General features: G+C 36.8%; 1 protein-coding gene across 1 annotated transcript; it reads right to left on the reverse strand.

The window, feature by feature from the left end:
* Positions 1-3,230: 3,230 nt before the first annotated feature.
* LOC139127752 (death-associated protein kinase 1-like) lies at positions 3,231-29,933 on the reverse strand. The gene is made up of 8 exons (XM_070693639.1): positions 29,875-29,933; positions 29,330-29,458; positions 27,906-28,157; positions 9,402-9,528; positions 8,744-8,892; positions 5,051-5,257; positions 4,140-4,411; positions 3,231-3,714 (listed from the first exon to the last, which is right to left on the reverse strand). The coding sequence occupies exons 2-8, from the start codon at positions 29,456-29,458 to the stop codon at positions 3,231-3,233; spliced, it is 1,620 nt and encodes a 539-aa protein (XP_070549740.1). The 5' UTR covers positions 29,875-29,933.
* Positions 29,934-56,208: the final 26,275 nt, after the last annotated feature.

Consider the following 56,208-nt stretch of genomic DNA (forward strand, 5'->3'; position numbering starts at 1 on the left):
GTTTCAACTAAATGGACAATGGACTCATCGTTTGGTGTCGCCGTTCTCAACTATCTAAAAATCCGATCCTTGTGGACTGACCAGGTGGGAGTGCAGAGAAATACTTAGAAGAGCCAAGTGTAGAATTTGGGACTTAGAGGATATAATTTGTTTGCGTTCCTGCAAGCCTTATCCGAAGCATTCTTTGTAGTTTTATCGCCGTCGTTCACGCTGAATATTCATAGACGTGGGCACTATCCGTTCTCGGGGCCTGAACCGGATAGTGCCCTCGTCAAAATTTGTATGGCCAAAAGTTGGAATGTTGAAATTCACTTCGAACATCTCCGAACCGAGATATCTCGCTAGGGTAGGAGCTATGCATCCTATGAGATAAATTGTGTTGTCTTGAGACAAAAACACGACAAGTGTTACTTAAAGGGTTATTTAAACATGGTTTTCGTAATCTTTAATATGATATATGAAAACCATGACGTTTTTCTTCAATCAGTTACATCATACTAGTGCATAACACAGATTTTTGAATGGGGTTTCTGACGGCGGCCCAAGACAATCTTTCTATTTACTCTCAGGTCTCCACAGTAGAAAATAAACTATTCAGCTTCACTCATCTGGTTGGCTGGAGTTAAACAATGTCAGCTCGAGTATTTATATTTTTTATTTGTTTATGAGAGTTCATAGAAATTTTAGTTTGTAACAAAATATCACGCAAGGGTTTTTTTCTTTCGGAGGAAGTTTATGCTGATTGCTACAATTACCTTGGGCTCATAACTTCCGACAGTCCGACTTTGACTGAGGCGAACAGTAACCTGCGCTAAAAATGGAACACTACTTTCCTTTCCTTGGGGTAAGTGAATTACAGGTTTTGAACCGTTATAGTTTACCAATAATAGATAAACGTACACAATATAAATAAAATACCTGACCCTCTCTCTGTCACTGTGTACGTGCTTGTTTGTGTATTTCAACTGACGGAAGGTTGTCAGACAATTTGCGAGCCAATAAGGGTTGGGAGTCTTGAAATTCACAAATGAGATTATCTACTTCAAACGCGCCGAAAATGCAATGTGTGATCGACAGGCCATTATTAGATGCATTATACCTTAAAGTGACCAGTAAAATACGCACGCATACTGACTGCGGGCCGCACAGAAACCTGGTTACACTACAGGTGACAAGTCATTGCATCGGCACCCTTGAAATATCTGTCACTACAGTTAATAGGTTTGTTGTGACTGATGTGAACAATCTTCTACGGTAACGCCCCTTCATTCGATTTTAAATTAGATGTTTGTACGAAAAGATCAGTGGAGTAAACAAAAATGATATCGTCATCAACATGTACCGAGGATCTACATTCAGAAACAAAAGATGAGGAGTATTTAAATGCAAAAATGCGGAAATGAATACGAACAAAATTGCGTCCACATTTATAAAGAAACACCTTTAATCTAACTGAACCATTCGTCCATGAAGTCATGGTAGCAAATCACAAATATCAAAATAATCAAATGTTCTTTTGTAAAACTTTGAAAAGTCAATTTGACAACAAACTAAATGGTAGTAGCCTGCTGGAACTTCGGCTAAATGACAACACATCATATACACGGGCAATTATTTTGAAATTCCTACATCATTTATTTTTTTTAATTTTAATTAGTTTCTATTTAATAACATATCATATTTAATAAACATCGATTTATTTACCATATTTAATGTGAATGCATTATGACTTCGGTAATTTTTATAATATATTTAATTATGTTTCCCTAAAATAACTTCGACATTCATAATCTAAATGAATTCGATGCTGACTAAGGATGTGTCACCTATATCAAATACGAATGAAATTAAAAATATTTGAAAAATTCAAAAATTTAAAGAAGCATGTTACACTCTACATAACATAATATGGTAGCAATAGATCATGCAACTTTGTGTCTGTCCATATGCCTCAATATTGAAGTCAAAGCAAGATAACTGAGAATAGCGCTTGTTTCTTCTCGAAAAAGAATATATAACAAGAACAACAATGTTTTAGTATGCAAAAAGCGGCAAAAAGCAGCAAAGGGTTACGTATTGAAAAGGAGATAACTCTGTGAATTTGGGAATTTTTCCTCGCAAAGAACAATACATACGAAACAACAAAAATACTAAAGCTTACATACAGTTACCTGCGAATAGCAACAGAGGGCTAAAGTTAAATCATTGCAACTTGCAAGATCCTTACATTAAACGTGATAGAAGTTAAACATGGTTCGCATTTTATTGTATTAAAACTGATAGTCAGAAATATTAAGAGAAAAAACTGGTTGGCATTATCTGTCGTGCTAACTACATATTCATCTCCCCTTGTCCTTATATATAGCAAAGTATCTACTGACACATTTATCATAAGTAAGATACGCAGTTGCAAACGTCCCGCCTGCAACAAATCTATTTAAGAATAACAGTACGCTGAACAAATGCATTAAAAGAGATTGTCGAAAAACAAGCACCTAAGTCTCGAAGCAATGTAGCCAAATTCAATTGATACAGTATTTTTAGCAGAGTCTGATATAGCTTATGCCTGTTCATGAGACAGTACATAATTCAGCCAGAAGCGTTAAGTGCCAATAAACTACATGTCGCATTCCTGATTATTGACCAGATCATACCTCTCTTCAAAATGAAAGTCACTGTCATAGGATAGTTACTCAGAGTACAAAGGTATTCCTAAACAGACTAAAAGATTGCCTTCAAAAACTTTTTAAAAGCCTAATTAGTTGGAATGGCAGGGAAAATACCTTTAGATCGATAATAGTGTTCTGTACGTAAGTTTTATCTTGTAGAAATTACCGTAGATCCTGCACTTTAATCATGTCTATGTTCTTACATTTGGTTGGGCACTCGCACAATTTATGCAGTGTTACTAATTCGGCTTTCCTTCTTGCCCATTACCTTCGTCGCTACTTATGCCATTTTTTTAAATGTGATTGCTCTATGTTCTTGTCCCAATTCTTTTGAACATAATACAAATTTAGAAACCACTAATCATCCATCTGACATTATCGTATTAAATTGCGGAAAGTAGCATTGTCGTCTCTGTGGTTGAAATGTGTATTCCATCGTCCGTTTGCTGCATAACGATTTAAAGTATGTATCATCGTCACTTTACATGTCAGGCTTCGTTCGACTTGTCCCTGGTATAGCCTTTGAAGATGTTGATATCCCGAGCTTGTTGAACATCTTCTCTATCTCTTCCTTGCAATATCCACGCAGCAATCCTTATGGCGTAGGATTTTCACCAGATTTGTGAAAGTACTCTCATAGATACAATCAGCCTCAGATAATATGCCATCATCCTGGTTTCGCATTGCCCACCTCTTTGACCATTCCGATAAGATATGCTGTGTAATTGATTGTTTGGAGTAGTTTTCTTCCCAGGATGCAACTTCGGCCCGTTCAAAACCCATCAGGTCAGCCATCATTCTGTAATCACCTCCATAATTCCTCCTTCGATCCATAATGATTGAAAATTGCTTACGCGTACTTTGCAACATCCACTTGACATCACTTTGATACCCAAGGCTTCGAAGAACTTCAGCATCATACCCTCTGCAGAGTAAATCACTCACTTCTTCTGATTTCGTCTTTCTTTTGTCTAGCACTTGTTTATTCTTCTGTTCTGCTTTTTTTATCTGGCCGATGCTGTAGTAGCTGACGTTTTCAGGATCACTGTGATTTTTCAGAGAATTGGCACTTAGTATATGAACGTCGATATTTGTACCCGGCAGCATATGTTTATGACATCATACACGTCATCAGTAACCAATTCCAGCATCCTGTAGCATTTGCCAATATCATCTTCCTTCTCTGCTCGTACACAGAGATGAATAGCTCTCCATCCTTTCGTCATGTAGATCAAGCCCTCTACATCACTGCATACTTTAATTCCATTTTTCCAGATACCTTTTGTAGGGCTATCCATTTCTCTGAAACGCCTCTCCAGTCTGGTTTGAAGTCGTGGAAATAGTCCAGGAGAGAAACTATCTGTCTCATCTCTGCATTGGAATCTTCTACCGTAATAGATGTTCTTCGTACGATCCACTTCCCACTGATCCGTTGGCATGTCATTTTCTAGCATGCCGGGTATTACGTACCTTATAACTGTGCCTCCTGGTGTCTGCTCGGCTACCTCAAAGACCAGTTCTAATTCTTTCAGGAGATCAATCAACGAATCGATGTCGGCAAAGTCCTGAAAAACTACTTCGATATCACTCCTTGAGTATATCATTTTCTTGGTTAGTCGCTTTGTGTACTTAACAAACGTCTCTGGAGCAAGCATCGGACCAATCACTCTGGTGCACAACCACTGAGGGTCCAATACGATGATATCACCACCTCGTGTTAAAGTGCTTTCGATGTAAAGTATCTGGATACAAGAATGTAAATACACGTTCAAAACCATCTTGCCTTGCTATTGACAGTATTGCAAACACATAAAAAAACAATTTCATTGTAGCTTTGCTAGAAAAAAGATTAGGGGCATAACTTAGCATTCAAGGATTCCCTTGGCATGATCATTTTTATGTGCGTATGCTTTTAAAATTATAATGTCATCGTATTATTGACCGAAGAGTTACCAAGGGGAATAAGAGACAATTAATAGAGTATCCTTGATAAAAAATAAATGTCTAGTAACTATGACAACCTGGCTTTCCCTGCGTAGTTACCTTCCTCTGTTACACAAGCCCTACATGATTTGCAGAATATCATTCTAGGTTTTCTGGCGGTACACATTGCACTACAACTCTATTCCATTCCTTATTGACAATTGGGCTTTTCTGTGAAATCGACTTTTACTACGACTTTTCAGGTTATTTCGTTGAAAACTTCTTTTTTTCTGCATTTTGTTTGATGACTGACTTCCATCATATTTTACATTGTTTATTTTACTAACCGAGCGACTCTATTGCCATGAAAGACTATTCAAAATGCTTTTGCAATATAACATGCATTCACTCCCACTACATTACAAATATTATTTAAATTGGCAATGTAAATCTTTTACCTCGCCTAAGTACTGTAGGAATTTCGTGACTCTCTTCAATGGTTCTTCATCGCCAATGGATCCAATCTCTTCTTCATCGGCAGGGGCTTTCATCGCTTTCACTTTCTGTACATATGAATTCCATTTGATGACTGGAAATGTGCTAACAATCCATCCTGGTTTTTCACCTCTGATTTCTTCACATATTTTCGGTACAAATTCCTCTCTCTACAATGATATAGGTAAAACTTTGATTAGTAAAAATGTATTTGTACATAGATACGTGGATAAAATCATCCTAACAGCCACTGGGCGAAATGCTTGATATACAACAATATATACACATATACTGATTCTGTATATGTGTCAAATACGTTAAGTATACATGTACGTATACTAATAAAATACAAATCTACAGTGTACACTCAGTGTGCAAAGATCTGCATTACGTATATTTATGATCTGCATAGAAATTGGAATGTTCCATATATAAAGGTGTACGTTGCATATGCGATTAATATTGTGTTCCATATACGTCAATTATATGCGTCAATAAACATAAACATAAAGGTCTCTGAAGCTCGTACTTTCAACCTTACATTTAGATACATAGACGATGTTATTTCATTGAATAACTCTGAATTCAGTAAATATCTCGCTATGATTTATCCTCCAGAATTGGAGATTAAAGAGACTACAGAAACGGCCTCTTCTGCTCTTCATATCTGGACATTTTAAATAGGCTATATGACAAGAGAGATGATTTCAACTTTAGTATAATTAATTTTCCACACCTCATCAGTAATATTCCACTCTCACCTGCTTATGGGGTATACATTTCTCAGCTTATTCGATATGCAAGAGCATGCAGTTCATATGGTGATTTTTATAGAGGGACATGGCCATCTCTCTTTCAAACTGTTAAATCAAGGTTACACCAGAGCAAGACTTGTCTCTACATTCAAACGCTTTTTGGCAGGTATCGCAAGCTGGTTGATAAATACGATATCTCTCTTCGACAAATGATCACTGATGGCATCGGTAACATGGGGCCTTAGTTAGTGACCACTACCTATCTGACTTACAGATTGATATATGGCGGGTGCCACATGTGGGGCAGGATGCGCTTACTATTTTCGAAACACCTGACATCACTTCTTGGTCTTTTGGCCAGAGGTCCATATATCTTTCTTTCATGAATTTGACTTTGTTTGTGTACCGTTTATTTACTGTCTGTTCTGTGCTGTTTTGTGTCTATGTTTACAACTATTGTCTTACAAATTTTGACCTAGTGTTATTGGATTATGGATTGGTATGATTGCGATTATATTGCTAAGCTCATGTCAAGCATTTTGTCCAGTAAGCAGCTTCCATTTCTAAGATAAATTAATAACATTTAAATAAAATTCAACTAAACACCTGTTAGACTCTAAAATCCCGTCGTTCATCAGTCACAACAAAGTCCTACCTAAACCACGACTGAAGGCACAATGTGAATTGAATATCCATTTTCGAGAAAAATAACGTGGAAATAAATCATGTTGTGTAGTTAGTTTACCTAGACCATATCAGGATAGGCCGGGACAACCCAGATTGCTGACAGCCTAGAATACAACTCTTCTTGTTATATTGTAACCCGAATTGATAATTATGTAAACTCCGCTTGGCGAAGCGTCATTTGCTGGCGGTACTATATTTCATTGAGTTCGATGCGTAGTATATACTTCCCCTCGAGTATAATTGGGATTGGGTTTTGCGGAGACCTATGCACGACTGGAATGTTCAGTCTGAACACTGATTTGAAGCAAGTTTCAAACAAATAAAATTCAGGTGATTGTCTCTTTATTTGTAAGGTGATTGAGAAATCTAAGCAACATTTTTTGGCAGGCTACTGTATCTAACACAGCTAACGAAATATGAACGCGATGGTCTTGGGCAGCTAGCAAGGAAACCGTCAGTATTTACGACCTTGGTCAATCAAAAATTGAAAGCTATAAAGGGGTGTTCAAAACGTTTGTTTCCTTTATCTCACTTGTTTTGACCTCTATGACACAATGAGTAATTCAGAGTGTATATTTTACTCTTATACATGTTAAACATAAAGCAAATAAATATTTTAACAGAACAATACATTTTAACTTCGTGAAATCAGAAAAAACTGCAATTACTGCCACTACCATCAATAGTGGTCATGAAGCAGAAGATAGTGATGATGAGAATGATAATGTTGTTCATGTACTCAATGGCACCAGCGACAGTGACGATAGGCTCGACAGTGGCATTAATGATATCGATGTCACACAGTAGTTTTCGACAGTTGTGACCAGAGGTGGAAGGAGAGGGTGGGTCACGGAGAAAAGCTCTCGACATATACCTTTATTAGTGCACAGGATCTAAGAACAAACTGACCTATTGTGAATTCATCTTTTACATTATCACTGAAATTTATATTTTAATAACCATTCAATAACCATTTCGAAATTTAACCATACCATACTGCCATGGTTACCGTAAAAGATTGATCAATACTTTATGGATGGATACTGGTTATCGGGTGATCTGTTATTCTACAATTTGTTAATTTGGCACCAGTAAGCCAAATTTGTGTGATCAAACCAAGAGGTGACAATGCTATTTGGTAGGGTGCACAAGAGAACGACTTTGCAGTGAGGCCGGGATCTCTCTCATGCATGTGTTCAAACTCCTACAATGCCTGGGAGCTCCATCGCAACTCGCTGGTAATTGTACTACGGTAGTCCTCGTGATGAAGATACCCGTTAGGTTCGATATGATCGGGAAGTACTTTAATTTACTAAGTAAGACTTTTGTACTGTTTTAAATATATAATTTGTTCCTTTCTGAGCGTTTTTGCGACAACGATATGCAAAGTTGATGGATTGTACGTGTTGCATATGCTGATAGCGTATCGTACACCGTAACCGAGAGGTAGTCCTAAATTTGTTTAAGTAGACGGAGAAGAATCAGTCCCGTAAATTATAATCAACGAAATTTTCATATACTTCATAATGGAAGAAATGACTAGTTCAATGATTACGACGGTGGGGCACTGAAAGTTTATCTCTATATGTTTTTCTCTCTCAATTCATTCAACTTTTGTGTGTCAACAGAACTTGATCGGCGACAACGTGTAATGCAGTGCAAAAAATTTTACAATCGACTGCCGCCATATTTAGTTTAGCTGTTTAGGACGTTGGGACAGCTTATTACAGTCGGAACAATCTGTAAACACTTATGTATGTATAACTGCCCCATATTTCCTTTTTAGCTGAGTCACAAGTTTGGATTAACTAGACTGATTGGAAGGGCATAGGTTTCTATAGACGCCACGGTAAAACTTGCTTAGATGTGGTTGAGCATGCGCAGTGGTGGGATTACGTTTCATTTCGTGTGTTAACAAAGCCTGACTTCTGGTCAGACAAAAAGGCATTTACACTTCTTTAAGTGTAAATAGTTCACGTTTTTAGGCGGGCTGGGTATGCAATTCAGTATAATTTATGGTCTTCTTTCACATATTCAGGATGCCATTTTAAACAAAAATATGAAAGATGTAAATAGTTAGCTTTACTGGGGCTTCGATTAACACTTTCAAATAGCATTATTTGCTTGCTTAATATTTCATGTCATCCCAAGACCCGTCAAGATTGAAGGTATCACATTTTAAATAATTATATTGCCATTTTTATCGATACATACCTTTGCAAGTTTAATGCATGTCCGCAGTCTGTTCATATCTCTGTGTTGTGAGTCATGACAATTCAGTATGAACGTCTCGTCAAGGATATTCAGATATTCACCAAACATTTTTTTAGCTTCGAGCTGTATTTCTCTGTACAGAGCGTCAGCTATAAATCAAATATTAAGTCGATGAAATAGCTCTTAAGTGAGTTATCGCCAGAGGTATCACGAGGTAAAAGTTAAATATTGTAAAGCTTAATGAAAAGACTGTATTGCTTCATTATTAGTCAATGGAGTTGGTTTTATTTGGTAATAGGATTCAGGAAGTCCTTGATGATTCTGTTTAAACAAAATAGCCATGATTTTTCCAAAAACATTGATATAGAAGTGTGTTTCTGATTTTTTTTTTCTGCAATGAAATCAATGGTTATTAACATTGTACAATTCCTACTCTAATTTAAAGGACGTGAATCAGATTAAATGTGGTATAATGTATGTCTATTGGAGGTGTCACATATATTTGATCTTTACGGATGCATAGTTCTGATGAATAAAGGTAATTTGTACACAACTTTGAAAGTTATTGTTCAGTTTCAACTGCAAAACGACTCTTGTAAAGATCATATGCTTTATGTAAAATGCAAGACATCGTATCGTTGATAATTACTAAACTTACCTTTCTTGCGAGTTCCCTTTTTCAGTTGATCTGCCCTGCTCGCAACCAGAATTACAGTTGGTTTAAACTGCCCCTTTGCAATAGTTTTCATAATGATCGCCTTGATGAAAGAGAGCCATGAGATTACCTTTGATAGATATCAAGTACAGTATGAGTTAATTAGAGCAAAGAACATGTACTTCTTACTCTAGCTTGTTAGTCCCCACCGACGTAGTCCGGGGACTAGTGGTTTTGGCCATGACCTTGCGGCGTGCGTGCATCCATGTAACCGTCAAAAAGCTCTCCTCTGACGTTTGTTGATCGGTTTCTTTCAAAGCCGGTACAATGTACCATATCACCTATGTCATATATAATCACGTCAATTTATTTCATGATACAATTAAATATGGCCGCATGGTAGCCATTTTGTTACGATTTTTCACGTCTGGAACCATAAGTTAGAAAATACCGGTCTCAGCAATACTGTGCGTTATGTAAACAGACCATTTATCAAGTTCAGCCTCGTCATATCCGTGAACGATGCTTTAGGCCAAGCACAAAAGTTTTGAATCTAATTAGTCATGGTAAAGAAGGAAATATAGAACTTTGCTACAATTCAAACGAGTAAAAGCGACAATATTGTGATAATTGATACGAATAATAGTTGGTTGGCACCATTCGTTTTTAAGGTACATACTGTGTTTTATGGCGTCTACACTTCTAAGAGTACGGTCCTAGTCATAAGTGCGTCATGACAGAATCGCCATACTACAAGTTTCCTGTTGACGCTTTTAAATAACAAACTAGCGAAATATATAGAGTATAGAAATAAACGAGCCACTCAAATCCGACTATATCACTAATCAAAGTAAAACTTAAGTTGCCCACGCGGTAATAGTTCAAAAAAGGAATAATAAATGCAAGATACTGGTTTGAATAACATATTGTCACTAGAAAAACTTGTTACCAAGAAAGATTATTTGTGTGGCTATGGTATAAAACTGTCATTGATACTGTATGGTGCCAGGTCATTGACATGATACAACAACAACAACAACAACAACAATTTTGATGAACAAATGAGAACTTTATTTGCAGATTTTAAAATATTGCAGGATAAAACTTATCAGAAACATACCAACAATAACCCTTAAAAGTACATTTGTAAAGAGAACTATGGATTCTGTTGTGAATGAAATGTGGAAACAGGGGAATAGATAATTGTACATTCTAGATACAGGAGTACTTGAATGGGCTAATTTCATCATGTGAATGAACACAAGAAGATGAGCAACTGAAGGTGCTTTGATGTCAATGATAAGTTGTTTGATATGTCAATATACAAAAGAAACACTGTGGAAACCCAGACTGTACAAGATTCCAATCTTTTTATAGCTTTTTTAAACTTAAAGATACATATGTCTATCATGGAGATTTTGTGGTTACTATAAGTACATTATAGAACTGGATATTGTTGATGTTTTTACAAGATCTCAGGGCAGAAGACAAAATGAAAGCGAAATTAATAAAAATCTGACATGAAAATGTTGTCTGTTTGCTTGACTTTCTAATTATTGTACACTTGGTAGTTCGCGTGGGCTACCATACCATGAACTTTAGTAGCGCCACGGAAGTTGGTAGTCTGTAGATGTGGGACCACTGTTAATTTCGAGCCCTGATACATGTTTGAGGTAAAAATAGGAAGCAACGTACCAAGAAAAATCAAGACTGCACTCTATTGGTCACTGGTGAAAACTAGTTTGTAATAATTTTTTTTGTGAATTGTGACATTGAGTAATGTTATAGATCAGTAACATAAATGATGACTTCACCTGTAACATTATACATGGGGATGAGAACTGTCAACTTATGTAAACAAGATATATTCAACCTGCAGCGTTCCTTCCTAAATCTGCAGATGTAAATTTTGTAGAACAAGCTCATACTAAAAGTACAGATGCGAAATTGTTGACATAGCCAATATCCTTAACACCTAGAATACCTTTATAAATCATATTTGCATATGACTGACATAAGTGACAACCTTCCTTATATTACAAAATGCTAGAAATGTACTAGTTCTCTGAAAACTTCAGTAATGCCAAGATGTAAGTCCAACTTTAAAGGATGACACCAATATTATAAACACAACATGCACAAACTGTATACTGTAATCCCTAGAAACATTTCCATTGCAATGACAATGGCAATGGGAGAACCTGGGATGAGGTTTTGTTTTTTCAAGTACGGCTGGGTGTGGTAGGTATTGGTTCTGGAGTTAAAGAATGACTAGCAATGTCAAGATTGCCAATTAACTGTGTTTTTACTGTGGTTGCGATCTGAAGTGACGTTAATGGCTCAGTAGACTGCTATTGATAGGCATCAGTGTACTTTCAAAGCAGCTTAGCAGGGATGGTAATCTCAGAGATGGTGATGAAGGAAGGGGTTGCATACTTCTAAGCTTGGGTGGTGACCATTGGTGTTGATGACGCAGTGGAGTCTTTGCATACATCATCATGGCGTGGTTGTTGCAGTGGATACATCCACTGGGATTGAATGTGTCGTACTATCACACGCCTTGAGTGCATGTCCTTTATGGGTTGCGGGAGATTGTCATAGTTCATGAGCAAATCCATGCATGTCCCGACATGCAGAAATGGTAATGGCAGGTTTCTGAGTACTGAACAGAGTTGTGTTCGTATCGCCATCATTAAAGTATAGTGGATGTTGAAGGCGATGCCTACCATGTCACGAGTTCATGACAGGTGGTGTAATATTGTCCACCGCGCTGTTGCCAAATTAGGTAATAGAGTACAACACAACCCCTGTACAGAGTGCTTCCACGCCTGTACACACTGTGGAGGGACTGTGGGTTACACCACAGAAACCTGATTGGAATGACACGACTTCCCATGATGATCACATGCATCACCATGACCCAGTGATAATAATAATAATAATAATAATAATAATAATAATAATAATAATAATAATAATGATAAATAAATAATATTTTATTGCTTGCTTGCAAATATAGGATTTACATCACATTGTGGCAATGGAAATGTGATATGTAACTTGGTTTTATACGGTGTAGAAATTGTCAAATCGTTTGAAAGCCATAAAAACTGTGAATGGGACTAAAGCATAGTTTCTATTGAACTCAGGAGAAAGAAAATTTGCTAAAACACATTTCACTATGTAAATATATAGGTTAGCATTATGCTTGGAGTAAGGAGGATATTTAAATTTTGTGTATAACAAGACACAGGTTTTTTGTTATCTGTTGTGCCTTATTAAGTGCAACTGTGTCTAATGACAAAGCTATCCTAGCTGTCGCTCTACGTACGTAAGTCTTTGCCTAAGGAAAAATATTTGCTAGTTTTTACCTAAAGAAGACCAATTGAAACAAAATAGGTTTGAAATGAAGTGTAAAACTGGAAAACAACAACATTTTAGCTGTGACAAAGAGTGGTGCCCTGTTCCGGCAATGACATATGTAAATGTCAATGATTGACAGGCATTGCACACTTAACCACAGCACATGAATTGCAGCACAATGAAAGCTAGAAGAAAACAATGCTGTAGGTCATATAGTCACAGGAAAATACTGATGAAAGTTGTTGCCTTTGAAGGAACTAAATTTTAAGTTGAATTAGTTGATGGGACTTGTTTTTGAATTATTCTGAGTCATGAATTTCAATCAATGTTTCAAGGCAACAACAATGCATGTGTGCAAATCAGAAATTGCATTCTTTAGTTGTGAAAATGTGGTACTAGGTGGTCTATAAATAGCAACTATTTGAATGGTACCTAATGATGTTTCAAACTTTAATATTGTAAACTCTATATTACAAAATCTTACACTTTGTGGATTTTCTTTAGGTTGATGTTTCATATAAACAACTGTACCATAGGGTGATCTTGTTAATGCATGTGATATACCATCATTTCTGTACATCTTACAGCCAGGAATAGTGAAATCTATGTTATCATCCATTGGACCAAGTTTTGACTCTGTACAAATGAGAATATCTGTAGCTGTTAAACTGTAATCTGAAACAATGTCAGCAAAATGTGCACGGAGTGATCTTACATTTTGATAAGCAATTGTAAAACTAGCATCATTGTATTCATAAGGAAATCTAATAGTAGGCTGCAATGTAGCTTGTGTTCTGATTCGTTCCATTTCTATTTGAACAGCATTACTTACTGAAATTTTATCAGGATTCAGATTGAGTATATGAAGTCCATGCAAATGTGTGACACGACTCAGAGCAACATAATGCAAGTGATGATGTTTTCTATTTGGAAGACTAACAACAATTTCATCAAGAGTATCACCCTGTGATCTGTGTATTGTTTTAGCACTTGATGGTCTGATGGGAAACTGTTTACGCAACACTTCTGCATTCTTGTACCGTCCAACTCTAAATTGTCTTGAGACTCGACTTATAGGAGTCCAAGCTGTAGTAGTTGTACTGAAATGATGTACATGTATTAAATGTTGTTTTTCTCTACGTGTTTTTGCACCAACTGATTCATCATCAAACTCAATCCAAAGTGTATTGACAGCATTGTTATCTTGTACATCAATGTATCTTAGTATTCCTGATGCACCATTGATAAGACCATCTTCAACACTTAAATTTATGCACAACTCAATACGTTGATGAACTCCAACTGATAACATTTGAAACAATCCCATGGTTTTTTGAGCTTGTTTAGGAACTGAACTTAGAATCTTAGTCTTTACAGATTGTTCAACATCACCAATGACAGTATCTATTGCTTGAAGGGTCATTTTAACACCCATCAATTTGTTAAATGCCATATTATTGTGTCTATCAACACTTTCATTATCATGAAATATGTGAACAGTGGTGTCTTTATATTGTGGAACTTGATTGTGTTCATTCAATTGTATGATTCTAGTCTCCAGAGCTTTAATATCATCAGTGGTGTGTTGACCTTCACGAAGACGGTTGAGTAACTCTGCAAATGCTACATCATCCTTTTGTCTCATGATATCTGTCAATTCAAACAATTTGAAATGATCTTTCCAAATGTTTGTTGCTAGTGGACCATAGTGAATGTTAAGATCTTCAAAAATCCAATGATCAAAGACAGGTTTAAGTTGAAATAAATCGCCAACACCAACCAAACTAACACCACCAAAAAGATTGGTGTTTCCCATAATTTGTTGGAGACGGAGATTGATATAGTTGAGCGTGCCGTTGCCAACCATGGAAATTTCATCAATGAAAATGATTTTCAAATTTCTGTATTTTGCCTGTAAGATGTTGAGTCTTTCTGCTGTTAATGCTTTGTAGTGAAAACCCTGACTAGCAGGTATTTGCAATGCACTATGAATAGTAATTCCTTTTATGTTGTATGCAGCTTTACCTGTGGGCGCCATTAGCAAAATTCTGAGATCATCTGGATTCTCTCCTTGGAGACTACCCAGGTATCTTAAAAGTGCTTGGTACAGTACTTGGATGAGTAATGATTTGCCAACACCAACTCCTCCGGTGAGAAATAGGCACAATTGAGTATCTTTTGTTTTCATCCAGTTCAACACATGATAAAAGACTTCTTTCTGCTTTTTATTGAGATTTCGTATTAATGCATGGAGATCATTTCTGTTCATTCTTGGCTGTTGTAAATCTTCTATACATGGAGTATTAACAGCAATGCCAAGGTCCTGCCCAATATCATATGTTGAATGTTGTGGATCATGTGGATGATAGCATGATAACTCAGAATGTTTTTCTGCAATTTCACTGGAATCTTGTGTTTCTTGATGTTGTGTATTTGGAGCAACAATTGTTGATGAATTTGCATCATTGTCATTGTTTTCTAAGTCTTGCATTGCTTGATTTAGGGCTTCAGCATTATGTTGATACTGAGACTTTTTTCTATCAATTTGGCTTTTCAAATGTATGTAATGTTCTTGGAATGAATCATACTGTCCTATAAGATCATTTTCAGATTTCCATGGTAAGAACAGCATGAGTAGTTCCCTATAATGTTTTTCTTTGTCTTTTTCTTTGTGAAAATTCACATATCTGATGATTTTTGATTTTGATCGCTTCTTGTATATTAGGCAAGCTACTCTGTATATACCTTCAGGTGTATTTGTCATTTCGTTTAGACTGCTAGGTGTGTCATTAATATCATCTGTATTGTCTTTGTAGTTGTCATTTGAGCATTTTTGTTCATTGTTATCCCAGTAAAAATCAAACCAAGCTGCAAAATCTGCAAGACACCATGACAGTAAGGCTTTGGGTCGGCGTTGGTACTTTTTGATCAGACTATCACTTTCAATATTAGTACTTTGAGGTGGCATACCTTCAATCTCAATTAATGGTTTCAATAAGATTGTTCGCTCTTCTGGTGGTGATGTGTTTATGAATACAAAGTCTCGACTTGCTCTGCGTAAAGACATTTGTAGAACTAAATACACAGCCTCTTGAGCACTAACTTCAACATGATTGAGAAATTTATTTCCAATATGTCTAACTCTTTGTCTGATGTCTCCATTTCCTTCTCTGGCCTCTTTTGTAGCACGTTCAAGTAAGTTACTCATTCCACGTTGGGCTTTACTGATATATGAGACAATGTACATTGCACATGCATAGGGGTCTATTATAAACTGAATGTCCATGTTTGCTTGCCAAGCTTGAAGCAGCACCTTATTGTAACTATTAATTCTGATGTCATTTGGTGATCTCTTCAAAAAAACTTTGTCACATTTTAGAGATGAGCAAATGGCGTCAATGTATGTATCTTCATCCAAATTTAGATCATTTAGGAACTGTTCAAATGAGATTTGTTCACCCATTTTCATATCATCAAGTTTGTCTTTAATTCTTTTGTAATGTTTTTCAAGCAATGTTCTCTTTTCGTCAGGAGTATCTGGCTCAAGAGGGCACAGTATCATTGTTCTAGGCATAGGTGGTATAGGAAAGCCAAACCTGCATACACACTGACCATGTTTTTTACATGTCTTTGCATGTCGATGTAATTGGAGATTAATCAATTCCTTTAAAGAATTATCAGTACCTGAAGTCATGTTTTGGCAAGAAATGTGTTTATCAATGAACTGTGTTATGTTGTCAAGGTCATCAGTACCATACTGTGGAGCACCTTTGATCCATGCTAGCATGTGAATGTGTGGTGATCCTCTTTGTTGAAATTCAACTCTATAAAAGTAGTCTACAATATCACCAATTGGATGCAGGGAGCTTTTCAAAAATAAATGAATAAATCTGTGTACTGAGTAGTCAAAATGTCTAGCACATGTAACTGGATCTGACTGTATTAATTCACATTTAGTATTCCAAGACATATTTATAATGTCTTCATCAGTGTACTGTTTTTTGTGAACTGTTTGCCCAAGTATTTTAAGTAGATGGTGCCATCTTGTTTCAGCTGCTGAAAAACTCAGAAAAAAAGTTGGTAGACCAAGTTGACGAATCATGGCAAAAAGATCTTTCTTAGCTTTTTCCCAATATGGTGGAGAACCACGTAGTGTTCTGAGAACTCTAAAACCTTCATCAAGATGTAGTATGTTGTTAATTTGATCAGAAGATTGAAAAGAGCCAGCAGTTAGTTTTTTGCCTTCTAATTTACATTTACGTAATGACAATGTTGCTTTATCATGTATTTGTTTTATTTGTAATTTCTTCAATTTGAAAAAAATATTAGGTACAGACTTTGCAACTCTTCTATCATAATGCCTCAGTTCCCATTTACACAAAGTACTATAATGAACAGATACTTTTGTTTTTTTGCGGGGTTGGCCAGCAAATATTGTTGGAAATGATAATTCTTCTGCAAATGTATCTTGATATAATCCAGTTGGTTTATTTTGCTCACCAGGAGCATAACAATATGCACCATCTGAATCAATTACATCACTATATTCAGGTGTTAAAAGAGTATCTAGGGTTCCTGTAGCCCTGTCATCAAAATTTACTGCTTCTGTCCATTCATCATCAGAATCTGGTTCAAAAGTGTAACCCTGCATGTTAAGATCACTCTGTTCAGATATTGTGTGTTGTTTTTCTTTCAAATGATCACATTGTATATCAGTATCTGCAATAAAGTTCAATGTTTCATTATTTACTTCAGAAACATTAATTCTTTGCACATTTGGATTTGTTGTTTGGCAATTTACCAAGTTAATATCATTATGTGTACTACTTGATATCCTTTGTACTGTACCATTGGAAGCATTTCCTTCATTCATCAAATTTTGTTTTTTTAAACTGACATTTTTTCCATTGGTATTAAAGTCACATACATTACATTCAAATTCTCGTGAATTACTCTTTACTGGCATAAATTCATCCCATTCTTTATTTAAAGTTTCATTTTGAGGTTGCAGATTCATACTTTTTGATACTACAATCTTTTCAGCTTTATATAAAGAGCTATTTTCAACAAGCCAATGAGCAGCGTCTATAACTTTCTGTGGACGAATATTTTGAACTTGGTATGCATGCTTGAACTCCTTTTTTCTTTTCAATTTTAGAGGTATTGTCTGTGATGCATCAAGCGGTCTTGGTAGAGTACTAACTGTTGTAGAAACATCACATGGTACATTAACAATATTACCCCTCAGAGAGGTCTGTCTTCCCCTTGGTAATTCTCTCAGTTGCATGAATGGGATACGTAATGCAACAAGTCTTTCCTCAAGGTGGTGAAGTGACATTTCTTTCGGTAAAATCGGAAATGACATGTTATTATGAGTGGAACAGGGTGGGATCTTTGTCTTCTGTAAGTAAGAGTAGCATGTTTTACACAGCCATTGATTGTTGGAATTAGATAAATTTACCCAGCCTTTAGTCTTATTTGGAAGGTTTTGCTCAATGTTGTGATAATTCACCACAGTTTGCTTGTACCAAAGCTGATTACAACATACACAAACATATTGTGCACCTTGAGCAATACTTTTGTGAAAGAGTTCAATAAGTTCATCTATAGTTGTTTCTCTGGGACATTCTCTTGTGATTCTATTTGAAGTTCTATTAAATGGTGTGTCTTTAAGTCTTATGTATCGTACCTTGCGAATTGTTTCACGTTTTCTGTATTCAATACTTGAGCGTTTTTTTCTCATTGCAACTTTATTTTTCTTTGTTTCATTTTCCTTATATTGTTCATCAAGTCTTTTTCTTGCCATAGCTAATTTAGAACAAGCATTACCAGAGTGACAATATTTGTCATTTGCTCTTCTTAGTTTCTTGGCAATCCTATCGATTTGTCTTTGTTGTTCTCTATATTTTTCACATTGTCGCCTTTTGTTAATTGCTATTTTATTCTTTTGTTTCTCTTTTAGTCTGTATTGTTCTTCTGACCTCTTTGTTCTCATTGCTTTTTTGTTGTTTTCTTTGTCTATTTGTTTGTTTCTTTCATCTTCTCTCCTTGTGCTTTTTGACATTTTATTTTTCTTCATCTCTCTTTGGTGATATTGTTGATCTGATCTCTTTTTTTGGACTGCTATTTTGTTCTTTTGTTTCTGCATTTCTTTGTGTTTGTCACTTAACATACTTTTTCTTATTGCTATTTTGTCTTTCTCTGTTTCCTTAAATTCTTCATGTAATCTCTTTTTTCTCTTTGTGCTTTTATTCTTTACTTTTTCCATTTGCTTATATTGTTCATCACATCTTTGTTGTCTTTTGCTATTTTATTTTTTGCTTCTTCTTTTTGCTTAAATTGTTCATCACATCTTTGTTGTCTTTTTGCAATTTTATTTTTTTCTGCTTCTTTTTGCTTATATTGTTCATCACATCTTTGTTGTCTCATTGCTCTTTTTATTTTTTTCTGCTTCTTTTTGCTTATATTGTTCATCACATCTTTGTTGTCTCATTGCTCTTTTATTTTTTCTGCTTCTTTTTGCTTATATTGTTCATCACATCTTCGTTTTCTCATTGCTATTTTATTTTTTGCTACTTTTAATTGTTTGTATTGCTCATCTGATCTTCTCTTTGCATTTTTCTTTCTTTCATTCTGTTTGAAATGTTCTTCCATCCTTTTACGCCTCATTGACAATGCATTTCTCTGTCTCTCTCTTTGTCTAAATTGTTGATCTTGTCTTAGTTTTCTCATTGATGTTTTTTCTTTCAAGATAGCATCATTTTCTGTCTCTGTGCTGTGATCTTTACTTACAGTATGTGTTTGTAAAACATCATAATGCCAGAGTCTTGTATATGACTTGTGTAAAGCAGATGAATAGTTGTTTCTCCATGACCAACTATTTCTATTGGATCACTCATATCATCAAGATGAACTGCTATTTGGATACTGTAAACTAAGGCAGCTGCATTCATTTCAATATGACCACCATATGTAGCTCTTCCAGAGATATGTGCACTCATGTACTCAACATATTGTGTCCTACTTTTATATTCCATCTTTCATACTCACACAAAACAAAGTCTTTATATTCATTCCAATGTTCACTTACATAGTCAACTGCAGACAATCTTATCATAATATGATAATCTTCAGTACCATACATTGCATAGCTTATTGCTCGGAAGAGACAATTACCATCTCCCATTATAGATATCACTGTATACTTTTTGGCCTTTTGAAGTTCTCTTTTTTTCTGCATAAAAAACTTTTTTCGATGAAAGACATGTCGAGAGTTTTATTTTTCGTTTTCATGATACTCTTTTCTTATGGTCTAACTCTCTTGATCTCTTTTAAATTTTGCTAGCGCACGTTGATACTGGATACTGTCACTGAATTTCTAAATAGCTGTAACTTGACACTTGTCACTCAATGAGCACTAAAAGTACAGTCTACACACACTTACTATTGGTAGATAATTCTCAGCTGTAATCTTTTGACAATGACCTATGCCAAATAGACACTCAGAAAATTTTTTGAAATTGGCTAATGCCAGATAGATACTTAGATAATCTTGTGACACTGGCTAATGCCAGATAGATACTTAGATAATCTTGTGACACTGGCTAATGCCAGATAGATACTTGGATAATCTTGTGACACTGGCTAATGTGAGATAGATACTTGGATAATCTTGTGACACTGGCCAGATAGACACTTATATAATCTTGTGACACTGGGTAATACCAGATAGATACTTAGATAATCTTGTGACACTGGCAAATGCCAGACAGATACTTGGATAATCTTTTGACACTGGCTAATGCCAAATAGATACTAATAGAATCTTTTACACTAATGCAAGGTAGAGAATAAGATAATGTTTTGATATTGACAGCAATTTAGATATTCTTTTGACACTGGCAAAAGGAAAAAAAAAGTTGCACAACTATAAATATTGATTTAGGGTAGATGAATTTAATTTCAAGAAAAAACTGATCACAGAGTACTGTTAATGGTGTTTTGGATTGCTACAGTTTTTTTGTGATTTTTTAATTATGAGACACACAAAAGGTAAAGAATTTCTTGAACTGCTAAGACTACTTTGTGAGTGAAAATAAGAGTTTACTTTTATTAGTGTTTGTGAATGTGTTCTTTGATTTGAATTTATCTTTATGCAATAGTAATCCTCCCATTGGAAATCTGAGAAAAAATATAGGTACAATGGTATTAGTACAGTGCATTCTGAGTGTTAATCAAAGTAACAAAATGTCTTCATTAAAGTTTGCTTTTATTGTACAATGGCAATGTGGAATGCTTAAAATTATGCTCATGTTTTAGGTATTTCATACATTCCCACTTGGATACATGACCTACTTATACAGAATCAATATATATAAATGTAACCTAATTATGATGTCACAATAAAACTTGAGGTATGACTTAATATAGTGTAGATACAAAATGCATAGTAAAACCAGAACACAGTCAGCTGATTCATATTTTATCTGTTGAAACATACATGTAGTGTCAATGAAACTTGGTTTATTCAATGTGGCAGGCACAGTGAGTACTACCTGTGGGAACATGCATACCAAGTTTCAGAGCAATTTGAAGAGGGATTTCAGAGACAATTGTTGACCCAAAAAGGGAAAAATGCCCAAAAATACAAATATCAAAATTTCACAAGAATTTGAACAAATTTAAAAAGTCACCATAAATAACCTGCATACCAAGTTCAACCAAATTCATACTGTGGTTACAGAATTTTAGCAATTTGCTGCAATTTCCTTGTATCACCTCAAATTGCATATTTTTGACACTCTCATGGTCATTTAAACAAACTGACATCTCTTCCCTGGGTGCACTTGTAAACCAAATACTAAGACGCTAGGTGTTGGAGTTTTGGATGTACACGGACACAATGCAGCACATACCGTAATAACATGCATACATAGATACATATGTACACACATACAGATGCTGTCACTCTACCATATAAGCTCTCTTTGGTATAAATACATATACCAAATGTGAGCTAAAAATACGGAATGTCATTAAATATGCAAATTAGTATATGATTTCAATATCACACACATTAATGAATCTTTCAAATGTATACACATATTTTAAATATGTTCAATCAGTACTCTAGGTTGGTTAAAATCATATTCATATATGGACTTATTACAGAATATTTTTTAAATATACAAATGTGCTAATAATTGGAATTTCACACTTATCAAACTGTCATAGAAACAAAACTTAAATATGATCTGTGTATCTGAGTGGGCTGGTTCAATTATGCATATTAAGTACTGATATATGGTATGATTACAAATATTCATGACATGCAAATAACCAAATGTTCAGCACATCTAGAGCTATGTATTATTACCACCATACATCAGAAGACTGATGAAATTTAGAGCAATTAATTTTGATAAAATGGCTTGTATATTATTTATTCAATATGTGAATTTATTATCTGTAACTCAGTCACCAATATTTTAATATAAATACACATGATAAAATATATCTAAGTGCTTCATATTTATAACAAATTTGTTATCACAATTCCTAAGATATCACCCACCGCACAATTTATTCATTATGAAAAGCAGTCTACTGCTACAAAATATCATCAGATCACTTGACATGCTGTCTACAAAGCAGTATCTTATCTTCATTACAAAGTTTCGAGTTACAATTGGGAAAAATCACGCTTCACACAGACGGAATTACAGATACATACTGTACAAATGGACAATACCGGATACTGCATGGGCCAACATCCAACAATATCCCACAAAATAAAATAAATGTGGCTGTTTAGAGAGAACATGAACAGATTTTCTTAGATGTATCTTGAAAACCACTTTGTAAAAAAAAAAATTGTCATCACAATAACAATTGTTCATATCTAACATTTATCTGATAACTGTTGAATAAACTGACAACAAAGAAACTAGACATGAAAGCAAAAATCAAAAGAGCTACAGTAAGCATAGCTTTCATTATCCTTGCATTATCAAACTCAAATACTGAATTACCTGAATCAATATATACCCAAGGAAATTTCATCAACATTTTAACTTATGCTATGAACGCTTACTTTACACGAAAGCATTTGCTAATGTCTTTTGAGGAACTGGGAAACACATAGATTCATTCCTGTCACAGAATTACTAGTTCTTGAACGGTTACTGTACAGTGTACATGCGTCAAAATCAAATGAACTGAACGGATTACATCATGCTTTCTCATGACCTAAATCTATAATGTTTACGGTAAACAAATATGGCTGCTCCCTTGTCGGACAGCTTGTCTGGCAGTGGTAATTGTTCGTAAACTCATGACACCTACTCAGTATCCAATCGTTGTGTACAAGTAATCATAATCATGCAGTAATCGGAATCAATACAGCCAATTTAAGTTCGTTCTATCAATACTTCATGCTTTTTAACCATGTATGCGTGGATAAAACAATTTTCTACGCGGCGTATCTTCTTTACGACGTCCATGATCGACGAAATGGCATTAATGGAACCAACTGCCTTCATCTGTTCATAATTCCGCGTGACCCGGCCGTAGGAACGCATAACGTTAGTTACACAAACAAATCCGGCGATATTTATTCCTATATTGGCAGTACTGTATTTTAACAGTGCGATTTCTTCTACTCAAGTTCAATGCGTGCAGTCTTCATATTCTATTCTAATCTGCATTACCTCCTTACAAAATAATGTACACTTCAGTGTACAGTTCAGCTCACTATGTCTATTGTTAAAGTCAATATATATTCACAAACTTCAATATTCGATGATTTATTTTGACTTTTAAAGGTATAATTATTCCCGCGACTAAAAACCGCTCATGTTACGTTTGTGGCAACACTGCTCCGCTCAGATGTGTAAATTACTGAACAGTATCTTTGGAGTGCCTGTCTTGATAATATATACACACGTGCATATGATACATTTATGAGCTATCATTCATTTCACGTAACCTAACGACCGTTCTGCTGAACCGCTATCTTTGGAGCATGAAAGTGAAAAAAAAACATCTTTTTTGACGTCCACGGTTGGTGCGACGCAACTACTTGAACTGAGGGGCCCACAGCAAAATCGTTCCCCGTATACGCGTAGGCATCCGACCCGACAACAAACTAACGTTCTGGGTGATTCAGTAGTTTACATAAATTTAATATGAATTAATGATACATGCATAATGAATTTGAAAAGCTGTATAATTTGCTAAGCACTGTGATTTGGCTGTAGAGGTAATCGGAGCCTGGCGTACGCTTGGCTTCCTGCAGACATGGCTTCGAACTCCACGAAAGACCCGCCCCAATTTGCAATGCAAGGATAAATACAGCATGCCAAGGGAGTCGCGAACGGTCAATTTGGACCAAAATAACGTGATTGATGCATACATTTTCAAACATGAAATGGAATTAAGAAAATTCATGATCACTAATTCTGACAAACAGACACAAGGCAGTGTTTCATTTTTATTCTGAACCTTAACTGTCAACAACCCGATCTCTTGAAAACAACACACTTGTAGCATGAAGGTAGTCGGGAGTATACACAGTGAGGCCCACTTTAGGGTTGTATCGACTGCTCGTTTGTGTTCAATAACGTTATGCGTACGGGGACTTGAAACTATCTTACTAGTAAGTTGATTGTTGGCAGTTATACCTTCGTTTATGTGATTTGATTAACTCTAGCTGAAAACTATCATGACTACAAAGAGACTTGAGTACTTTGCTTACCCCGGTAAATCAAACGGACCTAATATTTGTCAGAATGGGAAAATTTCATTCACAGAAGGTCAAGAATGAAAGTCACCAACAAGACCAAATAACGTGTTCAATCGCTCACATATGACAGCTTGCACACCATTAAATTTCTTACCTGCTCCTCTAGTGAACGACTTTGATTCCAAATATCACCGCTCAAACTGTATTGCTTCTGTTCTGGTAGGTCCAAAATTAGAGATCACACACGTATTCGAGGGCACCGATAGATCAGCTTCCCGAGCGAGATGAGTGATGATAACGTGCCGAGTGCAAAGTTGAGTCACGTGATATAGGGCTACACCATTCTTTACTACACAGAGAGGGTTCATAATCACCATACCGATTTTGATGTGACCATGGGCGTTTAAGACATACGCATTTATAAGTTATATCTTTATTAGTTCATTTACAAAATTACATAAAATTCTAGGGCGTACATTAGGTATGGACCATATGTTATTGAGGGGGTCCAAGAGGACTTAATTGTCAGGTCAAAAGATTCCATCCAGTAGCTTATTAAAACATAGGGCCAAAACCCAATGTTCCTGAAGCTACTATACACATTTATTATATCTTTATTACTTCACTTACACAATTACATAAAATTCTAGGGCGTATATTAGGTATGAACCATATATTATTGAGGGGGGGGGGTTCCAGTTGGACTTAATTGTCAGGTCAAAAAAATCCGTCCAGTAGCTTATTAAAAACATAGGGCCAAAACCCAATGTCCCTGAAGCTACTATACACATTTATGCAAAGCTCAGTATTTCTTGAATGTATGAAATTATCTCACTAAAGTCATCCTAGGGACCTGTATACCCAATATTAAAGCCATCGTACCAGCAGTTTTGAAAAAGCAAGCAACCTGACAGTCAACAGCTTCACTGTGTTATGTTGAGAATAACTTTTTGTGACACGTGTTGATGACGAAGGTGGATATCTTTGATAGCTCATTTCAGGAAAGCCTGGCCAAAAATGGCAAATTTACCTGCAAAAATACAAAATTGAACATTTCATCATAATTTCAATATATTACATTAAGATAAACCCTAGGAACCTGTATACCAAATATCAAAGCTATCAGATGAGTAACTTTTGAGAAACAAAGATTTTGACCAAAAATGGCAAAAATTCACCCAACAAGACAAAAATTGAAGATTTCATATCAAAGCTGTCTAATCAGAGGTTATGAAGAATATTTTTTACCAAAAACGCCTTTTTGTGCTAATTTTCATTTTACGATTAGTGAAGATTTTTACAATGCCCCATTAAGTGAGGTCTCTTAGAGCAATGCACTGCCATGAAGCACATGCTATTATCATATCATTAATATTTTAACTCATATTTTCCTTTTACCTACTCATTTTTCAATTGTGATACTTTAAGTAGTTTATTTATTTGATGTATTTGTGCTGCACATTGTATTTGTTACTCAATAAAACATTGTAAAATACTGAACTGAGATTGACCACATTGCAAGCACTGGGTTGAGTACATAACCTATGACTGGATTTTAGCAGACTGAGTCTACATCAACTTCTTTTGCAATCACTTTTCCGTAATCTCTAGACTTCCTTCCATTTTCTTTCCAACTTTCCAGCTATTTGAAGAAGATGCTGTATACCTTAAATTACATCTTTGTCCTGCTGTACAATAGTCTCTCCTAATGTGCTTTTGTTACACCATGTAAAGGAAAACATCAGAACAAAAAGAAGAGGAAGTATTCAAATTTTGGTATATGAGTGTCAGTGATTAAAAAGTTCTGAAAATTGGCGAAATTAAGACAACAATACTCCTGAGTCAATTTTCCTGACCTGCCAGAATATCAAATTGTGAACCCACATGTACAGAACAAAATCTTTTGTTTATAGTCACATTCATGATTCTATAGTGAACACAACCATACACATATATTTCTTTGATATTTCAAGTTTCATTCACATTTCTCAATTAATGCAGAGAAATATTGCATCCACATATTAGTACTTAATATAAATATCCGGGCAAAATAAATTTCTGGAAAAGTACATGTTAAGTATTCAACCATATCAATATTACACATAGATAATATAACAGGTCCAATAATCAAGGTACTATTTCAGATAAATAATTTCCAGGTCCAAGGAATAAATAGAAAATAACAATACACATGTGGTAATCTTGAACCTCTATTTATTTTTGGTACAAGTTGCTGGTCCACAGTTTGAGTTGTTTCTATGATTTTGAGTCATGTAGGTACACATACACAAGATAATTTGCTGTATTATAGGTTTGTTTAAATTTATTAGATCATTTATATATATCTATACATGACTTTACAATGCTTGGCAATCCTTTTACATCCAAATTTGTGCAGAGACTACATCAACTCAGCCTCATATGAATACAATAGGTTTGCAAGAAGTGGTGCACAGTTTATGCCTATTAAATGCCTATACTTTGCCTCAATATCATATCAGCTAATTTGATAGATTTGTTTCTCTATTAAAAAATGCAGCATCTTGATTACTTCCAAAACAATGTATTTGTTTTTTGGCATCACTGTTGTCGTTTAATATCATAACTTGCACAACTTTAGAAAAACAAAATACTTTCAACTAATTAACTATGCAAATTTATTTTTTTTGTTCAATGTTCTGTAGCCCACTGCTCATAATTTAGTGCATCCTCCCTTGCTATGTAAATGAGCAAAAATAAGTCAAAATATTACTTCAAAAATTAATTTCTGCTGAACTACGCAACCAACAACCCCCAAAACCTAATCAGATCTAGTTTCCATCCTAAAGATTCTGTGTACCTAATTTCATGACATTTGATGAATGAGTTTGAGAGATATCAATGATACAAATCCATAACACACACACACACACACACACACACACACACACACACACACACAGACAGACATACATATTACAGACACACATACAGACTAACAAATGCCACCCTATGACATTGGCCCACTTAGGTGGGCTACGCCCACCGCGTGGGCCAAAAATGGTCGCCTTCTGTGTAAATGTTGGATACAAAGTAAAATATACTCCAAGAAAGAACTTTTTGTGTAGGTTAGATTTACTAGTTACATTAAACAAACCGTAAAGAAAATACACTAGCGGAAGATGTAAATACCCTTGAAAAATTTATTTGTGCTGCAATAAAATGGACAATGCAATGGACGATCAAGTTACAACGCTGTATTTACTTCAAGTTTTTTTCCCAAACTCGCTCACAAATTCATTCCTAACATGACAGACAGACATTGTCAAACAAACAAACAAATTAACAAACAACAACATCAACTGCCGATGTGTTTTACCACAATGTTTGTTATCAAGAAATTTCATCCGAACAGGACTCACCTCGCTTTTTTGCTTCTCAGGTGTATCAGTGATTTTGAAGACAACAGTAAAGATGGAATTTTCCGCAGAGAGAAACATGTTGTGTGTTACATAGTACTCTGTTTGTCCTGCAAAGTCCCAGATGCCGAATTTTCCAGCCTTCGAGATGTTAACCGTGGCCATGTCTATACCAGGCGTTGGTTCATACTCTTCCTTCTCTGATGACGGAGCTTTCTCTTTTGAGCGTTGCAAGAGTTTTGCTTCAATGAAGCTCTGTAAACGCATATGAGATAGTGATGCAGTACAGGTTTTGTAATGTTCTTACTGGTGCATTTTTGTGAAAGATGGCAGTTACCTGAGCCAGTACTTATACTGTTTATCAAAAAAATGTTGTCAAAGTTTTTAGAGTCCCTGCTTTTAAGCTGTATTTTACACATAAAATGTGTGAATTGTGCATCAAAAATATTCCCATACACTCTAAACTAGATAACATTGCTCGGTACCCAAGAGAAACGCTGAGAAGAGAATGTCAACATTTTTTGGCGTTACATTTAACTTCTTTTATGCTTAGTAAGAAATATAATGATTTCGACTATTCTGTTATCAACGAGCTTGTAAGGAAGCAAAATGCACTTATGTAATAAAGACACTGCAACAAAGTAAAATTACAATTAAATATTAACCTGTTTTAGTCAGGCTTGTTGACTTTCTTTGTAGTTTCTACGTGGGAACGATATTACCTTTTGGAGAGTCGCTAAACATGATATCCATATACAAATTAAATAATTCAACCGCTTATGAGACATTTGAGAGCAATAAAGTTGATGTTTTTTGCCGACTCTTAGTGATGATCTAAAGTAAACATCTCTTGCCTATTCATTAGAGGTATTGCACCCGTTTAACACCCCAACGGGAAGTGCGTTACCAAAGACACATTCCCTGTATGTTTCATACCACAAAGACCACAAGGGGTGAAAAACGGGCACTATCGCCAAAAAGAGACAAAGTAATAGGTGTTAATTTTAATTTCACAGGCTTTGATGTATGGGCACTTCAATGGTACATTATAAGAAGTTTACTTGGTGACTCTCCACAGCGGGAATAGTGGTACCAATTTCTTCACAAGAAAAAGCAACAGTGTCCGTGTAATATCGTACTACTTCCATGGTGTTACTTGAATCATTGTTATTAATGAATTTTTTAAGTTCGTACGCTGTTAGAATAGAAAATATTGCTGAGAGGCTCGTTACTAGGCTCGTTGTTCAAAGCTGCGGATGATCTAAGCGTATTGTCATTTGACTTGGCTGTTTTTTAAATACTGTTTCAAAAGAGAAATAGTCTCTCTAAAGATATTCTGTGACATCACTTTTTGGACCACTAGGGACTAGTTGTATCTATTTTAACGTTACGTGGCATTGTGTTATTAAATATATCATAGCACCTACCCGCTGTAACGCATGTTTGAGTGTTGTCTTTCCATTACCACCGTATCCACACAGTAAGATTTTCATGATATTACGTTTTTTACCTGGTTCGTTCATGAGAGCGTTAAACTCTTGTTGTTGGCGATACATCTAAGAAGCGATAGTAAATTTAAATAAATGCTAACCTATTAGACTTAGCCTTTAAAATAAATATATGCATACAAAATAGGAAACATTGTTAACCAGGGGATCATTAGATAAAAATGATTATTGAATGTCTTCCAAATTAGAATATGATTATTTGACGTCAAGTTCTAGGTGCTAAAGCCCATGGAGTTAATTGTCGTCAAGAATAGAATATACAAACCAGACAAGTCATTTATCAAATTAAAATTAAACCTAACAAGTTACCAATGTGCGGATATTAACTGTAGCACACATGTCATGGCATATGGACATTGTCTGAATAACATTCTCACTAAAGTGTGACTATGACATGCCAATAAAGTATCAAATATTATTTCCAAGTATTTGGTGACCTGGTTTTGACATACTTATATTATTACCTTGTGATAGTTGAACAACTCAAGCTTGATCTTCCTATCGTGGATGTTTTCAAGGACAGTCTGACGTTGTAAAATATAAAAACAATGTATAAATATTATAAATAGTTCGGGAATGACATTATTATTTAAGATAAATTCTGATATAAACTTGACAATGTAATCAAAAGAGTTTTCTTTTAATATGAACTGAATACATTGGCGAAGTTGTACCATTGTCTGGCGAAAGGCGGCGCTGCTGTCACATTGAAAATCTGTTAAAGGCAGTTAAACGAATAATCTTATGGTTTCACTGGCTGATTCATTGGGTACAGTATGATTGTGCATCTCTTATTGTGTTTGTGCATGCTATCTTATCAATTTAGCTGCAGTTTTACATACTTTGAAGGCATGCTTTGAAAGCCAAGTAGTCTAATTTCTAGATCTTCATACGTCCATATCTCGACTTAGTTCATTCAAAGACTCTGTTTAAGTTGCATGCGGTTTAATTTCTATATCACCCAATGGTATAAAATTTGTTAATTCACATTCTGATGAAACATTATCACTTTTTATTTTTCAGTGTTTTATAAGTAGTTATTTTGTTGCTAATAAAAATCGAGATGTGACTTCAGATTTAAAGGCTTTATGTGTACATTAACTGCACTTGTATATATGTAGTTCACGTGGCATAACAACCACATTCATGTGTAGATGCTGTGAGTTGCAACAGCAAAGTAATTGTGAGGTTGAGTTATAAATACACTGATACAATATACGTTTTATAATTATGCGCACTCTCCTACAATCAAACATGGGTTCGTACGCTCGTCACTCGGTGCTGTCAAATATCGAATATGAACATGGCAATATCTGTGGATATTGTATTTCTTACACACTCATTATTTATCACAATTTCAAACGACGCAGTTTCAGAATAATGTAAAGCGTGAATATTATTGTTCAAAACTGGTAATAACATAACATTTTTAAAGTTGTCTTCGTGACATTTGTGAAGTCATTTTCAAAGATCACAATCACACAAATGTTAACAAGGAAATTGTTCTCCTTATTATAGACTTTTTCTGTTACGGACAATGTGGGTAACATATACCTGTTCGGCAACTTTTCGGTCTATATTCTAGATTAGAGGTATCACATGCTAGTGTGAAAACAGACATAGACGGTACATTTTTAACCGAGAAATTACAATATGGATAGCGATAAATACAGACATATTTATGATTGAGATGCTGTTATTCACGTTTTGATCAGTTGACTCAATATAATGGAATAAAAAGTCTCGAAACTTCATTCTGCATGACTTAGTTTTTATACATATTATTGTCTTCTGTTCATTACATTGTGTTCCTCCTTATAAATGCAGAGAGAGAGAGAGAGAGAGAGAGAGAGAGAGAGAGAGAGAGAGAGAGAGAGAGAGAGAGAGAGAGAGAGAGAGAGAGAGAGAGAGTGGATTAAGTTACTTGCCTCAGTTACTTTGTCCCTGTCAAAGTGATATTCAAGGAATAATCTTGCTATATTTTGACTTTCTTCATTCTCAGAAACTTTCCTTCCGGCAATGGAAACTGCTGTTTCACCATACTGTAAACATTAAAGATTCACCGTTTTACATTTGTCGTAAAATGAATCAGGTCTTCATATTTCGTATAGAAGGCCACTAAAAGAATAATCGCATGGTCTTTTTAAAGATTACAACAAAAATGAACAAATAATCAGAAATTGTTAAACTACAAATCCTGTCAATTTCAAAAGTTGGCCTACTGTTTCCATGCATCTTTAATCATTGAGTTATGAAAGATATCGTTCAAACTGAAGATAATTAAAAATTCACCACTGTACATATGCTTTTCAAAATAATCGCAATCATACCAATCCATAATCCAATACTACTAGGTCAGAATTCGTAAGCACAGAACAGACAGTAAATAGACGGTGCACAAACAAAGTCAAATTCATGAAAGAAAGGTATATGGACCTCTGGCCTAAAGACCAAAAAGTGATGTCAGGTGTTTCGAAAATAGTAAGCGCATCCTGCTCCACATGTGGCACCCGCCATATATCAATCTATACATGTAAGTCAGATAGGTAGGTCACTAACTAAGACCCCATGTCACCGATGCCATCAATGATCATTTGTCTAAAAGACATATTGTATTTATCTACCAGCTTGTGATACTGCCAAAACGCGCTTCAATGTTGAGACAGTCTTGCTGTGGTGTAACCTTGATCTAACAGTTTGTAAGAGAGATGGCCGTGTCTCTCTACAAAATCACCATATGAACTGCATGCTCTTGCATAACGAATAAGCTGGGAAATGTATACCCCATAAGCTGGTGAGAGTGGAATATTACTGATGAGTTGTGGAAAATTGATTAAGTTGAAATCATCTGTCTTGCCATATAGCCTAGTAGAAAGGGGACCATTAGAGTCAAGTTCAAGTAAAATGTCCAGATATGAAGCAGAAGACGCCGTTTCTGTAGTTGTCTTTAATCTCAAATTCTGGAGGACAAATTATAGCGAGATAGTCACTGGATTCAGAGTTATTGATTGAAATAAGGGGTAACAGGTATTCTAGGTACAACTATGTAGCGGGTAGTACTTCTTTATATCGGTGTGCTTTACGATTGTGCATGAGTTCTTGAAATGGTTCAACAACCGCTACCTCCTTAAACGCATAATGTATGCAAATATACTGGCTTTACTGAGTAAAAGTAGATGGAATGTAGATGTAAGATCGAAATGTCAAAACTTGAAAGAAGTGAGTAGTAATTGCGTCATTGAAGACTGCAAGGACCATTCTTACCCCTCATTGTGTATAACGTTAATATTCATGTACATTTACACCAAAATGATTTTTTCCGAACGATCAGGTACGACATCTTTGACGTGTTTCAGAAGCAACATGGTATAGCTGAATATAGATTAGCCATGTCAAACACCCGAAATATTGTTCTGCCGAGTGAAGTTCACGTAAAAATTCCCAACTTTAAAGGCATATTTCTTCTAAATAAATGATGTCTTTTTTTCTTATGATACTTCAGTTAGATTGTCATAAACTTCTTCTTTCATTTGTAAAGAAATAAAATCGAAAAAATAAAACTTATAAAAAGTTAAAAAAAACTTGAAAATTAGGTTTCGTTCTCTCGCGCGGATCGCCAGAAAAGGGTGATTTTGCGACCCCTATATTAAATGGAACATTTCACTAATACGTATGGGCCTAATTCAATGTATGACACCTTGTTGGAAACGTCAGATAAGTTTTCTAATGCGTCAAAGCCCCGATGTTGGATATTCACATGTTGTCATCGTTTTAAATTGAAAGAAGAACTTCGATCGAAAATCTTGACCTCAAGCCAGCAAAATATTGTATGAGCGGCTATTTGATGATAAAATTTAGTATATATTTAGTAAGATTCGAAGGTTTCATGAAATTTTGTTAAGCGGTTTCGATGAAAATTAATCAACAAGTACGTTGAGCGCGATCGGGAGGTAGCGTGAGTGCCACTATCGACATTTCCGCTTCAAAAAATTTAGCCCACAGGCCTTTGTTTGCCGTGTTGGCTGTCGATATAGCTGCAATAATTGTAGTCCACGTGTCTTTGTTTTGCCGTGCTGGCTATTCAGCCACTGGTATGGCTGACATTGTAACTTGAGTATGGCCAGTATGTACGCTATCGCGTACTGCGTTGACAGTTTGGATGAGTGTATATTCGCGTAAAAACAAAATATTTACTCATATCTTTGTAAAGTTTGAAACCACTGCAATTCAGAATTTACTTCAGAAGATGCTTTGGGACTGGTAAATGTTCTTAACTGAACAAAATGTTACTTTCTTTAATGTTAACAAATACAAACAAAATTTAGTGGCAGAATGCATACATCGCGCACCATGAGTGGTTTTTATGGGCTAGTCTGGCACCAATGATTATAGGTACCCATGTAGCTGACATATTGCTAATTACAGAAACTTACAATGAATAAATCTTTTGAAATGTAATAATTTGCATAAATTAGCATACCTGAAAGACTGAGCAGGGAAACTATATAGGATATGATCAGACATCATTTTGAATGATTTCATTGAATTCAGCATGTTTGAAAACCTACAAATTGAAAATTCTATGTCTCTATTTGGAAGAATAATCGAGATATTAAATTTTTGCATATTTAATTAGGTAGACTTGGCTTTTTCTGTGAACGCACTGGTTTTACGGTCGATGAAATTAGATAATAGTCAAATTTTGACCGCATATAATTTGTATTTGAATAAGTGTTTTCAGCATAAATGGCCACAATTGGTTTCAAAAGGAATATTGCAACACATTTTAAGCTTTCATCAAAGTTATTTATGTATTTTTTCTGACATATTGACATCAAAACTTCATTAAAATTTAAAAAGTCAAAAACTTTTCATGAACGGCAGAAAAAAATACGAAAATTATCACTTCAAGTAGCTGTATCTCCGGAACTACTCGTCCAATCTTGATCATTCAAGGCTTGTTTTGTTCCCCTCTATGAGATATTTAGATTGAAGTTCATTCCAAATCTCTACTCCCAATATTTAAAATTGGTCTGACATGGCTACTATTATAGATATTCCAAGTTCTCTTTTAACATATATAAACGCAGTTAAGTACAACACAATTGGTTTGGTTCCGATTACGACCTTAGCTTACTCTAAGAGATGTAAATAGGTAATCGCTCTTTTCTATTCATTTTACTTTTCATTGTTTTATGTGAACGTTTGTATATGTTTGTTTGTTTGTTGGTTGGCTGGTCGTCTTTTACATGTTTGATTTTTATTTCAGACAAACACACATGTCCGCCGTCGCCAGGTTTCACATTTACTGTATTCAAGTTTTCTCCCCGTTATAATAGACAATTACCATAGTTAATCGCACGAGTAGATGTGTTGTATAACAGTTGTAAACACCGCACTTATGGTCAGGAATATGTAAACATCACGAGGCCGAAAGACGAGTTATGTTTACAAGTTCCTTACCATAAGTGTGATACTGTAAAGTGCAACAGCTCAACTACGAGGTGCGATTAACGACTTATACCAAGAAAAACAGACCAATCTTCTCTAAAATTTGAAAATTACTGTGCCAATGAATCGTCGACTTTCGATAGAACACCCACAATGGAATGGGGCGACCCATTGTACGTTGAAAGGTTCAAAAAGGTCGTTATGCACCTGACATGCGCGTTTGGGAGAATGATCTATCACAGACAAGTAGGACAAGGGCTCTGGTCAAACGCAAATCTGCATATGAATAAGGGATACAGAGTGGTATAATGCACCTGCGTAGAAGGAAACTGTTTTAGTCTGACTGGTCAAGTAAAATGGCTTGATATTCTATGTCGTAATGGCCATTGGCTGGCAAGAAGGCATTCAATCTTTGGATGCACGTGATTGGTCAAAAGCGCCAGTTTGCGCATTATGATGTTCTTGCCTCGTGGATGGCTTTCAATGCCATTTTCGTGTTTTCGACTGGTCAAGATGGACCTTGTCAATTTGTCTGATCTGATGACCGTAGAGACTTCCTAGAATTCGAAAGACGGCTATGTAAAAGCAACCAAAGTGGATTTTACACGCGCGAACTGCCCTGTAAGAGCAGCCGCTACTACAGAGTGCATCAAATCCATGATGTGAAGTTCACCTTATAAAAAAGTACTTGGCCACGATACCACCGAGAGGACCGTACTGTCGAAGACCCTTTCAAAGGGATAATCAAGTTCTCCTTCCAGGTAGTAGACGTCATTACACAAAGCAAATATGCGAGATGGCTTCGAAAGAAGGCCACCATACACTGTACATTTTAGCAAGGTAATTTATTATTTTACTAAGATTTCATACATAAAACGAATTTTGTTAAGTTTTATCTATATATTTTGTTGTGTGTTGCAATATCACAGAATTTCTTTCGACTATTACATGGACGTAATTAAAAGGCTGTACTTGTTTCCATGCTATTTGTGACATATATTTTGTGTTTGATAATTAAAGGTGAATGCGGCAACATCTCTGTACAATCAGGGATTCGATGAGCAGCTTATCAAAGAACAAACAGGTCACAGATCAGAAGACGGTGTACGCGTCTCAAATGTATGTCTACCGCACTACAAAAGCATGTATCGAATACATTACTACCATCTCCATCTAGTGTTAAATCAGAGGAAGCTGAAAGTAAACCAGTTTCTCAAGTTGCCACAAAACAACATAACAAAACAGGCAGAATTGACTGGACCTATTGTTCTCATGCGAATTTAGTAATCTGTCATACTTTTTTTCATATTTAAATGAATAATCACTACACTGTTCTTGATATGATAATAGTTTTTTTTCATTAAAGTGTGGTGATTACTTATTTACCTATGAATAAAACTATGATTGATTACTAGTTTGCATAAGAACAATAGATGACAGTCGTGATTTCATGGATAAATAGTTGGCAAGAACAATAGGTCACATTACCTGGAATGGTATAACAGTTTAAATATTCTGGACGTTACTTTTTTGTTTTGTAACTAACTGTGTAGGACCCTTGTTTCTTATAACATTTATGCATCTTAGTACTTGACCACAAATGTAGTCAAAGGTACGGAATGCAAAGCAAACTTTTTTACATAACCTCACTGAGGCGGCATGTTGTCATTTTTCGGTTTTTGCCGTAAGTTTAATATATAGCGTTAACATACACTTTACAGACACCAAAAACAAACACCGTCCGGGCAAGATATAGATGTGAATATGCATCGAGTTATATACGGCCTCAGATTACGTTCAATTTTATTCTGAATTTTTGATTTAAGTGTTTGGCATCATATCATGACTGAAATTTGATTTAGTCAATTGTGTGTCAGGGGTGAGGCTGTATAAACAAAGCAGGGTGGAGGTTCACATTCTATTGGACTGCAAACACTTTACAAGCAGTTCCTTAAAAATATGATTGTCAATACTTCGCCAACTAATCGCCTGCTCTTGCCTTACAATTTTAACGGCTATATACATCTACTTTGACAGGGTTTTCTATTCCGCGGGGAGATGACATCCATAATCATTTATTAGGTGGATTAATCAGGGATCGAAATACACTATTTCTTAGCCTGCAGCAGACACTAAAAACAAACACCTTCCGATTTATCGTGGTATAAGTCGTTAATGGCACCTCGTAGCTGAATTACAAATATAAGGTAGGCAATAAAAAAAATGATTTGATGCAAATTACCACCATGTTTGGGCCTTGGTAACAATGCTTTCAGCTTTTTTGTTCAATGTTTGTTTTAGAAAACATCTCTGATTAAATAGTTTTACTACTATGGACTCAAATACCCTTTATAGCCAATTAACACTTGTACTTCATTAGATTGATGCAAAGAAATGACAGAGACTGGTTTGGTCAAAATATAGTGTATGCTGCTACATGGCAACATGCATGTGTTTGTGATTTTTGAAGTTACAGTTTGAATGTTAAAGGCCCATGAGCTGCAACTATGCAAAATTTGTCCAACCTCAAGGTACCTCCAGTTTCCTCAGATATTCATTGCGATCTTCAAATTGAACGATAAAGTCATAAGCTATGCCTCAACAATATTATCTTATGGCAGAATTGGTAAGAAATTGAACAGAGTTTATTTTCATTTTAAATTCTCCGCCATTTTCAAAATCTTGCCATAATGGGCAAAAGACGGAAATTGTTTTATCAAAATGGAGTGAATCCTTTTCCTGTTCTTTCAGTCGGTTGCTACAAGTTGTATTTTTAAAGATTCAAATGTGTCCATGGGCCTTTTACGCTGTTTATCTCGTAGTTGCATGGAGGCGGCCATTTTTGGGCGCGGAACCCATCTTACTGAAACCTCTCCATGCAGTCCCACTCAGTGGATAATTATACTTGAGTAAACATTGCTGAGTAAGAACGTTTCTACAAACTAGTTTTAATCAAAATATAAAATCATTCAAATAATGCCAAAAGTTGCAGCTCATGTGCCTTTAAGGGCTGAAATGTATTATGTTGACTGTAAAGGCATTGCTTTTGATGATCAGATCAAACCTTGCTGTAGTGATTTTCAAGGCTGCAGGCATGCATGCTGTACAATTAGACCTTTGATAACAAAGATGGAGACATGTGCCTTGCAAATAATTCTCGTGTTAAAATAAAGTTCCAGTGAGCTACAAGAACCGCTGTCAATATTGTGTGAACTTTGTGTGTCCATTCAAATTTTAGGGTTTCGATACTGTTTGACTCAGAAACCTATTGTATTCATTCTGGTTGTTTTATTATTCCCCCGGGTTTGCCTCCCATTCCAACAACGTTGCAATTTGTAATTTGGCAAAGGGGTAAAAGCTCAAAGACCACATTTTTTATTTTATTACAATGCTGACTGGTCAAATGACCTTGCCACCATCTCACATTGAAAGTTTGAAATTCATCTCATTTGCATAAAAATTATAATTATAGAATAAAAATTAATCAAAATTCTGTACACAATCTTTGTAGACCATAAGACCAGCCTCCATGCCAAATTTCAAAGTCACAGGTAATGTCAATTTTATGCGGTTAATTATTGTTCTTCTTATTTTCAATGACCCAATTGACCTGCCCTATACTTCTGCGGCTGAGCCATGACCATATCTCATTCTACTCAATATAAGAGTCCAAGAAGGCTGGTATCTTGTGAACTATGTCAGCAGGGGGATCAAACTGCACACCTAAATTTTGGGGTTGCCCTTGAACCTCACATCATACTTTACCTCATTAATAATGGGCATATCTAATTCTTGGCTTGCAAATAGAGCTAGAGGTGTGCATATCTAATTCTTGGCTTGCAAATAGAGCTAGAGGTGTGGTTTTTGGTATACAGCGAAAAGTATTGGAACAGAGATTTGTAATAGTATGTCTCGTGACTAGCTACTTCCTGTATATATTATGTACACATCTAGTTATTGGCTTGCAAGAGTTAGAGGTGTGCTTTTTGGTATACAGGGACAATTATGGTGATAAAGTTTATCGATAAAATGTCATGTGACTGGCCATTTCCTGTACCTTATATATCTAATTCTGGCAGTAGTTACAGGTCTGATTTTTTGCACATAGGGACGAAATAGTTTTATCTTTCTATTTAGCGTAAATAATCAATTTAGGGAGCCAAGATCTAATGTGAAAGCGATGCTTTGATCTCAGGTTTTATTTTCTCATAATCTCATGAATATTGTAATGACAGATTCCAATTTGCATTGTATTAAATTCTAAGTGTTTTCCTTCAAAGCATTCGTTGATCTCTGCATGTGCACTAGCATTCAACTTGAATACAGTATTGTCAACATGCCACTTCAATACTAGTCTACATTCGTGATTTAGATTAAGTGGCTGTAAAGACCATTTAAACTCCCATCAAGCATCAAAAGTTAATTTAATTACTGCTGAGTCTTTATCATAAACTAGGCAACACATGTTTCTTCCATGAAGTGGAATTGTTGGTGATAAAGGCTCAGTACAGCCTCATATACATCTTTCCATAACCGTTCTACCTCTGGTTATGGACACTTTTGCATGTAATTATGCTACCTCTGTTGGTTCCTCTTCTCTCAATCATGTACTCAGCTATCAGTACATTTTCCAGCCCCATATCATATCTCACACGACTACGCTAACCAAAATTCTGTACACCAGTCTTAAAATGCCCAAGCAAGGTGGTTGCTTGATTGTTGTCACTGCAGTACCAGATGACTGGTAGTCTGCTGAACCCATCAATTCTACCAAATTATATACTACAAAATGCCATCATATGTGGTTATGGTTTGTGTCAATATGCCATAAATGGTTTGGTCCCTTTACATCGTGTATGCGCCTTTGTAAACGGCCTTTCTTCCTGGAATTTACACCAGCTCCATCTACCCTGTGTACGCTTTCTCAGAGCCTCTTCCTTTGAACTTTTACTCCATTTTCTTGCAACATATGTTTGATCACATTTTCAGTTTCCTGATAATATCATCTAGATCAGCGTCAGAAATATCAGAGAATTTCATTTTGCTCGGTCCATGTAGTGACATTCTGCAGTATATGGTGCTTTCTAAAATTGATAACATAGATGCCACTTCAGCAACTGTGAATCCTTCATCTAAAAAGTGTTCTAAGGTACACTTTGGAATATCAAATTGTTGGGCACCGCCATGAGATCCAAAGGTTTTTGTTGGTGTCCTACCTCCACTGGTTGAGCATGCAACACGCAGTGCCATTAGTCTGACCTGTTGCGCATTCCTAGCTTCTCCATTTCTGCTACTGACAGTTTACAGACCAAATCTGGGGTCCCTGTTCAATCTCAAAGTTGTTGCTGAGGTGCCCAATCTGCAGGCGCACAAGAATATCTTTCATGGAAGAGCCCATGATGGTTCAAACTAGCACATACACTGATCGTTTGTATGGGGTTTACTGAGCATGCCAATACTATTGCATCATGGGTATACAAGTAATTACCATTATATAACCAACATATCAAATGCCCAGGACAATATATTAAATTCCCAGCACAACATATCAAATGCCCTGCACAAAATATTGAATGCCCAGCACAACATATCAAATGCCCAGCACAACCTATTGAATGCCCAGCACAACATATCGATTACCCAGCACAACATATCAAATGCCCGGCAAAATATATCGAATACCCTGCACAATATATAGAATGCCCAGCATAACATATCAAATGCCCAGCCCAACATATCGAATGTCCAGCACAACATATTGAACGCCCAGGACAATATATTGAATGCCCAGCACAACATATCAAATGCCCAGCACAACATATTGATTGCCCAGCACAACATATCTAATGCCAAGCACAATATATTGAATGCCCGGCACAATATATCAAATGCCCAGCACAACCTATTGAATGCCCAGCACGAAATATCAAATGCCCTGCACAAAATATTAAATGCCCAGCACAACATATTGAATGTCCAGCAAAACATATCGAATGCCCAGCACAACATATTTAATGCCCAGCACAACATATTGAATGCCTAGGACAATATAATGAATGCCCAGCACAACATATGACTGCCAAGCACAACATATCAAATGCCCAGCACAAACATAGTGATTGCCCAGCACAACATATTGAATGCCCAGCATAACATATTGAATCAGCCAAATATATTGAATGCCCAGCACAGCATATTAAATGCCCAGCACAACATATCAAATGCCCAGCACAACATATCAAATGCCCAGCACAACATATTGAATGCCCAGCACAACATATCAAATGCCCAGCACAATATACCGAATGCCCTCACAACATATTGAATGCCCAGCACAACATATTGAATGCCCAGCACAATATATTGAATGCCCAGCAAAACATTTAATGGCCAGCACAACATATTGAATGCCCAGCACAACATATTGAATGCCCAGCACAACATATCAAATGCCCAGCACAACATATTGAATGCCCAGCACAACATATCAAATGCCCAACACAACATATTGAATGCCCAGCACAACATATCAAATGCCCAGCACAACATATTGAATGCCCAGCACAACATATTTAATGCCCAGCACAACATATTGAAATCCCAGCACAACATATTGAATGCCCAGCACAACATATCAAATGCCAAGCCCAACATATCGAATGTCCAGCACAACATATTGAACGCCCAGGACAATATATTGAATGTCCAGCACAACATATTGACTGCCCAGCACAGCATATCAAATGCCCAGCACAACATATTTAATGCCCAGCACAACATATTGAATGCCCAGCACAACATATCGATTACCAAGCACAGCATATCAAATGCCAAGCAAAATATATCGAATACCCTGCACAATATGTAGAAAGCCAAGCACAACATATCGAATGACCAGCCCAACATATCGAATGTCCAGCACAACATATTGAACGCCAGGACAATATATTGACTGCCCAGCACAACATATCAAATGCCCAGCACAACATATTGACTGCCCAGCACAACATATCTAATGCCAAGCACATATATTGAATGCCCGGCACAATATATCAAATGCCCAGCACAACCTATTGAATGCCTAGCACAACATATCAAATGCCCAGCACAAAATATCAAATGCCCAGCACAACATATTGAATGTCCAGCAAAACATATCGAATGCCCAGCACAACATATTGAATGCCCAGCACAACATATTGAATGCCCAGCACAATATATTGAATGCCCAGCACAACATATTGACTGCCCAGCACAACATATCAAATGCCCAGCACAACATATTTATTGCCCAGCACAACATATTGAATGCCCAGCACATCATATTGAATCAACCCAATATATTGAATGCCCAGCACAACATATCTAATGCCCAGCACAACATATCAAATGCCCAGCACAACATATTGAATGCCCAGCACAACATATTGAATGCCCAGCACAACATATCAAATGCCCAGCACAACATACCGAATGCCCAGCACAACATACCGAATGCCCATCACAACATATTGAATGCCCAGCACAATATATTGAATGCCCAGCACAATATATTGAATGCCCAGCACAACATTTAATGCCCAGCACAACATATTGAATGCCCAGCACAACATATCAAATGCCCAGCACAGCATATTGAATGCCCAGCACAATATATCAAATGCCCAACACAACATATTGAATGCCCAGCACAACATATCAAATGCCCAGCACAACATATTAAATGCCCAGCACAACATATTTAATGCCCAGCACAACATATTGAATGCCCAGCACAACATATTGAATGCCCAGCACAATATATTGAATGCCCAGCACAACATATCTAATGCCCAGCACAACATGATATTAGATCATATAAGGCAGGCATGGTTGTCCATAGTTTCACATTTCAACTCTATTTTTGCATCTCTCTCAGCAACATTCCCAAATCCTCTCTCCTTGCATCTCAATGCATTGAGAAGCAACAGTGTCATCATTGACGCTATTTTTATAAACATAATGGCGATATGGAACTGCAGCAGCACCCTGACTATTCACTGGCACCAAGCGATGTGCAATGCTGTTTTAGTTCACGATGTAGCAATTGTCTGTCTTCAGCCTAGCATTGACATCCGTTTTAAAACCCGTCATTACGGACAGTCCGTCTGTGTCCATCGCCAACGCCATCACTTTGTCAGGCATTACATTGCAGGCATCCAGAGCAGCACATAGTTTCTTATATATACGGCTTCCGCTGTACCGTGTCCAGTTGCAAGCAGAAAATTTCCAAAAAAAAATAAGTCCGCGGTTGAAAGTCTGTGGATGATTCGTGTATGTGCTCACTGTTACGTTTCTTAGACACAGATATATCAGTACTTTCATCTATCAGGACTGATACGTATAACGGCTAGTACGGACATTACCAACAGCATTTTCAATAATCAAATCAGAAATTGCCGAATGTGCCGAAGTTTAAATAGGTGATCTCATCCTCATTTCAGACAACTTTTTTGATGGTAAACATACGAAACATGAAGAGTCAGTGTCGTTGTACAAAGTTTCGTACCCCTTTGGCACAGAGATCATTATTCTTCTTACCTTCAATACAATGTTGGCACTTCATACTGTCGTCTTCCTCAGAATAACCTGGCCAAGAAAACAATCCTTCAACCACCTTTGCTGAAACTTTCGTGTTCGAGTTTCGACAGATTCGAAGAAATGGTTCTGTATCGATGCCCTCATCAATTTTAGAAGTGCTACCGACGTCATGTGACTGCGTATCAACGCCGCCAACGTCTAGACGTTCATCATCGGTTAGGTCAATGCTTGCAAAATTTCCAAATGCATCTAATTAACTGATTTCAGCCATTTCGTCATCTTCCCATGCTGTTTCACCTTCACGACCAGATATCGGTTTGCAACACGACATAATCCGTGACATTTTGAACAAAATTTCGTCAACAAATTTGTTGAATTGGGCTAGTCTGCAGGAGTACAATAGTATGTGGAGTAAAGCTTTCAGTTTGAATGCTCGTGAAGATCTTGATCAACAAGTGAATCTGTCAATATGCTATAAAATAAATACTAAGCCAATCACTTTTTAGATTTTACCATGTCAATCAGCGTACACAGAGAAAAACGGCTACACCAGGGAAACACAAAGGGGAATTTACGTCTCGATGTTCATTAAACGCTGTTCATCAACTCGTCAGTCATTTCAGTGCGCGTACCGTCAGAAAAACTTCATTTGTGATATCACATTGTTTACATACTTTTATTATTTTTACATTTTTTGCAAACCCCACAGACAATGCTCTTCAATGATGCTAAGCCGCGTTCTAGATCCGACACTGTATATATTATACATACTATCTAGAGATGCTGTGCTTAAATGGTGTGGTCTAGCATTAAGCGACACCAACATGTCGCACGCAGTATTGTGAACATTGGCTGCAATAACTCTCAAGCTTTATTTCAATAATCCGACATATCGAAGCATATCTAGCAAAAATAAACTGAAGAGTATTGATCTGCATTTTGCCTCGCGGAGTCCTATGTCCACTGTTTTTGATATCGAAACCTCTCTCTTGGCACAGCAATCTTGCAATACATGTTGCTATTGACAATCACAATGGCAGAGATTATAACTACGGCGGCGCTGTACTGAACAATAGGAAGATCATTTTACCGTAGTATTGATGTGGTATAACTCTCTGTTTACTATACGATATAACACAATGACTGCGTCGATGTTCAAGTTTTGGGAGGATCTAAATTAGGCCGCACTGCCGACTGTATTTTGTTGAAAAAAACATGAGTTTTAGAGCATGTACGATGCTCATTTGAATCTCTACAGTTTCTGAAAGGCAGTATATATTCACATCATTGGGATTTCAAATTTAATGAGATATCTAAGTCCATTAAATGTCCACGTGTGCCGCTACATTCACGCGCGTTTATTTCACTGAAAGTAACCATACCTTCATATATAGCAAGTATGATATATGTTTTCAAGCTCGGCGATCAGGCTGGATCAGGCTATACTCTGTACTTGAGTGGTTTGTTATTTGGCATGGTTGTGATAATTAGTCTTTACGTACTGGCTTGCTCCCCTGATCACGGCCATGGCCGAAAACGGTAGGATCAATAAGTTAATTAGATGCAGAAAAGAAGCCCGACCTTCTGTACTGCAGATAGCTATAGGTTTGCTTACTATGAAGACTGTTAGTGAGACACAGATGGTGGGCTACCTTCTTAATCCTGGTTGCTGTGCTGGCCGTCAGAACTCCGTGTTTCCCCAAAAATTGCACTGTTCGCTGAATGTAAATTTGCATGGTGCAGTATGGCGGTAATGTAATCCCGGCTGACTGAAATTAGTATATATTTATAGAAAGGGCATGCATGACAATATTAACATATATCGAAGGAGAGTCGCCCAGTAGAGTGACGGAAGAATACCGTTTGCCGGCACTTGGACGGTTTACGTTTAATCGAATCCCTCTTCAAATCGTCGTGAACTCTGAGTTCCAACATGCAAGGCGAGGCCCGATGTCGATGGATTACATAAACAATGTGTGTAGTTCACTTCCCCTGACAGTACAATAAATGAGCTGCGTTACCAAAAATTATTAACACTTAAAAATATGATGTCCATTTTTTTTTCAATCGCTTCTTCGCCTTTGTTATCACCATGGCATCCTCGTTTTGATGGAAAGACTATGATATCAATATTTCTCCCAACTTGAAGAGTATGGCCGTGCTTCCAATGGACGAAACGAAACGAAAGGAACGATACACGCCCAATGATTGGCATGACGCTGCAGTGTTCGTTCTTTTGTATGCAATCCTTTGTTCTGATTGGCTGAACGAAAACGACGAAAGAATTTTCGTTCCTTTCGTTCACATTCTTTTCTTGATGGGGTTAACGAAAGTGACGAAATATTGCATAATCCATTTTACTGATTGTCTGGAAAGAACGAGCTATTGTCGTTCCTCAAAATGTTGGCGCCTCGCTCTTATTATATATTCACCATGTAATAACTCCCGTCTTTGAAATACAAGGAATAACAGTGAACGCAGATTGAACAGAGTTCATTCACCGTGACCTCCATTCAACTCGTGTCATGAAAGTCCAGTGGACCCTCGCTAAGTCGCGCCTCAATAAGTCGCGGTTTCGGCTAAGTCGCGGTTTACGTTATGGCTCCAATTGTTTTCTTTGCATAATTTACGAAATTCAACGTTTTGCGGTGTGTAAAAGCATGAAAGTGGTCTCACAAATCCGCACGTCAATCATACAAATTGTCACTTTCTACACCATAATATGTGTCGCGGCCCCCTTTCAAGCATTGTGTAATTCGTGTAGTGCGTCAAACCACAGAGAAACATAGACAGAGTGGCAACGGCTATTGTTTAAGGCGTGAAGCGGTTACGTAAGCAATCCATGTTTGCCTCGCCTCACGAAGCTCTTGGCTCTCTTTTCCGAAGAGTGCCGACCATGCACCCTTCGGTAATTTTCGGATTTTCACCAATTGTTAAGCGAAAGTATGTTCGACAAAGTTTGTGTTGTTGTTGTCGTGTGGTGCTGATCGGAATTGAGGTGCTGGCGAAAATGGGAGTGTTTTGAGCTTCAGGAAAGTGGGTTTTACCGTTTTAAAAATTCCTCTCATATTTTTATGAATATATAATGAGTGTGTTTGAACCAAATTTGAAAGTCTTTTATCGATACTGTCTGGTTTTACTCAATGGTTTACGGTCAGTCATACCGTCTTTTACACGTGCGTCAAGAAAGGACATTTTTATGAAACTGCTGGCGTGTTATGTTTTGATTGGCGTGAAGCAGTGTTTCTGGCCTGAGAGCTCACAAAGTAACTATGGTTGCTACACGACTAGCAGTACGATGCCATCTCGTCGTATGTTTCGCATAATCTTGTGTAATTATTACAACCACAAACAAAGCCTCCAAAAAGTTTAACACCTTTGAAGCTCATTTTAATATGAAAAGCCAATAGTCTACCGAGACGACCATGGAACAAAAGGCATGCAAGCGTTGCCACTCTGTCTCTGTTTCTCTGTGGTCAAAACGGAGTGTCAACGTGTTTCGGTTGGTCTCAGTGGTCTCATGACACCGTGGTCAGTTTTATTCCTTGCATTTCAAAGACGGTGGAAATATATCATGGTGAATATATAATGAGAGCGAGGCGCCAGCATTTTGATTAAAGGTATACAGTCACCTGTAATCTAAATATGCCCATATATGGTCAAAGGGGCGTTCCTTGGTATTCAAAATGCCCATTTTAGGGCGCTGTTTTTAAAAAGCAGCCACCCGCTTAAAATCTGTGATTGGTTAGATTTTCTCTTTCCATGGTAACTGTGGCAAAATTGGAACATGTGACAGTATACCTTTAACAACAGCTCGCCCTTCCATGCAGACAAAATGAATATGCAAATCTTCGTCACTTTCGTTCAGCCAATCAAGAAAAAGAATGAACGAAAGGAACGAAAACTCTGACGTCGTTTTCGTTCAGCCAATCAGAACAAAGGATTGCATACGAAAAGAACGAACGTTGCAGCGTCTAGCCAATCATAGGGCATGTATCGTTCCTTTCGTTTCGTTTCGTCCATGCATTTAGCAAGTTCGTTATTAGGACCGAATATTGAATACGAAAATACTTTCAATAATCAACAAAAAAGAGAAAGAATAAGTCAGTAATGTCAATTAATAGACGGACGAATTTAGATTGTCCATGGTTTTATCAGTTTTGAAAACAAATAAATTAGATTGATTGACTAGCACAACCAGACAAAGTACTCTATTTTAGAAAGGTCACCTCCTTTCCTGACAATCCCGCTTTCGTTCTCTGTTCTCGGTTTACCTAGGTCTACTGACTAACACATAGGTTTCTGTTTCCAACCATTTTTGACCGTTTTGCAAAATATATCGCCAACTATTCCTTTTAGCTCACGGGACAGGTCTGTCTACCTCGGCAATGATGTGGTTTAGCGGCCTGGACATGATATTGGTCAAATTAGGAAGGAATATTGATGATGAAAATAATGTTGCTTAATTCAAACAGAAAGAGTCATTTTTTTCAATCGACAGGGGATAAAAGAAAGTGGGTATTATACTAATTTTCTTCGATATTTAGATGAAAATACTAATTGCAATAACAGAGACTAAAGGGTTGGTACGCTATATTTCACACTTGAACTTCACCCGTATTTCTAAAGCACAGCGCGTCTCCTATAAAAAAGTCCATGTGACTCAATGAAAACCATTCTGAAAGCAGTTTAATAACAACCCTTTCGCTGTTCTACCGTCCGGGCTTTTTGTCTCGACTGAAAGTGGTTCGACGTAATCGTAACGTTGTTGTTTTCGTTGCCTTAAAGTATAGTTCATTAACTAATGAAGAGTTGTTTTAAAGGATAGGCTATTTGGTCAATAGCGATTGAGAAAAACAAAGCTTCCGTCGGTGGTCAAATCGACAGGGTTTTTTATAGTACGGACATAGCGGAGCAGTTTGTTTTGGTGGTATTTTCCTAATGACGTGGCAAGGGTAAGTTCTTTCAGCTGTTGTTCTTGAAGAAGTATTGCTGTCACATCTGGCTGTACACAGGATAAGCTACCCCATCGCGTACACTAGTTACTATATTTACGTAGTGTAATTGATCCCATTTTCATTGCTAATGTTTCAGAATTAAAACCTTTGCACGTCCCTCAATGCTGGACAGATGTTTGAAACAGGCAAAAATAACCCGTTTCCAACAGACGCTTAAAAATAGTCTGCGGCTGATTTTGGATTAAAATCTTCTTCATGTTGAAAAACCATGTGTTTTTGTATGGATAGTTAAGTGGCCGACATACTTACAAAACAAGACGTGCCCGTTTTAGACCTCCTTGGTTAGGTTGTAGCTTGTATACGGTGATTTTCACGGAGCAGTAAGCTTTGTAAATAAATCAACATTCAAATATTTAAAACTTAAAACTCGATAGTATAATGATCATTCAGTCATCACTAATAACTCCCGCTTTCATGCTAAAAGCTCTGACATCAAGTTGTACGAAGACAGGTTCTCATCAAAACTACGGCGTAATTTTTACAGTGAGGACGGTCACATACAGTGGACGCGCGCGTCGCGTCGTAGAGTTCGCGTTCTATTGTTTGCAGCTATGATGACGTAGCAGGTGACTCGATCACCCTTAAAAGAGGCACTCCCACTTGGTAACATTTTTAAAACACATTTTTTAATGCCAACGGTCGATATTTGACGTAACGACTGCTCGCGGATCGCGAGATAATCGATAAAAACATGTCATTTCCCGAGCGTATTTTTCACATCCCGAAATTTTACGATCGTTTCTGATTTTGACCCGAAATTCCCCGAAGGTTTGTTGTTGTGCTGATTGACGATATTCTAGGGAGTCTACAATAAGTTCGAACGATGCAATTAGGCTTATTTACTTTCCACTGTAAAGACTTTAGATACAACATTTTGCCTTTACCTCAGGTTATTTTTTCTAAAACTTCTCCTTAGTTTTTGTCGGTTTCATTATTCTAAATCGGTTGTATTATATTTTTAACCAATACCACATAAACATCAGTTTTTACGTGTCAAATATTAGCCGCCTCCGATGACTACATTTTGTCGTCTGCCACACAGTACGCCGCGCGCGCGTGGCATGCGTCTATGCATACCGCGCGGCGACCGCTATATATCAACCGCACGTAACTTTGCTAGTCACCTATGCGAATTCGGGTGGAATCAAAAAAAATTATTTTTCGTTTATACGCCATGTCAGTAAGACTCAGCTTTCTCCCACAGGCCATGACCGATCACTAACGCCAGCGGTTCTGTGGCGTACAGAAGCGTTAGCGTAGACTCGTACTCCATAGCTTAGTTGACAATGGCCCCAGTGCCGAACGTTCGATGTTCGGAAGCTGAATTTAGGTAGGCCACCGGAATTCAAACTTTTACTTTTTAGAGGACATGTTTTTATCGATATCTCGCGATCCGCGCGCAGTCGCCACGTCAAATATCGACCGTTTGCATAAAAAAAATGTGCTTTAAAAATGTTTCCAAGTGGGAGTGCCACTTTAAGTCACATGCTGTTTTAAAAAGCCATCGGAATAACTTGAAACAAATGAGAACGCACATTCAACACGGCAACAAACATGAGATGAGCGAGAAAATACGGCTGTGACAAAGAATCGGTCAAACTAACTCAAGAAATACCACCACTACTGAAAATGTTTTTTTTCCAACCGTAAAATTTCTGCCATCTTGTATGTTTCCAAATGTCCACATACGAACAAATATCTGAGCTATAGGTTTTCAAAATATAACTCTAAAAGCCAACATCGACTGTCAAAATGTCCGAAATATCGTCGAATTCATATTATCGTATCTTATTCAAGCGATGAATACGATGAAGTCACAATATTGGATAATTTGCATTTTCATCGTTGGCAGTTGCCCAGACTTCCGTTTTACTTATACCGATTGCATTTTTACAATTTTGAAGAAGCTTCTCCGAAGTACGAACTTGTGAAAATTATATGCTCCACAGACTGGTGTGAAGATGAGCCACAAAATATGTTTGATGTGGACTGCCGGTGAGGAGCCACCGTAGATCAGCAAAATGGTTTGATATTTGATATGCGTTTTGGCAGTATTTATCATCTTGGAACATAACACAAATATGGCTAGAAGTAAAATAAGAAGTTACATTAGAAACAATTACTAAACAAAATTTTAAGCCCATAAAAGTTTCCTATAAAATGTAGGTAAATTTTGAATCTTCATTGAAAACAAAGCCTCTGATATGGGACCGATATCACTGCAAATATTCTTTCCTCTGATGTCATTCGATTTTTACTGTAACTACTTAAGAATTTGAAAAAAAATTACTGACCAAACCCGAAATAGTTTGAACCATGTGCTAATGGATATTCTTATTACCTTTTGCAATAAATGATACCAGATCATGTTAATGTGAATTTTGAATCAATGCTGGTTGACATAAGCCAATGATAAAATGATTTCCCGGCACAGTGGTTGATTTGGAGGAAATGAAACGACGCCAAAGATAACTAACATGTTTGGAACTTTATCAGAGGGACATGGCGATTAACATGTCATACCAGTTGTGAAAGTCAACGATTGGTAAAACGTTTCGAATGATTGTAATCACTGTAAGCTTACGTGAATCATTGTATCATAAACAGTTTTTATCGTCAAAAGCTGGGTTAATGTTTCGATGCAGAACTTTAAGTTACAGATCTTGTGCAAAATAGGACATGACAACTTTTCCCCACACAGACTTAGACGTGGTGGCTGTGACCAATCTGGCTGAAATTGGTCATAGCCACCACGTCTATTAAAATTCATGAGTTTACTTTTCTTGTTTACGTACATACTTATATCAGATGGAAATCTGAGGATTTGCGATTACATCAGGTTGACAACCCCCCACACAAGAGCAATGAATTAAAATTACTCTTTACAAAGCATGCGGACAAATTTGTTGGTTCCACACATGTCACTTACTCTTTACAAAGCATGACAAATTAGTTGGTTCCACACATGTCACTACAAATACAACACTAACGTTCATTGGAAAGGGACAATTTGAAGCCGCCTATTAAAGCTCGTGCCCGTGTGCAGTGATATGTTCGTCGGTAACGCTGTGAATGAAACATGCACACAGCGGCCCACACAACATCGTAAGCTTACTATCGTGGTATTTGTACGTGCTTGGTACGTCCATGATCGTATTTGAGTGCATGAGTTACCGCAGGCTACCACTACCAGTAACTTGGGTTACTGGAAAAGCCGAGGGTAGCCTAAACTGAATTTTCCTGTAAACGTCTTAATTTTTCTTAAAGTACATCGCAGCAACTGGACTGCGAGTTTCCTCTTTGAAAATACATTCGCATTTACTCAATAAAAATATATAGGTGAGTGACAAGGTTTTGAGAGGGTGTGCAACGTGCAACGTAGAAGAAGCTGCCCCAAGGCACCGTGTGTCCGCGGAAGCGGCCGGGGTGGTCCGGAAGAGAATAGGCCTCTCTGCCCTGTACAGGCCGTTAGGCCGGAAACGAAAACATAAAAAACTGCTTGAGATTCAATGTTTCTAGTGTTTTTGACGGTATATAAGGACAGAAAACCACACTTATGATTGATATTATTCGATGTCATTTTCTTTTTGTCATGTTAGTAAATTTGGCTATATGACTAGAAATAAAGTATCCGACACCGTTCTTTTGACATTGACCCTAAGTGATAGTAAAAAGGATTATCTGTCACAACATAACGCAATGTGCAGCAAAATCATGTCAGTCTGAGAAACCGTAGCCATTTTAATCGTTTAGCTGCACATAATTATAATTTTAATTGTTTTCCAAGTCAACTATCCAAGCATTTTAAGAGGGGTGATCAAAAAGGCCAGAACAGCCAATTTTGACCAACCGGGTTCAAGAACCCGGGAAAGGTGTTAAAAGTGTGCGATAGATGTGTTTACGACATAAACATTACGAACAGTAGGATTAAGATAGGTATGAATAATCCAAACTGCCCAGTTTCTGTGTGGGGAAAAGTTGGAATGGAGGAAAGAATGAATTGAAATTATATTACCATGCCCTGCCCGTCGCATTTTTATTGGTCGACCTGACCCACGTGACTGCCCACAAATACACAGTAATGGTTTGTTTTCATGCCGGCGAATATGAATAATATTACGGCTAAAACGAAAACTGCGATTTGTACAAAGATCATAATCAACCACAAAATAAAATGGAGCACTTGTGGGCTAGGTTTAGACGCTTTTTTTCAAAAAATCTCCGGAATTCAAAATTTTTGCAGCACGCACCACTCACTGACAGGTTCTGGGGCCCCGTTATCGTTCGCACGGGAAATAGACGGTTTTTCGCGGTTTGTTGATAATATAATTGAAATAACAGACTCCGAGTGACTATTAACGTTTATTTATGGGCGCGGGCGAGAGGAGAGCCAAATTAACGGGCTTCGCAAGCCTCGCCCGTAATTTTTGGCTTTCCACTCGCCCTTGCCCATAAATAAACGTTAGTGGTCAGCGCGTCGTCTGTTATTTCTATAGTATAGAATCAATTGGAATAAATTGTTAAACAGAGTGTCATTCACAGCCAGGCTAGTAAGCAATAAAGACTCACCGATGCAATATGCTGTCAAATGTTTCAGTCATGCGATATTTGAACGATATGGGAATACAGAAATTTAAAGAAAAAGCGAGCATATCTTATGAGAATTAACATATCACACAACATAGTAATAGTAACACGTTTACGCTAATTTGACAAAGCAGATCTCTCATATTTACGAAACTAGAGTTCCCCCTCCGGCATATTACCCAATTATTGCTAAATGTTCTAACAACATTCAGTAATAATAATTTTGCAATGTGTCAGTATAAAAATTATCTCCGAAAATGCAGTGCTAGTAAGCGATTTGAGAGAGACATTATGTGACTCTCCCCTGTTTATGTTCGCTTATTTCGAATGCTTTTACCCACATGATTTTTTGTGAAAACAATTTCAGAAAAAACATTAAGTTCACGGGCTTCAAAATTCACAAATTATCTGAGTTTTATAGAGCGATGGAAGTTCAGACAAATAAATAATGTCTTCCACGAACTAACATAAAAGTCAATGGAATGGTGATAAAATAGAGTCATGGTTTTCATTCATTTAGCAATGTAAAATATTAGTTTAACATCTTGGCTATAGAAGGTGAGATTTGGACACGTGGGGACATGTGCATGTGGCTCCGGGTACCAGCGTTAAGGTAACAAAATACTGTTTTAGGCGGGGTAATCCTGATGTCATTGCTAAACAGCCTCTAAACTAGATGCATTGTTCACCACATCATGTGTCGCTGATTAAACTTAGAGAATAAATCCCAATTGTACATTCAGTAAAATGATGCACGATATGAAAAACAAACAAACAAACAGATTAGCTTCTTCTGCTAAGCGATTTGACGTAAATGATTACAAAGGCATTTCATAATTTTGCCCATTTTGTGAGTGCATATGGTTTTATGGCGGTAGGGGATATCTCTTGGGCCGGGTGAGCTGCTCAGTGTACAAATCTGTCGCACTTCTTTAGAAACAGACAATATCAAGATTGACAGAAGCTGCATGGTTGTTAAAAATAGGACAGTGTCAATGTACGTTTAATTCAGTTCACTCATGATCAGTGATGCACCACGGTGTTAATTTCCGATTATTTCAACGATTTCAAACTGCAATTAATTTTTCTTGGCGAACTGAGAGGGTTTTTAGTAGTTCTGTAGAAGAAGCGATCGGAGATAGCAAAGTATCTTGGCAATGGCAGGACGTCTACGCTATCGTTTAGCTGCAATAATTGAACAGTTGCAGCACGCGCCTGGGTCCCTGGTAAGCCTAATTCGGAACGTAATAACGTCAGTTGCAGCGGCATCGTGGATTGACTGTGCCTTTGTCATTGCTTTTGAATCTGTTATTGCTACAACCATGGCGGACTTAAAGAAAATTGTTTCTCAGTGTATTGGTCCAGCAGTTATATTCAGTTACGCATAATCTGTTGTTTGCATGTCAACATATTGGACTGTTTACAACCTCCTGTGCGCACTAATCGTGACCGTAATTTACAAAAAACATAAACATTCGATCCCGCCCGTGAATGTCAAAGGTGAATGGTATTAACTTGATCCCGGGTATCAAGTCCCTGGCCAACCCATCGTGTTTACCAATTTGAACAAATACATTGCTAAAATCATACTTATCACTATTTATGAGTTTCGTTATATAATCATTACTCGGTTTTTGCAAACCCATTATAGTTTCGTCTACACGAGTACGCCCACAAAATCACGGGAATGATCGAAGAGGTCCATCCCGGTGGGTTTCCGATGAAGACGGGGTGTCTTGGTTTCAGAGCGGATTTCTTGTTGCTAAATTTAATAATTTTAATGATTAAAGTTTCAGCTGAAGCCTAATAGTGTCACATTGTACTATTTCATGGGAATAGATACCGTATTCACTTACATGGTTCTGTATGTCTACGGAAGCTTTGTATTCCAGCAGTAATTTGGTCGTCTTCTCTTTACCGTCCCGTGCTGCATAGTGCAATGGTGTATTGCCATCCTGCAGAAAAGTGAATAATATATAGTGTAATTATGAAGGGAAATAACTGACAAGGACACGAGCTTGGCAGTCAGTAGGGAATAGCCTGTAATGTTTTAATGAAGGTAACTGGAAAGTCTTGCAGGCCTTAAAGGAGAATAATAAACAAAGTAGAAAAGCTAACGTACAAAGTAGAGAAGTCTCGCAAATACAGTTACTGTGCATTTTATGTGACACGCAGAAGACATGACCTTGTTATGCTTAAACCAAAAGATGCATAGGTCTAACTTGGTTGTTGAACTAATAATAAAAAATAACATAATGCACCCGCATTCTTCACTAAGGGAGGGCAGATGGGGAGAAACGGAGACAGCTGCCCACGACTTCTGGCCTCAAATGTAAGTATGGCACAAATAAACATGACCAGTAGAGGGCGGCGTCTCCCACACTATCAGTGTAGATAATTATGCAACACTCCAGTACTGGCCTTTCGCAATGTTGCCTAAATTGTACAGCAGGATATACTAAAGTAATTATGAATCCCCTCCCTGGCCTTCATGGACGAAAGCAAATACTGCACAACATAATGTACGAGGCGAAGGCGAGTACACTATGAATTGCAAAGTTTGCTAGGGTCCATGGGCCGGGAGGGGAAACATCATTGCTATTATTTCATAGTTTTGGCAATGCCAGTGAATTTGTAGATGTAGAAATCGAATTTAAAACAAAACATTAACAGATATTGAAGCCTGTGAACATCATCCGGCGTGATCGGCCCTGAATGTGTATACATTATACATTTACACACACTCCAAACTACACTGTACACGCACGTCTAGCACGAAAATATGAGCAGTACACTCATGGTTTGATGGTAAACACAAAAACTATGTATTTGGAAGGAAACGAAAAGTAATTATATCTCTGCCGTCCATATCGAACTGAATCGTCACCTTCCAATATCATGTCATTCAAAAAGCTAAAACACGTTATATGCCAGTCATCAGGAAAACTGAGTGTCCATGCATCGACACCAATGCCTTGTGCAGCGAGCTGTCAGGTATCAGCTGATCAGCATTGTGTCGCTGGTAGTAACAGTACAACATGCAGTTACTAACAATATCAACAGAGTTCCACACTTTCATTTAAATGTTTAAATTTCATTAATAATTGCGTCTGTAAATTTAATTTCCGATGGCTTCTTGATGATAGCTATTGTATTTTGGCG

The sequence above is a fragment of the Ptychodera flava genome, unplaced genomic scaffold, assembly GCF_041260155.1.
Source record: "Ptychodera flava strain L36383 unplaced genomic scaffold, AS_Pfla_20210202 Scaffold_36__1_contigs__length_1797346_pilon, whole genome shotgun sequence".
NCBI classification, from domain to species: domain Eukaryota; kingdom Metazoa; phylum Hemichordata; class Enteropneusta; family Ptychoderidae; genus Ptychodera; species Ptychodera flava.

Bases quoted from the DNA above. Each gene is read 5' to 3' on its own strand.
- LOC139127752 (XM_070693639.1), bottom strand. From the start codon at position 29,458: ATGTATCGCCAACAACAAGAGTTTAACGCTCTCATGAACGAACCAGGT. The intron at 28,158-29,329 runs GTAGGTGCTATG...ATGCGTTTACAG, and splicing joins TCAAACATGCGTTACAGCGG to AGCTTCATTGAAGCAAAACT. The intron at 8,893-9,401 runs GTAAGTTTAGTA...TTTGATTTATAG, and splicing joins AAAGGGAACTCGCAAGAAAG to CTGACGCTCTGTACAGAGAA.